Raw genomic sequence first — 72,089 nt, 5'->3', positions numbered from 1 at the left:
CATAGATCAAGACCCTGGAGGTCGCCCCCCTTGAAATACATGAGCAACTAACTCTGACAATATATCTTTCATTTGTGGAGAGAATTTAACATAAAATTCAATAGGGATCCCGTCCATGCCTGCCGCTTTACCTATGGCAAGGCTATTCAATGCAAGAAGAATTTCCTCCCATTGCGGGATCTCATCCATACTTTCGGCGTCATTACTCTCTAGGCTCATACAATCGTCTTGTCTTGTGTATTCATTAATTGCTTTCTGAATATCATGATTTATGTCATTTTCCTTATATAAAACCTGGTAATATTTTTGAAAAGCAGTCCTAATTGTATCAGGGTCTGTCATTAGCCCGGCTTCTGGGTCTCGAATAGCCTTGATAAGGTTAGCAGTGCTTTGTTCTCTGGCTCGTACAGCTAACTGATGTCCAACCTGTTCGCTTAGTTCGTAGACGTTCTCCTTATATATTGTGGCTCGCTCAATAGCTCTTGCTGTTAATACCTGAATAACACAGTTTTTAGCAATTGCAATCTGTTTAAGCTCTTTTCCAGCTTCCGTTCCCTCCTGAATAGCTTTTATTAACCCTCCTTCTGCAATTGCGATATTATTCTGAAGTACTGCCATCTCTTGTTTCATTTTTTTGTTAGCATTCAATGAAAATCGCAATGTTTCACCTCTAATCCCGGACTTTAGGGCATCCCAAACCATCTCAATTGGCGCACTACCTATATTCTCTTCTAGGAATCTAGGAATCCATTGTCGCATAAGCTCGCAATACTTCTCATTTGCTAATAATGCCCTTTCGAACGTCCATATTTTAGTATTGCGTTTTGTTGATTCGATTTCCAGAGTTAATAGAAGAGGATTGTGGTCAGATAGTACCCTTGGTAATTTTTCAATAGTGCAGCTAGAGGCTATGGTGTTAGATACCAGAAAGTAATCCAGCCTTGCGTGACGTGCATGAGGATAGGAATAGTGAGTATAACCAGGATCATCCAGGTGTTTTGTTTGCCAGATGTCGATGAGACCATGGGTCGAACATAGATTTGTGAACGCTTGGAAGACTCTAGGCTTCCTCCCTTTATATTTAAAACAAGGACCATCTGACCAATCAATAGGTAAATTTAAATTAAAGTCCCCGCAATTTATTACAGGGAGTGGCCAATTGACAAGCTCATTAGAAATTTGATCCAAGAGATCGGGGTCGTCACTAATGCTATTATATATTGAGCAAATAACTATTTTAGACCCATTGTTCAGATGACACTCTGTAATGGCCCATCGTCCATACTTATCAGCTGCTGAGCGAGTAAATTGCATCCCAGTTGCTTTCCTTAAAATAGCTACACCCTTTGTCCTGACCCCTTGTGCTGTAGCAGTGATCAATTTAAAACCTAATTTATTGAGCAAATGTACTTTGGACCCCTCAAAATGTGTTTCTTGGATACAAAAGATGTTTGCCCCTGTTGATTGTAACCCCATAGCCACTCTATGCCTTTTCTTTCCGTCATTAAGACCACAGATATTAATGGTCAAGATCTTTACCTTATCCATAATGAAGTCTAGCATTCCCTGCTAAGTACTTAATTATCTTCTCTGTAATCATTCTCCTCCTGTGCTCTTCTCGCTGATGTCCCTTCCTGCTTCCTACTTTAACTTCAGAATTTATACATGATATAGCTCTGAGCTTATCCCCCCTCTTGCCCTCCCCCCAACCGCCACCGCCCACCAGTATATAGGCAATCAGGCTCAGTCCCGAGCCTGTTTTGATGGCGTATGTTTTATCCTCACCCCACCCCCGCCGCATCCCCTGTACTTATACTTATACTATAGTTTTTTTTGTTGTTTTTTTCCCCCCTTACTCAAAAATGTCTTTCTCTTTCTCTTTTCTTTTCCTTAAAGTTCTAGAAGATTGATGAGCAGGACACAGCTAACCATACTGCCAAAGCACCAGATACCATATCATAGAATGGTGAAAACTGACAATAATTATAGACTATAATATATGATATAGATAGATGATAGATGATACCGGCTTTGTTATTTTTTCTTTTCCTTTGTGGCTTTCCTTTTTCCTCCCCCCCCCTTCCTCTCCCCTATCTTATGCTAATGCTTACTCTCACTAGGATTTTTTTTGGCCAGTTGTGATTTCTTCTAAAAATGTCTGTTCCTGAATCTCAGCAGTAAAGTAGAGGTACTGCCCTTGGAAACTAACTTTGAGTTTTGCAGGATTTTGCAAAAAGACCGTAGCCCCCATTTTCTGGAAGGGCGCAATCATCTGTCTGAGTCGCCACCTCCTCTCAACTGTGGCATGAGCAAAATCTGGGCGGACAAAGTATGAAAAAGTCTCCCAGTTCCTTTTTTTGTCTGGTCTTGCCAATTCAAATACTGATTGCCGCAACAGAAAATTTCCAAAGAAAATTAGAATCGCTCTGGGGTATTGCTGGTCGTTTGGGCATTGTTTAGATATATTTAGAGGAAATCTATGCAACCGTTGGATTTCCTTGTCCCAGTCCCAATGTCCCATTTCTGGAATTTTAAAGTAGGTTGATAACAAATTTCCTGATATCTCCCCCCTCGCTATTCTCTGGTATTCCAAGAAGCCTCAAATTGTTACGGCGCTGCCAATTTTCTGCCTCCTCCAATTTTCACATTACATCGTTTAGAGTACTTTCTTGGGATGTTGTTGTTTTTTGCAAGTTTTCAACCGAGGTTTCCAGTAAATCAGTCCGATTCTCAAGTAAACTTAATCTTTCCACAATCTCTGTGCATGTTTTCCCTACTTTCCTGATGGAGACTTGTATTTTTTTAGAGGCCAAACGAGCTTGAAGATTCTCGAGTTTAGTTTCATCTTGAAATGCCTTGAGGGATTGTAATATTAGGGATAAGGACGGTTCTCCAGGCTCAACAGGCATGCACAGGTCTTTCTGCCTAGACATACTCAGGGGTTGTTTTTTCGGTAATGTTATACCGCTACAAAGTAGAGTCTGCGTATCAGAGTAATCCCAGCCTAGGTCCCCCTCCTCCTCTGTCACTCTCCGTCTCTGATTGCTTTTTTTCCCCTCTAAGAGTCTCTTGAATTTCCTGGGTAACCTTTTTTCCTCTCGCTGACTGCAATGACTTGTAGAGGTATCATCGTCCCGTTCCTCGTCGCTAATAGAGCTTGAGGCCGCATTATCTGAATCCGCGGAGTCTTCATTTAGTGAATAAAAATTCTCTAAAGGGCCTGGGGAAAGAGAACCTGTTTCCTGGTAGTTCCCCCATGATATGTGCTTTCCTTCTGCGGTGGAATACGGCGGTAGGATTATGTCTTTATTGTTAGTTATTTTTAGACCGACAGGGGATTCTAAGATTCCGCTCTGATTCTTACTTTGAATAGCCATATCTGAATTAAGGCCTTTGTTTAAAGTCTCTGACCCTCCTGAGTGTTCATCTACATATACTTCTGGTGTACCCAAAACAGTTGTTTCACCACTAGACCCCCATGAAAGCCGACCATTACTAGCCTCCGTCAAAATGTCCTGAGTGGTATTGTAGCCTAGGGGGTCTATACCAGGTATTTCAGCATTGGCAACATTGGCAGCATTAATAGGAGAGACTGAGGTTAAAGTGGTCTAAGCTTCGCTGATTATGTCTTTTGACTGTGTTTGGCCCTTCGTAGAATCAGATGTGTCTTTAGCTGAGAACAGGCTTGTGATAACCAACTGCTTTTTACACGAATCCCCATTCAAACTACTTTTAATCGGGGGTACTTATTCATTTCTTGCTTCCCGCTGTTACCGATAGCAAGCTCATTCCTTTTCTTATCCGTATCTATCCTTTTGGCTATTTCCGTTTGTGCTGACCCGGAGACTGCCTGTGCCGAGGATTGCGTCTTGCTCCGAGCACCGCGAGCCGCCATCGGACCTGTAGATTGTACGCCGAGCTCTCCGGCATCTGTGTTGCCTAGCTGCAGCGTTCCTACGTCAGGGATCCTGTAGCCGGCAGCCGCTGTCAGCAGGAGCCGCGCGAGGATTTCCCAGCGTCTCACCCGATCCGCGTCCTTCGGAACTCTCAGCGGGGATTGCCGTGACGCCAACCGAAGACAGCCTCCGCACCATCCACTCGACAGAGGCCAGCCCACACTTCCCTCGCGCATCCCCAGTTCAACCAGTACCATCAAGAACAAAGGTAACTTCACTACTCAGGGGGAGTCTTCGCTGTTCAAGGGGTCATCGAGATCAAAGGGACCGCCGCGAGGGTGGGAATCAGAGGATCTCACTCTGCCGCCATCTTGCCTCCGGAATTCCATTAATTTTATTCAAAAAGTCCATTGAGTCCCTCAGATATGATGAGAGATTTGGCACATATGAGAATAGGAACATGCCCACAAACGTAGATGTGTTCTCTAAAAGTGAGCCTATGGAGGTCACAATGGGTCAACCTAGAGGGAATTCAATGTCCTTATGCACCTTCGGTAAAAAGCATATTGTTGGTCCTATTGTGTGATCTTTTTTGTTCCTCATCTAATAATCCTCTCTCATGCAAGTTCCTTGATTGTTGGTGATAGATAACAATGAACTAATTTGTTAAATATTTGTGCAGCTTTTCATAGTTTTCTTTTTCATTAAGCTGCCTTTTGGCTTCCTTAATGCATTTCTCATGATCCATTATAAAGATGTTCCATCCTTCATCGGATGCCTTTCCGTATTATATTTTGATCTGGCAGGAGGTCATTCAGAGCCATCTTTGTCATGTTACCTCTGAAGTTTTACTAGCTTCTCTTCCATTCCTTATGGGTTATTCTACTTAAACCTTCAATCATAACTCCATAGAAAAGATCTATTTTATGCCAGCTGGCAATTGTGGACGGAGTCTCAATTTTGGTTAAGATTTTGTTTTTGTTGTTTATTCCATGGGAATCCCCATAAGTACACAACATTCCTGATCAGAGAGACCCTCTATACTTGTTTCACTTGCTCCATTCGATTCATCCTCTAGGCTTGATAGAGAATTAAGTTGGACCATGTCATTGGTGGTGATAACTGAAATATTTTGATGTTCCCCAGGTTTTTCTTTCTGTATATTTTGTGCAATATATTTCTCAAGTTTAAGTCTCCTGGAGAATTTAGACCCATTTGTGTATCAGGGCAGAATGTTAAGCCTTCATTTAATAATTGAATGTGTTTGTCTTCCAATTTTCTTGAAAAGAGGTTGATAACTAAGAGCCTGATTATGAGTTTGGTGGCGTGGGATTCACCGTTGCTGACTAGGCGGTCCACCTGCCATATTACGAGTTTGGCGGCTTGTTGAACGAAAGACTGCCTGAGCACCACCGACACTGCGAGCCATTTGCCAACGCCTCAATGGTGGTCAGGGAAAAGCAGCTGTCATAAGGCAGAACAGTGAAGTGCACCACCAGCCGAATTATGAGTTGATTTTTTGATGAACCGACTGTGGCAGTGGGACCACCTGCTTTGTGTCGGCGAAATCAAAGGATTTGAGGTGCATACTCACCCATGTCCGTTTCCTCCTGTGTGCGAAAGTGACATCTTTCTTGCATGGTATGCCCCCACTTTTTGCTGAATTGCTGAATGTACTTTGACTGAATGTGCCCTGGGCTCCTGCCAATCAGGTGCCCAGGGCCTCTGTTCCTTCCCTAAAACTATGCTGAAACCTAAAACCCAATTTGGCAAACCCTGGCCACATGTCAGCCCCTGGTAAATGGTACCCTAGGTACCCAGGGCCTTGTGACCAGGGAAGGCCCCTAAGGGCTGCAGCACTTATTGTGCCACCCTTAGAGGCCCTGTACCCTGACACAAACACACTGCCCTTGCAGGCTGAGTGTCTGGGTATAGAACAAAACAGAGAGTCGACATGGCACACATCCCTGTGTGCCATGCCTACAACATACACTTCCCTGGCATACATCAGCCACCCCTCTAGCTGGGTGTCCTATGCCAGTGGTGTGGTTACAGGAGCATGAGCCCTGTGCCCCTACAGTACCCAGGTCCATTCCTGGGTACTGTAAGTGCAGTGCTGCCATTTAAGAGTATATGGTGCTGGGAGATCGTCAACACGAACTCCACAGCACCATGATGGCTCCACTGAAGACTGAGAAGTTTGATATCAAACTTCTCAGCACATTAAACCCTCACTGATGCCAGTGCAGGATTTAATGTACAATGCACGACGGAGGGCATCTTAGAGATGCCCCCTGAACCTAACCTACAATCCACGTCTGGTCTGAGGGGCTGCCTAGGCAGCCACATAGCAGACATGTTGCTGGACCCCTGGGTAGAGAGCCATCCGCTCTCCTGGGCCTGTAACAACGCACATCCTGGGTGAGGTGCTAGGTCTCCTCCCCCAGGATGGGCAGGGGAAGCTTCAAAGGCATGCCGCCTTTGTGAGCTTCTCCAGGCCGCTTGCTGCACCCAGCAACTGGCCCCTATTGGTTCTAAACCCCCTCTCTGGTGGGAAGACTGGCTGGAAACCCCAAGGAAGGACAGGGGGTGTGCCAGCCTCTGCCAACCCCACCCCTCAGGTGGGGGAGGCGAGGTGAAGCACGTCCCCAGGCTCTCTCCATCTTGAAGATGGGGAGCCCTGCCCAATCAGGACTAGGCCACTGCCCCCCTCCCACAGGAGAGTGGCAGGATAGGGGGTGTACCCACCCCAGGGCAGGGACCCAGTGGTCCCTGCCCTTTACCTACCTGTAATGCTCCTAAATTTTGTATTTAGAGGCACCCTGAACCTTCCTTCCTCAGATTCCAGATTCCAAAACAGCAAAGAAGATCAAGAAGAAAGAAGACCTGCCATGCAGCTGCTAACAAGAGGAAGACACCAACTGCTTTGGCCCCAGCCCTACCGGCCTGTCGACCCTCGGACCTGCTCCTTGGTAAATCCCGGCATCTCCCATGGCCAGCAACCTCACAAACCCCGGAGGGCCTGGCTACCTTGTGACTCTGAGCATCTGGGACTCCCACGAGCAGTGGCACTGCTCAAAGCAAGTAACTGACCCCTGGCACCAGCTAGGAGCCGCGAACCCTGCACATTCTGCACCCGCTTAGCCTGGCCTGTGCTGGAGTGGACAAACTCCCCGAGGATATCCCCCCGGCGACTGTGACCCCGAATCCAGCACCCAAGGACCCACCTCGATGCTCCTGACGACGCCTGCAGCCTCAGAACCAGGGACCCCCCCCCAACTGCGATCAACAGAGGGTAAGATTTCCTGACATCAAAAGGCACCCCTGCACCCAGCGCCCTGCGGCCTCCTGTGCCCAACTCCTGGGTACCTACCTATTCTCCAACTAACCAACTGACCTCTCGAAGTGGTGGTAAAACCTGAAGAATCTCCGTCCCCGAGCTTGCAGCCTTTGTTCGTCCTTGAGCTTTTCCATTGCAATCCATTGAGCGCCTGACGGCTCAAAAGCACCCTGCACCCAGCCGCCCGCGTGGCCCTGGCAGTGCAACTTCTACTCCTACCTACTTCCCCATTAGCCCTGAGCAAGTGACCAGGAGCCCAGCTCCCACAGCTGCATGGCCTGCCAGTCAACAGCCACCAACCAAGGGCCCCCTGCCTTCAATAGGATAACATTGGGCCTAACTCACTCTGCACCCAGCTGCCCCTGTGTCGCTGAGGGTGTAACAACTGTACTTACCTGACCCTGGAAGACCCCTGAGTCTATGCCAAGCACCTTAACTCTGCCAGTCGAGTACTTACCCAAAAGGCAATAACTCACTTTTCTTCCATAGGGTAACATTGGCTGGTTTCACTCGAAATTTCTTCTAATTATGGAGTTTCTAAACATTAAAATATTAACCTAAAATCAACCGGGTAACGAAATCGAAAATACTTACCTGCTATTAGGAGAGTTCCCATTGTTGGATCATGCTGCCCAGCACTGACCCTGAAAAGTAATTACAAGCATACGTACCGCTAGCTCAATTTTCTCCCATAGGAAACCATTGACTGTTTTTCTGTGAAATTGTCGATTTTTGCAAACTACAAATATTCTTTAAAAATCGTACCAACTGTGAAAACGTAATTACTTACCTCTTTTAGATAGATGTCCCAGTACTGAGCCTAGGAGCCCAGCACTGGATTACAAAAGTAATGAGAACATACTTTACCTGCAACTTGAATTTCCTTCCATGGGATAACATTGCCTAGTTTTTGCTGAAAAAGTTTGTGTCGATTTTACAAACTTCTAAATATTCTTTAAATATCTCCTGTATAACCTAAACACATTCTCTCAACTGCTTACAGGTGATACACTAGTACTGGATCCAGGATCCAACACTGAGCTAGAAAAAGTAACAATAACCCCACTTACCTGCTAAGTGAATTTTCTTCCATAAGATAACATTGGGGATTTCAGTAGAAAAAGTTTGTCAACTTTTAAAATAGCAAAATATTGCTTGAAAATGACAACAGTAACTAAAACGTATTTACTCACTTGTTTCTAAGAACTGTCCTAGGGCTGAATCTAGGATCCAGTCCTGGAGTTAGAAAAGTAATCCTGAAAGTAATCAATTGCATACAACTTAAAATTCCCATTGAGCTCAATGTATTATTGTGTTTGAAATTGTGTTGCCTATTGCAACAAACTGTACCTATTGCATTCAAAAGTCAATTGCCTATTGCAAAGTATTTAACTAAAGCATCTCATTCTGAGAAAGTATATTTTGATACCTATTGTTGGTTCTAAAATAAAACAACCATATATTTTTATATACAAACCATTGGCCTAGAGTTCAGTTCTTGAGTGTGTGAGACCATTTGCTGACTGAGTGTGTACAACAAATGCTTTACACTGTCCTCTGATGCTGTCTTACTGCTCGACCAAGCTACCACTTTAGAGAGTAAGGTTATATCTCACTTTAGCCTCTGTCAAACCTCTGGGGACTGCGGACTCTGTACACACTGTACCTGTTTGGGAACAGTATATACAGAGCCACATTCCTACATCCCCTGAGTCACCAGCGTGAATACCTTCCTCCAGGGCTATTCTTCACAGCGGCATCTTGACCCTGACGAAAATAACCCTGTTGGTGCTGAAATCCAGGTAAGTCCATTTTGTACTATTTACCCATTGACTGGACTGGACACATATCGTCCAGACTCCAGCAATTTGAAAGTACTGGTAGTTGGCATTTTTTCATGTGTCATGCATGTCTGTACACTACAGTAAGAAACACACCTGCATCGACACATATGAAAAAATATATATTGCCATCAGAAACAACGCTGCTGGCCAATCGGGAAAATTGTAATACAGTGGGTAGGAGACCGCCGCTGAGGAGGTCTTCTTGGGACCACTGGTATGGGGGTCGGACCATCAAACTTGTAATCAGGCCCTTTGTCAATTATTGATGTTTTCACTATTTCATTCCTCTGCCCCATCTTCTTCTTTCTGCTTCTCTTTCATCTCCTTATCTTTTGCATTTGAATTTAATCTGTTGGAAGCCCCCTTGCCCCATCTTCTCATGATCATCTGATATATTTGCATTTCTCCTGAAAAATCCAATTTTGCGCATGGATATTGAGGGGGAATTCATCCCCCAAACAGACATCAAATCTCTCTACACTGGAGGGTATTACTCCCTTTTCGAAATGCCTTATCCATTGTTTGTCTATTGTAGAGATAATCAAACCTTCTCACAAAGGTATGCACACTTCCAGTGACATAGTCCACTTTGTCTCTATAAAACTTTCTTGCTTTCATGGTTTATATTTCCTTTTAATATTTTTGTGATTTTTTTCTCCATATTTCCCAGCGCATTAGGCACATCCTCTGTGTCCTTTATTGGTTTCAAATATTGTTCAATTTCTTTAATTTTGTCTTGTTCCACATATGTGGTGTGTGCTCACAACTTTCATGCAGCATTCTACTGTTTCTCTTTGCCACCGTGTTAATAAATCTGGATCCATGTCATTTAATGTGATAAGTACAAAGATCGTGAGTCCCTTTGGGACCCTTTCACAATTGATGTACCTTTTTGACGTGGTCATTTCCCACCACTTATTCATTTCCATAATCCGTGCTTGTTCCAGTTCTCTTATTAAATCACTTGGTGTCCTGACCTCTGTGTATCGCAGAGGGTGTTGTCATATTGCCACCACTTTCACCAAAAAGTTCCTTAGCTACCTGTTCATGTTTCATGCATCTGTTCGCAATTTTGGCAGTCTATCTATAGTTAACTCACAGTCCGCACAGTTTATTCAACTTATTTTATGTGGAGTGTTAGATACTTGCTGCACTTGAATTACTAGGATTCAAATAAGTTCATAAATTCATCCTATGTTAAAGTACAAATTCAAGTTTAGTTGTCCAAGCTACTCCCACTGAAACAATGCCTAGTGAATCAGTTTTTCCTGAGGCCAGGTGTCTCCACGGGCAATGCAGGGGAGTTGCGGTATGGGGGGATATTGCTCCCCAACCGTGTCTCCTTTGAAATGCTAGCGGTCGAGCTATACCCACTTGTAGTGCTTTTGGCATTCTTGTGGTTTGAGACCCTGTGATGACCTTTGACTACCATTCTTTTAACTGACTTTAGTGTGTTATTTCATCCTAGCCTGGATGTACGATGATCCTGCATATGCCTTGCTTCTCTTCTTTCTTGTAATCTTGCTGTCTTTCAGTGGGTGCTGTCACGGAGTAAGACAGCCTTGCGAAGAGCAGAGCATGTGGGATGTGCATTTGAAAGCATGAAAGGGAGAGAGAGGTGTGGAATGTACTCTTTGGTTTCAAAGTGCAGTATTGTGGGCAGTGATGCATACATGTGCTCGGTGTTGTATTATTGGCTTTGACATGGCCTCATATCATCTTGTTTTCCGACTTTGCCTTGCTTCAGCTTTTCTGCATGCACAGCAGTGCTTGCAAGTTGTTTGGGTTATTATGAGTGCTTACTATTGGCTTTGACATGGCCTCATGTCATCCTTTTTCCCTGGCTTTGCCTTGCTTCAGCTTTTCTGCGTGCACAGCAGTGTTTGCAAGTTGCTTGGGTTATTCACGTTCAAGGTCTTTCTGTTTTCGGGAGGGATTGTTTATGTATTCTGAAAGGTTTTGTTAGCTGTGAGCTTCATCTAGATAGAGGCTAGAACATGCGAGATTTGAAGAAGGGGACGTGAGAGCTCCTTCCTGCCGTGCGAATGCTTGCTTGGAACCTGGCCAATTCACGGGGAGGTCTTTCTTGAACCTTCTAGTGTGTTTAAAGCTGAGGGTTGTGAACTTGGAAACCGGGAGTTTGGAGTTTGAGTGAGGATGGACGCATCTATCTCGGAGTTTGGACCCTGGTTGCTGATGCTCTCAAACACGTCTGTTTACTTCCCCAGTCTGAGATGCGGTGTTTTGCACCAGGTGATGTATTAAGTTTTGCCATTGCGATGTGAGCCATTGACTGTGGTCATTTGATGTGTGAGTGAGTATGTTTTCTTTGTGATGTGTGAGTGAGTCAATGTGCACCTACAAAGTACTCATTTGATGTATATATAGCTTTCTGGTCTCTTGCAGGACGTCCAATATATTGCTTGAGTCTTTTCTAATATTATTTGCTGCTTGTTTATTAATCAGTATTATTCATGCATTTAGATTATTGCCTGCATATAAACATATATATCTCTTTGTATATTTGAATCTTGTGCATTTGACATCTGGGAAATCTTTTATTAGAGAGCATTGTGTAAAATAAACCCCAATCCTTATTCAAAAGAGAGAGAATCCTTGCATTTTGTAAAATAAAACCTTTTCCAAAGGTGCTGTGTTAATGTGTTTTGTCTGCGCTGGGTGTTGGGCTACTGTGTGGAAGATTCTGTGTTATCTGATAGGCACAATCAAAACACCACTCCTTGCTGCTTTTCTTGCTTGACATTTCACAGAATCTCAGCAGATCCCAGCTCATCCCAATTCACTCGACTCAGGCAGAGGGGAAGTGCTCAATCAACCAAACACTGGAACAGCCTTGGATGATGGTTGTTTTGAATCTTTGTGTATCTTAGGGAGGAATCCTTTAGGATAAAGTTGCAAATTGGAAGGATTCCATTCTTTTGAGGGAAGAGGAAACCAGATTCCTCATGGTGGAATTTCCAGTTATGCCGACCAGATGCAAAACAAGTACTGGGAAAGTCTATTGTGTCCAGCATTGGTTCTCTGTTAGAAAAAAACCTCACAATAGTTTGATGTATTTCTGGCATTTAAGATCCAACAACTAAATTCGTATTTATGGGACACTAATGACTTCCTGTGTCACTTACAAAATATTCCCTGGCAAGAAGGCTACCTAATGATGACAATGTATGACACTTCATTATATACTTGCATCGATCATGACTTTGGATTTATGGTCTGCTGATATTTCTTGAAAAAAGAAATTCAGCAAATTAAATATGAGGTGAGCTATGCACATTGTCTTGGCGGCCTTTCCCAACAACATTAAAGTTACAGTATCTAAGACTTGTAGTCAGTAGTGTTTGATCTTGGGAGGCATTTCATATCTATTTTTGGCTAATTACTGGCTGGCAGACACTAGATAACAAATGCAAATTAGCTTCCAGAAACTTCAGGCCTGGAAGAGGTAACTTACTAAAAGATAAATATTCTTTAATATTTATTTAAAAAATATGACTTTACTATTGAATTTGATTTTTGCTAGTAATGGGGGTCTCTAGTTGGCAATGGTTTGCACCTTTGTCCAAGTAGAGACCCTTCTTCATAGTCAGGGTAAGGGGGGATACACTTCTAAAATAACCCCTACTCACCCGCTTGGTAGCCTGGCACAAGCAGAAAGGCTTATCTCAGAGGCAGTGTGTAAAGCATTTGTGCATGCATACAGTAACACAGTGAAAACATTACAAATGGATACCACACCAGTTTAGAAAAAAAAGTAAATGTGTATCGAAACCAAGCAAGACCAAAAACAACAAAAATCCACAATACAATACTATAAAAATTGTTACTTTGCAAGATAACCTTTAAATTGCAAAAAATAGCTGAAAAACACAGTTCTTCTGAGTCAGGAGCGCCGTCCGGGGCTACAGCGATGCTGAAAGTGAGAGTCTAACAATTCCAGGTGACAGCGTTGGTGTGGATTCAGCTAAAGTGAAGACAGACTCGAAAACAGTACCTTTCTCATTGCTGCTGACACAATGGTACAAGCTGGTCGGGATAACAGTTGCGGTTGCGGCTACACTGCAAAATAGAACCGGTGTAGGGTGCGGTGCCCTCTCAATGCGGTGCAGGCAGAGGCTTGGTGACAATCGTTTAGATGGCGTCGGTGAGGTCAAGGCTTAAGGTGGAGGGTGAGGTGGTGCTCGATGTGGTGCTGGCAGGCTGCAGGAGACGGAGACGGTCGATATACCGGTCAGGCACAGACTGTGTCAGTGACATCCAGGCAGTATGACATGAGATGGTGTGGAATGTGGTGCCCACAGGACGCGGTGCGAGCAACGGCTCCGTTACAATCATCAAAAGACATACATGAGACCAAGGACATGGTGTGAAGTGAGAAGGTGCCTTCTGCGCGGCCTACAGGACACAGAATCCAGCGACAGACTCGGTGACAGAGTCGGTTACCCTTTCCTTCTGCGACGACTGAAACCAGACGTTCCAGAGATGGTGCAGAGAAGGATGGTAATGTCTTTGCTGTTCCTGAGACCTCTTGAACAGGCGGAAGCTCCACTTCAAGCCCTTGGAGACACTTTGCAAGCAGGATACACACACAGTTCCTCTTCCTGGCAGAAACAGCCACTGCAGGCCAACCCCAGACAGCCCACAGCAAAGGGGCAGTGCTCCTCCTCCAGTTTCGTCCAGCTATTGTCAGAGGTTCCTCTTGATTTCCAGAAGTAATCTAAAGTTCTGGGGTCCGCGCCCCAATATATTTATACAGAAAAATCCTTTGTTCTCTGGTGGCAGAGAAGCCCTGTGTCCAGCCAAAGCCATTTCTGTCCTCTCAGTGCAGCTGCCATGTAGGAGGTGGAAACAGCATTGTCCAAAGCAGACCAGGCCCATTCAGGTGTGAAAGGAATCTCCTCCCCTACTCTAAATGCAGCCAATTTCTCTTCAACCCAGCCTTGATTCATCCTGGAAAGGCAGGACACACCTCCCACCCTACCCTCCCCAGGTCGCTGTCTGAACAGAATGCACATCCCTAGCCCCTGCCTAGCAGAGGCACACAGGATGGCTAAGCAAGAAAATATAAAAAGAACTATTGATGGACAGAATGCAGAACAATGTCATACATTCACCCCAGTACAGAGATCTGGGCCTAAATCCATTGTTTTTTTGCTCACCATGCCATTCCAGTTTGGACCCAGCCATATGCAAATCAGTCTTGACCCTGTGCCCTATGGGAACAGTCCAGCCTGAACTGCCAGGCCAGGTCCTCCCTGGACTGGAAACAAGCATCCTAGGACCGGTTTCGGGGTTTCACCCCTCTTCAGCTAGGATAGCTTGATTCCAGTGGCATGGAGAGCACGGGACTCACGTCTGAGCATACCCGTCCCACTCGCGGTGACAAATGCAAAAAGAACTATTGATGGACGGAATGCAGAACAATGTCATACATTTACCCCAGTACAGAGATCTGGGCCTAAATCCATTGTTTTTTTGCTCATCATGCCATTCCAGTTTGGACCCAGCCGTACGCAAATCAGTCTTGACCCTGTTCCCTATGGGAACAGTTCAGCCCGAACTGACAGGCCAGGTCCTCCCTGGACTGGAAACAAGCATCCTAGGACCTGTTTCGGGGTTTCACCCCTCTTCAGCCAGGATAGCTTGATTCCAGTGGCATGGAGAGCACGGGACCCACGTCTGAGCATACCCGTCCCACTCAGGGTGACAATTGCAAAAAGAACTATTGATGGACAGAATGTAGAACAATCTCAAACATTCACCCCAGTACAGAAATCTGGGCCTAAATCCATCTATCCTGGCTGAAGAGGGGTGAAACCCCGAAACTGGTCCTAGGATGTTTGATTCCGGTCCAGGGAAGACATGGCTTGGCAGTTCGGGCTGGACTGTTCCCATGAGGCACAGGGTCAAGACTGATTTGCATATGGCCATTTCTGAACTGGGGTGGCGTGGTGAGCAAAATAACGATGGATTAAACCCAGATCTGTGACTGGGGGGGAATGTTTTGCCAATGTGCAACATTTCGTCCATCATTTTGTGTGTTAAGCAAGAAAATACCCACTTTCTAAAAGTGGTATTTTTAAACACAGAATATAAAAATCATCCTCACTTAAAGATGCATCTTTACATTCTGAGTTCAGCCATACTGAACTTCATTTTCCTATCTTGGTCCCATGTGCAGTTATACTTATAGGATGTTATAGGTTAACTCCCCATTCTATCCTAAGGGACAGAGAGCCGTGCAATAGTGAAAACCAAACTGGCAGTATTTCGCCATCAGGACATGCCACACTCATCAGGGCATGTCCTACCTTTCACATACACTGCGCCCTGCCCACAGGCGTGCCTTGGGCCCACCTTAGGGGTGACTTACATGTAAGAAAAGGAAAGGTTAAGGTCTGGCAAGTGGGTGCACTTGCCAAGTCGACATAGCAGTGGCAAACTGCACACAGACACCGCAGTGGCAGTGAAGTAATCCAATAGTAATCCCAAGGGCCACACTTACCAGTGGCCTGCAATATCAAGTCAATAATAAGCAGTTGGCAACGTAGAAGATTCAAGCGTTTATTGGCCACAACAGAACTCTACATAGAGGAGCCTCATCGAACCTCACCCATCAGGTGCGCAGAAGAAGACTGCTGGCTCCTTGACAAGATCACACTTATATACACAACAGGTTAAGCATACAAGGCATTGTAAGTGGAAAAACACCAGTTAGCCCTAGAGCTCCTAAATGAGCTCATACCATCTGCCCATATAAGGTTACTATCTTGTTCAGAGAAGGTCGGCCGTGTGACTCCCTTTTGTCTCGGGCACAGAGGAATTTCGATTAGTACTCCCAACTGCAGATGTGACCTTGGGCCTCGGCCGTAAATACAATTCACCCTGTCTCTAGGCTGGTACAAGCTAAATCATACAGACGGTGGGTAGAGAGAGAGAGACACGTGATCTGAAGCACGACCGTTCATGATCCACGATGGCCACAGTATGGCTTTTCGGCCCTTTCTATCATGCGAGACACGGAGACCAGAAGAGTTACTCTATAACGCAGTTCTTAATGCATATGGAATAGAGGTACAGTCTAAGATACATTATGCTAACTACACATATCTGACTCGAATCCCACAGAACGGCCCTTTTTAGCATAATGTAGCTATCCATGGAACTACTCTTTGAAGATTCCCTCGTCTATCTGCATTATGTCGTGTATCTCTTTCTGAACTAATTGAGCATTTGCCTTACCCTGGTTTGCTTTAGGAGTAGGTAAGGCAAGGCGAACTTGGGTGGCACAATAGGAGCAACAAGCAGGCCCACATTGAATGCAGACACAACAGGTGAAAAGGAAACCTACTATTCCTAGAAGGACCATGAAAATTTTCCAACCCCAGGTAGTAAGGAGATCCCAGAACCAGTCTGAAATAGACCAGGTTCCGGTCTCCGTGTGAATCTCGGATGACAATCGATGTAACTTCTGTATGGCCAGATGGACCGAGGGGGCAGAGTCAGGTATATACACACAACAGGAGCTGCCAATCACTCTACACGCTCCTCCGCGATCAGCTAGGATAACGTCTAAAACAAGGCGGTTCTGAAGCGTCACAAGTCGGGTCGCTTGAAGTTCGACTGTGATGTTAGTCAGTATCCCAGCAGTGGTATTTACTACTCCCTCTACTACTCTGGACAGTCTTCTAATTTCTTTACTAGTCAGAATGGGTCCCCACATAGGCAGAACACCCTTTATTATATCAACAAAATGTTGGGCGGGGGTATCAGTCTGGTCAGTGGCATCTCCGTTAGTTTTTACTGAATCTAAACTTCGTCGATTCAGCGAATGGGATCGATGGTAATCAGAAGGCGCTATATAAACAGGCGGGTATAAGAAGGATAAGTAGCAATTACCTGACCATCCTCTGGGAAGCCAAGTGTAAGCATTTTCTCCACACACAAAATATACATTCGGGGGAGTGAGTATAGGTGGGCTTCTAAGGGTTTGTAATCTATAGGTGTAATTACATCTACTATAACCAACAAACAAATGGTCAGTACCATGTATGCAAAAGGAGGATGAGCTATTCAATACAGGGACCGGGATGATTCTTTCATTTGACACATTTCGCTCCTGCAAATATCTAAAATACTCGGTAAAGTTGAAGGACACAAAATCCGATACTTCATCCCTTACCCAGGTGTCATTCTCATATTCCATATACACATTCATACAAGCGGTAGGATCCAGGGTACCGTCCGTACCTTCGGTATTTGGAGTGAATCCCTCATGTCTTTCTATATAGGCCAGAATCAGATCATAATCTTTTTCTGAAAATCGGTGCCCATCAACTGCATAATGTTCATACATCATTGACAATAATCTAAACCATGCTTCACAACTACCTAAATATGACAATATCATTGAAATGAACAAATCATGTTTGTGCATTACTGAGGGGAGGAGCCCACATACCCAGCAGTTTGTGGTATTTGTTGAACTGTGGGTCTGATGCAACATTTCAATGAAAGCATTATTCACATAGGTCTGGCGGTGTCTTTCTTTATGCGGGGCAAAAGTCTGAAAATGGTGCTCCTTGGGGAGGGGGGTGGTAGCTATCAGGGTATGCACAGGATAGCGGAATTCTAGCTAAATGAACATTCCTAAGCATAACATCAGTGAAACAACTATTATGACAATAAAAACAATCTTGGCACGCAAGCTCCAAGTAGAAAACATTGGCAAATGTGGATGCAAAGGGCGGGGTACTATGGGACGCTCCTCTTCAGGGACAAAACGAGCAAAAGGGTACATTCTCACTAAAAGTCCAACCTAAGCTCGGGGAAACAGAAAATCTATAAGCAGTCCAACCTGCCAGAGGGTGCTTCTTTCCTGTGTCCGTTATAGAGCCTCACAGGCAGACTCCTATTGTTCCATGTACTCACAAAAAAGAAAATGAACACAAAAACTTCTCGCGTCGGAGTTGTACTTGGCGCAACTCTTGTAGAAAGGAAAACTCCACCTGGGCCCCCACAAATCAACAAATGTCTCTACCTTCTTTCTGAACAGAGCAATATCAAAAGTTCCAGGCTCTCAACGGGTTCAGTCCAGTGTTTTTACTTATTCCCAGAGGCTACTCAGATTTTTCACTTTCCTTCTCTAGCCTGAGCCTGGGATCTTTGCTTTCGGTCGGGGCCGCAGGTTGTAGCGAACATGACCCGGTGTTTCAGGATTGATGAAAAGAACAGGCACAGTGGGGTCAGGTAAAGGATTGAGTGTGTGACTTTCCCTGTCACCTGTTGCAACCCCAGATGCCTGATTACCTTTTACAGATGTCGCCGAACTCACGACACCCTCCGCTCGCCCATCCGTTTCTCCTTGGGCTTCCGGGGAAGGTGACTCTTCGGTCAAGTTATCACTTTCGTGTCTCAACACCTTCGTTTGGTCCCGTTGGTCATCCGGCAAGGGAAACTGGACCTTTTTTAGATGAGACGCATGGATCCAATGCCGCTTCCCTTCAACCTTCACAGCCGTCCTTGTGGCCAGAAGCACCTGGAAAGGCTTGGTCCAGCGTGGGTCTAGACTCGATTTCCATTGGTAGTTCCGAACCAGAACCCACTGTCTGGGCTCCACGCCGTGTCCGGGACCCACCGGCAGAGGCTGCAGTACTGCTGCTATCTGTTGGTGAATAGAACGAAGATCTTTAGTTAGTGCATAAAGGTAGTCTGCCAACATAGGGTACTCGATGTCTCTAAGGGATTTTGGTCGCGGCACACCCCATACATTAGCGGGCCTCCCAAATATCACTTCATATGGTGATATTCCACTACCGGAGTGAGGAGTGGTCCTTACTGATAATAAAGCCAGAGGTAAGAGATCGGGCCACTTTAGACCCGTGGTGTCCTGCAGCTTAGCCAATTTCAATTTCAGGATCCCATTATATTTTTCCACCAATCCTGCTGATTGGGGATGGCGAGCCGCATGAAACTTCTGCTGTATTGCCAGACCCTTGCAAACATGTTCAACAAGGTCAGCATTGAAATGTTTCCCATTGTCACTCCAAATAGCATAGCGCGGAAAGAACTCTTTTACTAGGGCCTTCGCGGTGGCTAGGGCAGTTTATCCTTGGTAGAGTACGCCTCCACCCACTTGCTAAACGTACAAACCACCACCAAAACGTATTTGAGATTGTTAACCCGTTCAAACTGAATGAAGTCCATCTGTAGCACCTCAAAAGGTAGGGTGGGTGGCGCAAAGCTACCAGTCAAAACAGGGATGCTACCCCCTGGGTTATGCTGTAGACAGATCATGCAAATCTGAACTAGTTGCTTCGCAGTCCTGTGGATGTTGGTATTATACCACACAGGATCCAGTATTGCGCAAATACCTTGAATCCCCACATGTGCAGGACCGTGTGCCATCGACTGCATTCACAAATGCATTCGGCAGCAGCCACCTACATCTTTCTGATAGATCAATCCAGCATCCGTTGTCATCCAGCTTTCCTATCTGCTCTTGCCAATATTTTAGTTCTTCAGGGGTTGCTTCTAATTGCAGTTCTCTTACGCTGTCTATAGTGTTACTGAATGTCTCTGCTTCTGTCATCCCTTTATGTGAACTCGTTACGAACATGGAAGTGGTATTGGATTGGGCAGTCTCTTTAGCGATTCTGTCCGCAAAGGAATTACCCTTACCTACATCATCAACTATTGCTTTATGAGCACTGCATTTAACAACAGCTATGGCTTGGGGCAGGGTCAGGGCGGCTAACAGCCTCAACACCAACTGACCATTCTGTATCTTCTGACCATGGGATGTAAGGAAACCTCTCTCCGCCCACAATCTTCCAAAGCTATGTGCTACGCCGAAAGCATACAGGCTATCGGTGTAGACATTTATCCTCAACCCTTCACCCAATTCACAAGCCCTCAGTAGTGCGACTAACTCAGCAGCCTAGGCCGATCGATAAGGTACCTTGGCCGTCTCAACTATTGTTTTCAATGTGGTGATCACATAAGCAGTGGTCGTAGTGCCATTGGGTAACCGAAAACATGAGCCATCGACATACAATTCCCCTTGCGGATCAGATAAGGGAATATCTGTCAAATCTATCCGCCCCTTCGTTTCTTCTTCTGTCCGAAATATGCAATCATGTATATCTTGACTGTGATCCTCTGGAGGGAGGGGTAGTAACGTGGCATGGTTCAAGGTGACACATCGTTTGATAGTGATGTGTGGTGCAAACAGGGTCAATTCGTACCCTGTAAGACGCGCACTAGTTAAGTGCTGAGTCTGTGTCCTGTTCCACAATACGTCCACAGCGTGGGGCACCATCACTGTCAGGTCCGTATTCAGGACGAGCCCTTCCGATTGCCGGATCGCCACTGCAACCGCAGCCGTGGCTCTCAGGCAACTGGGAAGTGCCCTGGCGACATTATCCAATACCGCCGAAAAGTATGCACAAGGTCTTTGCTTACCACCAAATCCTTGTGTTAACACTGAAAGCGATCAACCGTCCACCTCATGCACGTAGAGTACAAAAGGCTTCCGGTAATCAGGGGTGCCAAGCACAAGGGCAGAGCAAAGAGCAGATTTCAGAGAAACAAAAGCATTCTGACATTCAGCTGTCCAAGGTAAAGGTTCAAGCACATCTTTAGTTGTTAGATGCAGGAAAGGTTTAGTCAGTAAAGAATAGTTAGGGATCCATTGGCGACAGTAAGAAGTTATGCCAAGCAAAGCGCGGACATCACGTTGCTTGCAAGGAACAGGCATGTTAGATATGGTTAGAATACTATCAGGGGTTAGCCGTCGTCCCTCCTTCAACAGGAGATGACCGAGATAGGTCGGTTCCGGTCGACAATATTGAAATTTGGACAACAAAACTTTATTACCATGGTCTGCCAAGTGCTGTAACAACGCAGTCGTCGCCAGTCGACAACCCTGCTCAGTATCAGAGGCCACGAGAAGATCGTCCACATACTGCACCAAAACGTTACCGGGTGGCAAGGTTAATGTGTCCAACAACGTTTTTAGCGCTTGGCTGTAAATCTAGAACTCTCCGTATAGCCCTGTGGGGCGTGACAAAATCTGAAGCTGCGACCTCCTAAGGAGAAGCCGAAAAGATAACGGCTATCTGGATGGATGGGAATACTGAAAAAGGCGTTCTTCAAATCAATGACAGAGAAAAATCTAGCCGTCCCGTTTAAGAATAGGAAGAATAGGGCTGTTGCACGTGTTAGAAGCCGTCTCTTCCACCACCCCCATGTGGATTAAATCGTGAACAATGGACAGTAATACCCGTTCCCCTGCGGGGGGCAATCTTATACTGCGGAACTCTGGGTAATCGAGCATTTTGTTTCAGAGTGATCGAAATGGGTGCTACGCTCAACAACCCTACATCAGTATCTCTAGTAGCCCAGAGACTCTGTGGAATCTTTGCAAGTTCAGGGGGCAGAGGGTCTGTGTTTGAGAAACACTGTGCGGAGGGAGGTAAGGGGTTCCTAATAGTCAAGTAAACACCGTCTGGAGAGCAATAGATGCGGGCATAAAGCCTCTTCAGTATATCCATTCCCAAAAGATTCTTACCACATTGTGAAGTCAGAAGGAAAGGCGAGTCAACTGAAATCGGCCCCAAGTTAAGAGAAAGAGGTTGGGAGATGGGGCTTACCACTGGTGTTCCGGAGAAACCTACAGACACGTTATTCTGGCCAGACAGAGCAGCCCCAGGGACAAGGGCGTGTGAAACTGAACTATTCATAGCCCCCGTGTCAACTAGAAACTTACCCGATGTATCCATTAGATGAGCATGTACGTACGCTCCGTTTTCATCGATCGGAATTGACACGTGTCCCCCACTCTGTCCTTGGTTCCCCTATGCCTCAGAATAGCCTGCCGAGTCGTTACTTACACATCCTTTGTTATAATACTGCTTTCCTTGACCATGGTCGAAATAATTCTGGCTATTCTCACCTTGCCCAACTCCTTCCTGTCTTGTATATCCACCTCGACGACCACTGCCACGGCCTCTCCCTTGTCCCCTCGGAGCGCCGGTCTGCGCCTGCAACAACGGACACTGAGCTCGCCAGTGCCCCTCCTGCTTACAAATGCACACTGGTTGATTCCTAAATCCGTTCGTCCTACACCCTGTCCGGGCCCCGCCCCTCGCGGGGCGAAGTTCTGTGTTCCCCGACCCCTACCACGTCCCCTCTCAACTTGCTGTAACAAGACCCTAGTTTTCAAGTCCTTCGATCTTTTTTCCGTCTTCTCCTTACTCTCGTTCTCCCGATGCTCATAGTATTGAGCCATACTTAGAATAGTCGAGGGGGTTGATGTAGTCCAGGTACTTTCCGCAGCCTGAAGTCGGGCTGATATCTCGGGCAACAGGTTAGTTACAAGCCTATTAACAAACAAACGTATGCCACCCTCCTTAGACAGATCTTGCCCGCTAAAATCAATAAAAACTCCTTCGAACCTCGTGAAGAAGTCGGACACGTTCTCGTCTTTCTTCTGCTTGCACGCAGTCAATTTGTCCCAATCCACCTTCCTAGCAGGGATTAGGGAATGCATATAGGTTATTATTTTCTCTGGCAAAGTCAATATCTCAGTTCTAGGTTTATCTCCTGGCTTACGATCCCTATCCCAGTCTCTCAATTGCTCCCATGTTCCCCCAAACTCAGCCACATGATCCTGGTCATGCACCTGCCGCCATATGTCCACCGGCACCAATAGAGCAAAAAATAGCTCAATGTCAGCCAGTGTCATCACCGCCGAGGAGGCGGCTTCTGTAAGTTCCTTATAGTATGCGGTAGGATTCTTTCTGGGGTCAGGCAACTGGGTTTTCAAGGAAAGTACCTCACTACATTTCCAGGGGGTTTATACCCACTGTTCCTGAAAACGGGCGTCTACTCGTGGTCGAGTAACCGCCCCTTGCGCGTTTACTATCTCGGTTACTTCGGGGTGATAAATAGGGTGCACCTCACGCATTGGGAACTGCTGTACCCCCGCAGGGCTAGGTGCGTGCAGGCGCATTCTGTAACTGACCAGAGTGTTCACATTCCCATACACCTCTTCTGGACTTAGCTGAGATCTATGGGACTGAGTGTTGATATCATATAGTATGACCGGAGCTCGTTCCCCTTTATAGGCTTGTTCCCACAATGAAATGAGGCGTTGGGCCATATGGGCCAGCGCATGCTGCTGCATTACTGGTTCATAATCTCGCATGGTGTTCCATATGTCAGTCAGGGTATAAAGAGGTTGCCGCATCCACTGGGATGCCTGGACTGCAATGGTCTCCTTCTCCTCGGCTCCTAAGGCTGATCGAGTGAACAACTTTCTGCCATCTAATGAACCAGTCGGATGTACTGGAGTTGAAACGGCTGTGAAAGGAGTTGCACTCGCGGAAGAGGAGGTCAGGGCGGAAGGGGAATACATGGCCCCCGGTGACAGCTGTGGAGCTTCAGCTGTCGAGGCCGACCGCAAATTGGGCAATAAGGCCATACTTTCCGAGACAGAGGAGGACAGCCGAGAATGATCAATGACAGGCACAAGGGAGGGGGGCTGAGGCGCCGATGCGGCTGAAGTTGCCGTAGAGGCAACTGGCGCCGGCATGGAGTCAACGGTCGTTGCTCCAGCCGATACGATAGCAGCTGTTACCTCTGGGTACAACCGTTGCGGAACATACGGGGGCGGTGGTCGCATGTCCAGTAGGTCTTCTATTTCATCCCCTGCATTGGGTCGGGCCACATAACTTTTATCAACTTTTAACCTAAACTCCCGATTCATACAATCAATTCCTTTCTCTGCCCTTGCTCTGTCATAGGCTACAGCTTTCTGAGTTACGGTCTGTCCTGCCTTGGCTCTCGCCAGCTTCTCCCCCTTCATCCGTCTCTGCTTGGCCTCTTTCTGCCAGGCGTTTCAGGCATCACCCATAGATTGCCTACTGCGTCTGGAGAATAGTTGCTCTTGTAGAAAGGCAACTTTCTTTTCGTCAAAGGAACCAGTCTTCGGCCACTGTAACTCTTCATTACCTTTAGTATACTTATGCCACAGGGTGTTGAACAATATGGGGGCAATTCCGTGCTTCACATACATGAAATGGCTAGGGCTGCCCTCCGGTGGGGCAGGCTGACTCTCGGCCAACCGAGAGTCACTGGTCCGACAACAACAACCAAAACAATTCAATTTGCTGAAGCACGACATGTTGGTTAGTAGACAGACACAAATAACATATAACAGACTCTATGCCACAGATAACATATATGTCGACATTACTCTCTGCATTTCAACCTATCCAAATTTGATGCATCCAAACAAACGAACGGAGCCCATCGACTCCCGTTCATGGAGAATTATTCAAAAAGGATCAACAAAATCACAACAGACCGTCGTTCAATAGACTGGCAGGAGACGATCAGACAGGGGTAACCACGGACTGGACTACGGACCATCCCATGACCTCCCTGGTTCACCACTGCGACTGTTCTGATGTAGACCAAGCCGTACCTCAGATATGTCGCATGGCTACCCAGTTATAGCCCAGGTTTTCCCGAGTGCAATCCGGCCGTGCATTACTCACAAGTAACAACTAGGCATCTGATCTGTATCTCAAAACATCACAAAGGATCCGCGGAGTCTCTACAGTCAATCCCTACCGGACCACCCTGCAAGACCTCCGTAATTCTCCTAGGGTACTCACGACCCCTCAAATCAAACACAGTTAACTGTTCCAGATGCACCGCTCAACAGCGCGTGCTTCAAACAAATGCACTGCTCAACAGCACATGTTTCATACAAACAAATTACTCACCGGGTGCACCCAGGTACGAATGTTCGTTCTCCGCTGCCAACTTCTTACCACCAATACGGTCAATTCCTGGGTCAAGCCCGTAGGACTCCGGTGAAGGGTCACTAGCAGCAGAGGGTACCCCGAGCGGGAGCGCGGAGCGGATGTAACATAGACTCCCCTCCGCCCACCCAGCCAAGATGCCCCGATCCTCTCACTCGTTTACGGGGAGGGAGAACACCCTATCACGGGGTCCCTTCGTGGTCGCCAACTGAAGTAATCCAATAGTAATCCCAAGGGCCACACTTACCAGTGGCCCGCAATATCAAGTCAATAATAAGCAGTTGGCAACGTAGAAGATTCAAGCGTTTATTGGCCACAACAGAACTCTCACATAGAGGAGCCTCATCGAACCTCACCCATCAGGTGTGCCGAAGAAGACTGCTGGCTGGCTCCTTGACAAGATCACACTTATATACACAACAGGTTAAGCATACAAGGCATTGTAAGTGGAAAAACACCAGTTAGCCCTAGAGCTCCTAAATGAGCTCATACCATCTGCCCGTATAAGGTTACTATCTTGTTCAGAGAAGGTCGGCCGGGTGACTCTCTTTCGTCTCGGGCACAGAGGAATTTCGCTTAGTACTCCCTACTGCAGATGTGACCTTGGGCCTCGGCCGTAAATACAATTCACCCTGTCTCTAGGCTGGTACAAGCTAAATCATACAGACGGTGGGTAGAGAGAGAGAGACACGTGATCTAAAGCACGACCGTTCATGATCCAAGATGGCCACAATTTGGCTTTTCGACCCTTTCTATCATGCGAGACACGGAGACCAGAAGAGTTACTTTATAACGCAGTTCTTAATGCATATGGAATAGAGGTACAGTCTAAGATACATTATGCTAACTACACATATCTGACTCGAATCCCACAGCAGGTCTGAGTTACATTTTACAGGCTTCTTATGTGGGTGGCACAATCAGTGCTGCAAACCTACCTGCAGCATCTGATTTACCGGCCATGGGCACACACAGTGCACTCTACTAGGGACTTAACAGTACATCAAATATGACAATCATGGAATCACCAATCTATAACAACAATTTACAGAGTGATCACTTGCACTTTGGCACTGAACAGCAGAGGCAAAGTGCCCAAAGCATCTAGACCAGCAAAAATGAAGTCCAACACACAGCAAAATAACAGGAGGCAAAGGTAAAAATACTGTAGAATCCTCCCGCTAATGGCGCCAGGTCTAACACGTGTCCCCGCCAGCTCTAATGTGTGGAGAACTACCCACCCTTTTGGGAGTTCTCTTCACTAAGGTTGAAAAATGTAGACAGACCATCTGCATTGGCATGTTCTGTACCAGGGCGATGTTCCATCGTGAAGTCCATCCCCTGTAGTGAAATGGACCACCTCAACAACTTTGGGTTCTCACCCCTCAACTGCATCAACCATCTAAAGGTCTGTGCCCGGTCTGAACCCAGAAGTGAGTCCCAAATAGGGCCTCCGTTTCTTCAGCGCCCAGACCACAGCAAAAGCCTCACGTTCAATCGCACTCCACTTCTGTGGAAGTAACATTCTAGAATGAAGGGTACGGGTTGGTCTAGGCCATCCTCATTTAATTGTGAAAGCAGAGTCCCCACAACATGCTCTGAAGCATTTTTCTGCACCACAAATTCCTTTGAGAAGTTGGTTGCCTTGAGCACAGGTACGTGCACATGGCAGTCTTCAAGGTATCAAAAGCTTTTTAACAGGCATCATTCCCTTTCACTTTCTTGGTCTGCTTCCTGGAAGGCAGCTCAGTCAAGGGGGCAACAATGGTGCCATATCCCTTAACAACCCTCCAGTAATATCCGGTGAGGCCTAAGAAGGCTCTCACCTCTGTCTGGGTCTTGGGGGGTTCCTAAGCCAGAATTGTATCAATCTGTGGCTGTAGGGGCGCTGCCTGGCCGTTCCCTACCTGGTGTCCCAAGTACACCACTGAACCCTGCCCAATCTGGCACATGCTGAGTTTGATTGTGAACAAACAAAAACAATGGTTCTGTCGGGTGTGCGCACTATTTCTTAACAAAGGGGCAATTATTTATTTTATATATTATTCGAAAAGTCATAGATGATATCTGAAGACTTATGGAACACATTCAAAATAACACAGACACAAAATATAAATATTCTTGTCTTTTATATAAATTTAAGGCATTTATATACTCGAACGTTAGTAAACACAGCTGTCAAAACAAGGTGAAGCATAAAGTGATGTTTGTTAAAGTGACTTCTGTGCTCAATGATAGAATATGGTGCATATAATAAGTACAGGGTGATTGAAACCACAGTATATACAAGGGAGAAAGGATAAGGAGGGCCATGGTATTACGCCAACAATAATGACTCCGGTGCGTGTACAAATTATTTAATCATTTGCACCCATCAGCCTTAGAGTAACTGGACCCTAAAAGATCGTCGATGTTTCAACCCAATCAAGGCTTAATTAAGAAGTCTGGGCGGGTCTTCATCAGGAGAGGTGTGGGGGAGGAGATGACAGCCCTTGGAAGACCGCCTATTAAATTGTGATCAGTAGGGAATTGATACTCGCAACCTATCCAAGCGATGCGGGTTGCTGCAGACATGGGAGATCTGCTGGTATGCCACGATTTTCAAAAGGGATTTAATCAGGATTGCACGACAGACTGTTAGTCCAGGTAATGTGCTGCTATCTCGGCGGAGCATGATTGTGAGGCCTGCCCTCTGCAGTGCCTTCAATACTTCCCAGAGGTGATACAGGTGTTCTTCCCAAGTGGCACTGAACACTGCGATGTCATCCACGTAGGCGGCACTGAAATCCTCAAGCCCAGCCAACACCTGATTGACCAACCTCTGAAAGGTGGAAGGGGGTTCTTCAACCCAAAGGGCATCACCCAGAACTGGTAGTGCCCCTCTGGTGTTGAAAATGCGGACCTCTACTTTGCCCCAACAATTAAGGCAATCTGCCAGTACCCTGACATTAAGTCAAACCTACTGAGGTACCATGCAGCTCCCAACCGATCTATGAGCTCATCAGCTCTGGGGATGGGGTGCGCCTCAGCTCTGGTGACTGAATTGAGCTCCAGGTAGTCCACACAGAACCTGAGTTCTGGCGTGGCACTAGGAGTGGCAACCTATGGGACCAAGACAACTGGGTTGGACCAAGGGCTGTTGGAGGGCTCAATCACCTCTAGAGCAAATATCTTGGAGATGGTTCACTGACAGAAGATTGATGATAAAAACATCAATGTTCTGTATATCGAAAAAAATATCAACTACAAAAATATCGACTACAACACCTTAACAGGTAAGTACAAAAATATTGGAAAAAAAATATCGAAGTTAAAAATTTAGATGTAACTGTTGTAGTTAATGTCCTCACACCAAAGATAGATAAGAAGAGTACTTTATTGGAAGCACAGAGAAGCGTTGGCAATCCCACACAGAAATCAGCTTATAGTGGTAACGCTCCAGAACATAGCTGTGTCACTAAGCATAGCAACATCAGAATGGTACAAGTATTCCATACTTAAAGTAACAGGACACACGTCCTGTAACATACCAGTTTAAGATTACAACACATCCTCCTTCCTTACGTAAAGAAAAGAGAAGTGAATATTAAAATAACAAACAAAGAAACAAGATCAAAATTGATATGACCACAAAACCTTAATCACAATTGTAACTACTTCCCATCTTCAATCTTAGCACATATTCATGAATCCCCACACACATAATCTTGTAAATATCTCGGAGGACATCTTGACCTTTCAGGCCTAATCCTATTGGTACTGTTGTCACCACAATCACTGGGTGTAGTGTTAATAACCCTTCCACTAGCTTCCCCATCACTCATAAGGAAATGAGGATTAAATCTCTCACCCTCATTACTACTAGTAGTCCCATCTCCTGACTTGCCTTTCTTATAAAGTGCCACCCTTCTCAAATTCCAATTTTCAGCATTATAAAGCGTAATATGTCTATTATGAACAAATTTCACTTTATATGGTCCACGGAACTTGGTAAATCCAGCACTGATGCGTCCAGGTTTCACCTTCACCCAGTCATTAGGTTCTATGTTCATTTTATGTGTTAGATCTTCGCCTACCCCTTTATCGTCACCACCAAGGCTGGCTAAACCCAAACATTCCTTCATCCATGCAGGAATTAATTTGGTACTGGCTGTACGCCCCCTCATAACAACAAATGGAACTTTCCCAGAAACTGTATTTTCTGTCGTACGGTACGCCCATACTAAATCATCAACCATTTTTTCCACATCCCTTCTGCTTGCAACAGCTAATTGTATCACCCCTTTTATCATACAATTAGCCCTCTCAACCATACCATTTCCCTGTGGGTTGTACAGAGATGTTTTAGCGTGCACAATCCCACAGGACTCCAAAAATGAAGTCATTTCGGTCGAAATTAGTTGGGTACCATTATCAGTAACCAATTTTACGGGATAGCCGTCCTCCCTAAAAGTTTGAGATAAAATCTTAATAGTACTTTTAGTGGTTATCTCCTTAACAAACCTTACAACTAGCCACTTTGATGTGACATCCACCATAACTATCCCAAACTTTAGATTGCAGTTCATGCTAGAAAATGAACCAATAAAATCCAAACAAACCGTGTGCCATGGTAACTCAGGATCTACAATTTTGCCCAAATTCAACTGGTTACCCACTTTCAATCTTTTTTCACTCTCAAAACACTCCGCACAAGACTCAACCCAATCAGAAATCTCTTTATCCATAACAGGCCACCAAAAGTGTTCCCTTAGTCTCTTCTTTGTAAGAGACTGACCCATGTGACCCTCGTGGTCAAGTTTAAATAACACAAATCTCATGTCTAACGGGGGAATAATTTTGTCTTCCTTCATTATAATGTTAGCTTCATTATCAAAGATAGACAAGTCCTCAAGAACTTTTAGAAAAGGTCTTACAGCAATAGGAAGTGTACTCTCCCTACTACCCCCTTTCACTATTAAATCTCTCACTATTCTTAAACTTTCATCATTGGCCATGCTAACACTCCATTGTTTCTTATCAATAGCACCATTGGCCCATTCCACCATTTCAACAATTGTAGCTACAGCACCCTCACATTGGAAAGACTCAACATTTGACTTATCCACTTCCTCCCAAGGTAGAGGTAACCTAGATAACCCATCCGCTTGGCAATTTCTCCATCCAGCGATGTATTCAATTCTGTATAAGTACTCTTGTAAGCGAGCAGCTAACCTGGCTAACCTTGCAGACCCTTTATTCGCACCTCCAGGAGACAAAATCTTAATGAGCGGTTTGTGGTCCGTCTCCAATGTGAACTGAAAACCCCACAAACACATTCTAAAATACTCCGCTCCCCACGCTGCAGCTAAAGCTTCCTTTTCTATTACCGAATAATTTCTTTCAGAGTTAGTAAGAGACCTTGAGGCAAAGGCAACCGTTTTTTTTTCCGAACCATGAACCTGTGCCAAAACTGCGCCAATCCCTACCGCACTAGCGTCCACTGTTAAAATCGACCTCAACTTGGTATCGAACGGAGTCAGAATCTTTGCATCATAAATTTCTTTCTTGATCATCTCAAAAGCTAGTTGTTGGTCAATGGACCACACAAACTTGTGTCCTTTCCTAAGAAGTGTTTTAATAACCTCTGTTTTCCCTGCAAAATTATGCACGAATTTTGCATAATATTCTATAAGACCTAGGAAAGATCTGAGTTGGTCTTTATTTGAAGGAGCGGGAGCTTTCTTTATAGCCTCCAACAGATCTCTCTTTGGCTTAATCCCACTAGCCGATAATGTATATCCTAAATACTCCACTTCTTCCACTGCAAATTTGCATTTTTCTTTTTTTAAAGTTAAGCCTGCATTATCCATTTTCTCCAAAACCTCCAAAACCTCCTTTAGCACTAGATACCTTCCAATACTGACCCCATCATCCTCTGGAACACCCCAGCGGCGGACGCCAAGCCAAACGGCATCCTAGTAAACTGGAATATTCCCTCAGTAGTTATAAACGCTGTTAACGGTTTGGACTCCACATGCAATTTGATCTGATGGTATGCACTGCGTAAATCCAATTTTGAAAAATACCTCCCTCCTTTTAGAGACAAGATCAGTTCATTTATATTAGGCAGTGGAAACGTATTTACTACAATATTCTGATTTAGGGTGCGCAAGTCCACACAGAACCTGTAACTACCATCAGCTGGGTGTCGTCGGCATAAGTTACTATGCTGGGCCAATGCTGTCTGACGATGGTGGCGAGGGGGGCCATGTAGATGTTAAAGAGCGAGAGGCTGAGTGAGGATCCTTGGGGCACTCCACAGTTGATCTCAGTAGGTACGGAGAGGAAGGGAGGGAGTCCGATCCTTTGGGTTCTGTCAGAGAAAAAGGAGCGGATCTAGTCGCGGGCGGTTCCCCGTATACCGACGTCATGGATTCTGGCTGCGAGAGTGCGGTGTGAGACGGTGTCGAAGGCTGTGGAGAGGTCTATTAGGAAGAGGGCTGCAGTGTGGCCCTGGTCGAGTAGCATGCGGATGTCATCGGTGGCGGCGAGGAGTGTGGTCCTGGTGCTGTGGTTGCTGCGAAATCCAGACTTGGAGGAGTCGAGGATGGCGTTCTCTTTGATGAAGGTGGTCAGCTGGGCATTGATGAATCTCTCAGTGACTTTGGCTGCAAAGGGAAGGAGAGAGATGGGCCGGTAGTTTTTCAGGTCCGTCGGGTCAGCCGAGGGTTTCTTGAGGGGGGGCTTGACCTCTGCCCGCTTCCAGTCATCGGGGAAGATGCTGGATTCAGACGTTGATGGTCCAGCCTAGTTCAGGTGCTATGGCAGCAGTGGCTCTGTGGTAGATGTGCGGTGGGCAGGGGTCAGTGGGGGCCCCTGAGTTGTTCTTCATGGTCGTGGCGGTGTCTTCCGTGATGGCAGGTTTCAAGGTGGTGATGGTCGGCTGGTTGTCGGTGGTGGAGAAGGGGGTGGTGTCCGGAGTCTGTTCGCTGACGTTGTCGTAGAGGGCCTTGATTTTCAGGTGGAAGTAGGAGCTGAGCTTGTTGCAGAGGTTCTGAGCTGGTGAGACATCTGTGGCTTTGCTGGGTGGTTTGGTGAACTGCTGTATGAAGTTGAAGAGTTCTTTTGTGTTACTTGCATTGGTGTGGATTTTGCTCTTGATAATGGTCTGCTTGGTGTTTATTCATGGCATTTCTGTAGTTGTTCTGGTCTTCGGTGGTTTTCCTGGTCCGCCAGAGTTTCTTGAGGTGTCTGCAGGAGCGCCTGGCTTCTTGGAGGTCGGTGGTGAACCAGGTGGCCTTCAGGGGGTGCTGTTTGACGGGGCGGCGGACGGATGCAAGCTTGTCTGCACAGCTGGAGAACCAGCGGTGTAGTTTTTTAGCTGCTGAGTTGGTGTCAGTCACGGGGGAGGAGGGATCATGGAGGAGGGTGGTGTTGAGGTGTTCCTCTGTGATCTTGCTCCTGTTCCTTCGTGGCGGGCACAGGGCAGGTTTGGCTGCGGTTGTGGTGGTGAAGGTGAAGTGTACGCAGTGGTGGTCTGTCTGGAGGGGCTGCGAGGTGCGACTGAAGTGGATGTTTGTCCCTCCTGCAAAGATGGAGTCGAGAATGTGTCGGGCTCTGTGGGTGGGGATGGGCTGCTTCAGTACGAGGTTGGGATTGTTGTCAAGGAGGGTGGTGGAGTCGGGGTCGCTGTGGTTGTCGAGGTGGAAGATCAGGCCTCCGATGAGAATGTAGTCCATGGAAGCGATGGCGTGGGGTGCGATGAGGTCAGCAATGGTGGTGGTGGAACAGGCGCGAGGGCCGGGGGGACTATAGACGAGGGTCCCACGCAGCGTGGTTCTGGGGCTGGTTTGGATCTGGAAGTGGAGGTGCTCTGTGTTGGAGAGGGGGTCGCTTGTGCTGGAGGTGGAGAGTCAGAGGTAGCTCTTGTGTGGCTGGTCCTCCTCCTGGGCGGTGGGGGCAGTCCTTTCTTTGGATCTTGTATCCGTCGGGGATGGCGGTGGCGATGTCGGGGGCAGAGGTGGTGTTGGTCCATGTTTCCATGAAGAAGGCAACGTCTGGCGAGAGGGTGTCAAGCAGCTCCCAGATCTCCATGGCGTGTCTGTGGAGGGAGCGCACATTGAGGAGGATGTACGTCATGGCTTTGGTGGTGCAGGAGTCCAGTGTGTGTTCAGCAGTCGTAGGGGGGCTGTCAATGGTAAAGGATTGTTGGCAAGAGAACTGGCAGTGGATCATGTTCGGCATCGATCTCTGGCAGTTGTTGTTTCTTCCGTGGTTCACTGCGAGGAGGGCAGTGGAGTTGTGGCGGTGGGGGGGTCGTAGATCCAGGGTTCCTGGTACTGGCCACGGTCGGATCTTTGGCGTGGCGTGGCCACGCAGTGGCTGCCATTAAGTAAGGGAGGGAACAGCAGCTGGGAGGTGGGAGCTGGCAGGGGGGAGGGGCCACGGAGACAGCAGCAGGAGGGCACAAAGACAGAAAACGGGCAAAAGAGAGACAAAGAACAGAAAAAGGCATAAGGCAGACACGGGCCCAAGAGAGACATAAAAAAAACAAAATAAAATGGCAATGTGGCACAAAGACAAACACAGGCACAGAGAAATAAACAGCAAAGTGGGACAAGGACAGAAAGAGACAACAGCGGCCAGCAGAAGAACGAGTCTCTCCCAATGTACCACCAGGGATGAGGCACAGTCAGGAGCCTGTGGTGGAGGACGGCCTCAACACCTACCTGGGCAGCAGCACCAAGAGCACAGTGCTGGAGCAGTGGCACTTGACAGCGGAGCTGCAGGGGAGAGCAGGTCTCTGACCAGAAGGTCAGTATTCCCACTCGAGTGAGTGCAACAGTAGGGAAAGTATTGGGTAGTGGAGGGGTAAAAATAACTATTCCCACTCGAGTGAGTGCAACAGTAGGGAAAGTGCTGGATAGCATAGGGTTATAAAAATGACTATTCCCACTCCAGTGATTGCAACAATAGGGAAAGTTTTGGATAACAGAGAAACAAAAATTACTAATAACATTCAAACTACTGAAAACATTTAAATAATCTTAAAAATAAAGAAACAACATTTTAAATCTATCTGATTAACTATATTAAACATTAACATTAAATATATTAATTACCTATGACAAAAAGATACAAATATTATCTAAAATAAATTAATGAATACAAATATAAACAATATTTATTTAAAAGAAGTAAATATTAACAAACACATTTTTTTAAAAACATAAATGTATTTATTTTATTTCCTACCATATAACACCACACCAATTTAAAAAAGTCAACATTTGTATTTAAATGTATTTCCATAATTAACATATTTAATAAATAATGTAGAAAATATTATTAATAAAAATAAAAAATAAACATTCATTGAATACACATTCTTTAACACCATAATATGCAAAGCACACACCTAAAATGAATTACTCAATTACCATAATTAATTACTAATTAATTAATTAATTTAAATGAATTAACAACTCATTATTAATTCATCAATCACAAATAAATTACTTCCCACCATTTACACCTATAGACACCGCAACACACATCTAAAATAAATGAATTACACAATTACCATCATTAATTACTATTTAATTAATTTAAAATTAATTAACAACTTATTATTAATTCATCAATTAAAAATAAATTACTTCCATCCTTCCCACCAATTTCACCTATAAGCACCACAACAGACACCTAAAATGTATTACACAATTAAGATAAATAATTTCTAATTAATTCATTAACATTAATGAACAACTAATTATTAAACAATTAATAATTAATTAATTTACACATTTAACACTATAACATCTCAATTAAACAAATATTAGTAAATACAAATTATTCAATACATTTAGGTGCCGATTCCGATCCGGTAAAACCCGGGTACGAATGGTCGTACGGAGCGTTTTTTCCGTCCGACTCGTACCCGGGAAAAACACCTTACAAACTCGCAAGTACGATTCGCACAGAAATACCATTTCCGTACGAGTCGTAAAAAACACCAACCGGCAAAAAAATACATACAAATCTGATTCTGGACGGCGCATACGCGACGTCCGGACGGAGTCAGGCAGCGTTCTGCGGACCAGCAAGTACGATTCGTGCCGACGTCACTCCGCACGCAGCAGTTTTTACAGGAGCCAAAAACTGCCAGGAAATTGAGGACGGCGGGAACAAGGAGCCCCGGTACACTACGGACAGCGATGCACCCCAACCTACGCGTCATCCCGGCCCTCTTAGCCTACCACCTCGTGTACAGAAACCGACGCAGACGCCGCAGAAGGTCAGAACAACCCCCAGGGGCAAAGGGGTGTGTGTGTGTGTGTGCAAGGGGCAGGAAACATGACCCACACCCCTCAAATTACTAAAACATCCTGCACATTAATTACCTCCATGGTCTGGTCACTTCGGGGGTGTGTCCACCAATCCCACGTCCCGCCACAACGGAAGTGGACGTGGACGCGTACCCGTCACCACCACAATGGTGGTACGGGACGTACCCACGCCCCCCAGAGCGTGGGTACGGCACGTACCACCATTGTAGTGGTGATGTAGGGGTACACGTGTACGGACCGTACCCACGCTCCCCAGAGCGTGGGTACGGGCCGTACCATGCGTACTCCTACGTCACCGCCACAATGGTGGTACGGCCCGTACCCATGCTCTCCAGAGCATGGGTACGGGCCGTACCACCATTGCAGTGGTGATGTAGGGGTACCCGTGTATGGACCGTACCCACGCCCCCAGAGCGTGGGTACTGGCTGTACACGCATACCCCTACATCACCACTGCAATGGTGGTACGTGCCGTACCCATGCTCTGGGAGCCTGGGTGCGGGCCGTACCACCATTCTGGCGGTGACGTAGGGGTACGCATGTATGGCCCGTACCCACGCTCTGGGGAGCGTGGGTACGGGCCGTACCACCATTGTGGCGGTGACATAGGGGTATGCGTGTACGGCCCGTACCCATGCTCTGGGGAGCATGGGTACGGGCCATACCACCATTGTGGCGGTGACATAGGGGTACGCGTGTACGGCCCATACCCACGCTCCCCAGAGCGTGGGTACGAGCCGTACACGCGTACCCCTACGTCACCGCCACAATGGTGGTATGGGCCGTACCCATGCCCCCAGAGCATGGGTACGGGCCGTACCACCATTGCAGTGGTGACGTAGGGGTACGTGTGTACGGCCCGTACCCACGCCCCCAGAGCGTGGGTACGGCACGTACCACCATTGTAGTGGTGATGTAGGGGTACACGTGTACGGACCGTACCCACGCTCCCCAGAGCGTGGGTACGGGCCGTACCATGCGTACTCCTACGTCACCGCCACAATGGTGGTACGGCCCGTACCCATGCTCTCCAGAGCATGGGTACGGGCCGTACCACCATTGCAGTGGTGATGTAGGGGTACCCGTGTATGGACCGTACCCACGCCCCCAGAGCGTGGGCACTGGCTGTACACGCGTACCCCTACATCACCACTGCAATGGTGGTACGTGCCGTACCCATGCTCTGGGAGCGTGGGTACGGGCCGTACCACCATTCTGGCGGTGACGTAGGGGTACGCGTGTATGGCCCGTACCCACGCTCTGGGGAGCGTGGGTACGGGCCGTACCACCATTGTGGCGGTGACGTAGGGGTATGTGTGTACGGCCCGTACCCATGCTCTGGGGAGCGTGGGTACGGGCCATACCACCATTGTGGCGGTGACATAGGGGTACGCGTGTACGGCCCGTACACGTGTACCCCTACATCACCGCCACAATGGTGGTATGGGCCGTACCCACGCCCCCAGAGCATGGGTACGGGCCGTACCACCATTGCAGTGGTGACGTAGGGGTACGCGTGTACGGCCCGTACCCACGCCCCCAGAGCGTGGGTACGGGCCATACCACCATTGCAGTGGTGACGTAGGGGTACGCGTGTACGGACTGTACCCACGCCCCCAGAGCGTGGGTACGGGCCGTACCACCATTGCAGTGGTGACGTAGGGGTATGCGTGTACGGACCGTACCCACGCCCCCAGAGCGTGGGTACGGGCGTACACGCTTACCCCTACAGCCCTAACACATGATGGATACAAGGCGTACACACGCCACGGATGTAGGTGTACGGCTTGGTGCAGCACATCAGCTGTAAATTGGGGGTGGTGTATGGCCAGGACAGCAGTGTACCACAGCAAGGGTGCAGGTGGGTGGGTGGGTGCAGAGGACCCCCAGCAGTGCCCAGACATATGAGGGGTGGGTGCAGAGGACCCTCAGCAGTGCCCAGACATATGAAAGGTGGGTGCCTATCACTCCCAGCAGTGCCCAGACATGTGAGGGGTGGGTGCAGAGGACTCCCAGCAGTGCCCAGACATATGAGGGGTGGGTACCTATCACTCCCAGCAGTGCCCAGACATGTGAGGGGTGGGTGCGGAGGACTCCCAGCAGTGCCCAGACATATGAGGGGTGGGTGCCTATCACTCCCAGCAGTGCCCAGACATGTGAGGGGTGGGTGCAGAGGACTCCCAGCAGTGCCCAGCCATGTGAGGGGTGGGTGCAAAGGACTTCCAGCAGTGCCCAGACATATGAGGGGTGGGTACCTATCACTCCCAGCAGTGCCCAGACATATGAGGGGTGGGTGCCTATCACTCCCAGCAGTGCCCAGACATGTGAGGGGTGGGTGCGGAGGACTCCCAGCAGTGCCCAGACATATGAGGGGTGGGTGCCTATCACTCCCAGCAGTGCCCAGACATGTGAGGGGTGGGTGCAGAGGACTCCCAGCAGTGCCCAGCCATGTGAGGGGTGGGTGCAAAGGACTCCCAGCAGTGCCCAGACATATGAGGGGTGGGTACCTATCACTCCCAGCAGTGCCCAGACATGTGAGGGGTGGGTGCAGAGGACTCCCAGCAGTGCCCAGACATATGAGGGGTGGGTGCCTATCACACCCAGCAGTGCCCAGACATGTGAGGGGTGGGTGCAGAGGACTCCCAGCAGTGCCCAGGCATATGAGGGCTGGGTGCCTATCACTGCCAGCAGTGCCCAGACATGTGAGGGGTGGGTGCCTATCACTCCCAGCAGTGCCCAGACATGTGAGGGGTGGATGCAGAGTACTCCCAGCAGTGGACAGTGACATGGGGGGGTGTACATAATAATCAGATGACCACAGCTCCATGGGTGAATGTACGTATCCCTAACTTAGGACAATGAGGATAGTGCCATAACAACACATCACTGACAGCATTGTCCGACTCCCAGGAGGAAGAAGGTATTACCCCCACTGCATGACACACCACATGTGGGTGTGAGGACAAATAACACATGCATACCCACCCCTGGCAGATGCAGCACAATACACACACTGAGATCATGCCACAAGACTGTATAGTCATGTCACTGCCTAACAAACTAAGAGAGCCAAAGAGAACACACACTGTCACGCACATCCCAGGACTGATAGGAATGTTCAGGTGCTGGGCTAGCCACCAAGATGTTGTCTGTCATGGAAGGAATAGTGTGGAGTTCCCACAGATACAATGCCCACAATTGTGAGTCAGGTGTTCAAATACCCAGCAGGACAAGTACCATATGTGTACTCGGCTGGGATTACACACATGCATTGTGCGGAAAAGGGACCATTTATCCATGAAGGCATGGTAAAATACTCTATACACAAGTACAGTGAGTACCAAGGATGGCACAGACGATGCAGCCGGACACATTGCTGAGCAGGCATGGCCAGAGTTGAAGGGATCCATCACCAACAAAGGACATGTAGACACAGAGCAACACAACAATTGTGCAACTTTCTGCAGGGGAGATATCAGGTGCCACAGAGGAAGGAACATCCCTTGGGACAATGTCTCCAAACACAAAGAGCATACATGACAAAGAATCTTTGCAGTGATCGCGTGATGGCACGCAGATACCAGGTTCCACCCCATGAGCAGCAGACCACAACATATCCCTGAAACATAACATATGCCCACAACCCCAACTCCTGTAGCATCAGCATCAACATCAATACCTGAAATGCAAGACATTTCCAAAGAGAAAGAAAATGCTTTACTAAGCATGAAAATAATAATGTGTAAACAAGACCATTCACAAAGGCCAATGGCCAGTCCATATCAGCAGTCCTTGGGGGGGGACACATGGCCATGCGTCTCCCCTAGCTTGCCTGCACATCACAAGAGTGTTTCGTCGACTGGGGCGGGGCATCATGTGGGGAAGGACCAGGCACCGCAGGGACAGGAGGGGGAAGGGTAGGTGTGGTGGGTGCAGGGATGGATGACTCCACCACAGGGGGTGGGGCAGCGCCAAAGGTGGAGGCGAGCTCAGCGCTACACACTTCTGCCAGTTCTTCAAGCGTCTCCCCTGCACCCGGAGAAACAACAGGCCCCAAGGAGGGGGGGGGGGTCGGAGGGATGGGTTGCAGCGCCACTGGGGGAGGTGGTGGACGGGCTGGGGGACTTAACTCCCCTACCCGTGGAGTGCCTTGACCGTTTGCGTCCAGGTGAACTAGTGGGGCTGAGGCCCAGCCCAGCAAAGTAGGCCTCCTTCTCCGAATCTGGGGCAGGGAGCCAAGGGGAGTGACATCGGAGGGACTGGGGAGTGAGTCATGTGGATGAGGACTGTGGCTGCGTGCCTGCCTGTGTGCCCCAGACCCAGTGGGTGTGCCTGCTACCCCCTGAGTGTGCGTGTCAGGAGGTGTGCGCTTGCCCTTACGTGGTGGTGTGCTGCTTGTGTCTGGTGGGGTGCGTGTGTGTGGATGTCTGGGTGTGCTTGGGACAGGCATGGGTGTTGGACTCGTGGATGGGGCAGGGGTAGGGGGGGAGGCAGCGCTGCAGGTGACTCGCTACTGCCGTCAGTGACGAGTCCAGGGACCTCAGCAACATCCATTGGTCAGACATCGCTGATGACATGCCCTCCATGTACGACACCATCTGGGTCAGCAGTCTGGTGTGGCCATGGAGGACAGTCAGGATCGATGTCTGCCCAACTAGCAACTGCCGCTGAATGTCCACAGACTCAGCAGTGAGGGCAGCAGGGGGGACAGGGGCAGGGGGTGCGGTGCCTGGCACAAAGGAGACACAGTGTGGCCTAGCGTGGACAGAAGGGACCCGAGCAAGTGGGAGGGCGATGATGGGAATGGATGGGGCGGCGAGAGATGTACTGCTGCTTTCAGATCTGGGAGCAGCCTCCGCCCCCTCTGGGAGCTCAGCCTCGGACCCGTCTGCCTCGTAGTCTGTGTTGGTACTGGGCAGGTCCTCTGCCTCACTCCCCTCGCCCTCCGTGCCACTTGGTTCCGCCGACTCCTCAGAAGTGGTGGCACCAGTGCTCGATCCCTCCTCCACGTCCGTGCCGGTGTCTCCCTCGGTGTCCTCCGATGATGCTGTGGGCAAGGTGAAGAGACAGGAAAAAATCAGTCACCTGTATACATCTGACACATGAGTCCAAACAAAATAGGCAACAGTGCATATCAGGAAAGGCATCAGGAGTAACATCTAGGATACTCCCCACATATGTAAGCCCTGCACTCCCCAGTTGGTTGACGCACCATGCCACTTGCAAACAATGAAAATTAGGACACAACAGCAAATAACTTGAATTCACAAGATCATGAGAAGCTAGTGTCTGGGATCAGTTGAGCACAGCAAGACTATGAAGGCATGCCACCTCTTGTTCACTGGGAAACAAACAGTATTGTCGCACCCAAGGCCAAATACCACATGCCAATGCAGAAGGTGTCCCCACACTCAGAGACCTGTGAGTACTTTTGACACCCCAAAGAAATACATTGTGACTCCTGGAGAATCACAACCCTTTACCAAATGGACATGTCTAGCATGTGTGAATGTGGCACTCTGTGAACACAACACACATGTGTCTGTATAGCAGAAGTCACACAAGGAGGTGCACACCAAACTACATGTACACAGTCATTGTCTGAGCTGCCAGACTCATTCAAATCAGCCACTGTTAGGAAGAAATGGCGTAGCAGTAAGTACAAATACATGGCACCAGGGTGGCTGGATGACTTGACACTCGTAATTTTGTATCAGCAACAACCAAGGACTAACCCAAATGCTAGCACACTGTGGGAACATGTACATGTATAAACTCCAAACAAGTGTTGTCCAAACTGTGCATTACTTTAAAATGTGCCAGCGTGTCCCTGGAAAGTGTAAAGGCGGTGTCTTGTGCACTTCCCTGGGAGACATCTGTCATGCAGGCACATCATTGTCCTTCACAACCAAACAACAAGGTCAAGCATATGAAACATTGAGACTTGTTGACAGGTGTAGTGAGTGCCAATGGACATTTTCCCAGAGTAACAACTTGAATAATGTTATTTGTCACATGGCTATCCGTCACCTGATCACACAGTTGGCTACACATATGACCTACTGACTGTCATCTGGAGTGGCACACATGTCCACACCCAGGACAATGCATAAGCTAATGGGCATGCAATTGTTTAGCAAAAAAGCCTATCTGTACTGTGGTTCCCCCTCATGGCAAGCCAGAATGTACCCACAGATGTCAGCACACATAGTCACAACTGTGTAGCATCTGAACCACACACAGGTGCCAAAAATGCCCAAGCAGGATACATGATTGCCAAGAACTGACACAGGCAATGAAGCACTGGCCAACATCACGGGGGCACTGCACGATGGCTTTCTGTACTGCAAATCATCACACACAAGTCAGAACTAGCAATGAAACATCAGGGTTGAACATGTACGCCCCTCCCGCGCACACCCACCCATACCTGAGCCAATGTGACTGATACCAATCAAGAAGTGAGAGCTCTTATTCAGGGTTACAATAACTGTGCTTGAAAACTAGCTTCATTAACACGACATCACCTTGTAGGGCTGGCAAAACATATTGGTCACAAACAAACATCAACAGATTGTTGTGAATAGCCACACAGGGTGTGTGTGAGTATGCACAAGCAAACTGCAGTATCCCTGTCCAGTGGGCAAATGTATCACACATGTGAAAACTACTACCCAGGCCAGGGAACAATGACACAGAGGCAGAGCCATTATGAACCCACAGTGAATGTGCACAGTGTTGGATGACACACATGAGTAGGAGGGCAGGCTGTGACAGGGGACTGTAGTGTTCACACTGCTCCATGGTCCTGGAATGAGCTGACTGTTACAGGAGCAACGTCCCGGCACTATGCATATATCCCACTCATGCACATCATGTCTGAGGCCACAACATTGGTAATGCATGCAGCAAGTCTGTTCATTTGAAACCAAACACTCCCATGTTGGGACTCAGCATCAGTGGCAACAAATATGAACCCCCTAATGACTGTACAGGACAGGGCACAGGCAGACCACCCCCACACATGAAGCTGAAAGCAGTGTGCACCTTGATAAACTGGCAGCCTAGATGACCATGTGCAATAGTGATCACACACAGACCAGGTAACACATGTCAAGGAGGGGAAGGGAGGAAGAACAGCACAGGTTGACTGTGGGGGAACAGGATAAGCACTGCACATATATACCCTGGCAGTGTCTCCAGGCGGCTGAGCAGCAACAAAAGCTGGCGACACACAACAAACACACATATACCTACCCTCTTCCTGCAGCTGTAACTCCCGTATCCGCCTATCCATGTCAGGGAAGACCACCGCCAGGACACGCCGCATCTGGTGGGTCAGGCGCCGGCACCCGCCATGCTTGCGAGGAGCCTCCTCCTTCAGCATGACCCGGGCGATCCTCCGGGTCCAGCACCGGATGTCCTGCCATCTCTTCCACACTTGTGGCAGGCGCCGACTGCGACCCTCTGCCGATTGCACGGCCTTGACGGCGTCCTTCCAGATCTTCCCCTTGTGGTAGGGGGATACCTGTGTGGATGACAAAGTGGACAACATCACTACACCTGCACCATGTCACAGAGGCACACAGTTGAACATCTTAGATTTGTAGAACAGGGCATAGTATGCTGGCAAGTAATAGCACCTTTGTCATAGGGACTTTTTCCACTGGGGACGCAGCAATGCACTACATGGCATAGTAAGTACACAGGTGGCATGAGGGGTGCGAACCAATCCCTGATCATGGCACACACTGTGCATCCCAAGCAACACAAGGCTGATGGACAGCAACGCAAAGCAGTCACATGCGCCAGGCCACTGACGAAACATCAGCAGAGTACACAGACACACACAGGCACACATCAATTACCTGCCATTGGCAACAGCGGATGCAAACCTCACTCTGCACATGTGCCACTTGCCAGGGGGGTTCACAGGTGTGGGGCTAGCTCAGCAAGTCAGACACACAGCACGGCTTACTTCACACATCATATGGATTGAGCAGTTGCCTCCTCCATGCAGCTGTGGTGCAACACTCCACATAGACACTCATCCACATGACACGAAACATTCACACACATCAATGTCCAGGGGCGTACACATCATTTCCACACTCTCACCACAGCTCCACTCAACTCTCACACACATCTGTGGGTGCAGTCACCTGTCACACCAGGGTGACCACTGAATCACCGCAGGACAATAGAACAAGAATGTCCAAGAGGATTTGACTGGCGGAATGTGCCATGCACTATGCAGTGAATGTCACAGTAAGCACAATGCAAGTGAGGAGTGCACACATGAACTACATCAAGCCCTGCATGAGAGACATAAGCCACCCCCCCCCCCTGGGACCCACTCCACCCAACATTGCATGTCTGTCACACCTGGCCACAATGCCAGAAGTGACAGACACAACAAAGGTGCACAGGCAAAGGTACTGGAGTCAGCACTCACCTGCTCCCCTGGTCGACCACACAGCATGGGGTACTGTGGGAGGATCACATCCAGCAGGGCCTCGTTCTCCTCCTGGGTGAAAGGCTGGGCCCTCTCCACAGTCCTTGACATGGTGCCAGAGGGAGACAATACAGCAGCAGTGGTATCGACTGACATGTTGTGCAGGCAAGTGCCCTCTCATGGGTTCTGCCTGCCTTATATCTGCCTTGCTGGCCTATTTCATATACAGGAGTACAGAGTGATTGGTCAGACTCATTTGCATCCTACGTTTCCTCCAATCCCTTTAAACATACACCAGTGACAGCCTTTGCATCTTTCGATTTAGCAGCATCATGTCAAGTCAACAACCACTTTGCAACATTGTTAAATGTGGCCAACTGATTTTTCCAGATCACATGGTGTAAAATTTTGAACTTGAAACTCGGTATCCATGACAACCAGCATGCATTTAGGCCCTAATACTTGTCCCTCATGTGTCCCCATTGTAATTCTTAAATCCCCACACAGGTACGGCGCTTTTCACACGTAACCCTAGGGCACCATCACTACAGTGATACGGGCCGTACTCACTCGTGTACGGCCCGTATCACTATGCCCTACGGTACCCCCAACGATAGTGATAGGCACGTACTCATGCATGTACGGGCCGTACACGCGTGAGTATGTCCCTATCACTATTGTTGGGGGTACCGTAGGCCCTAGTGATACGGCACGTACTCACGCGTGTACGGCCCGTACATGTGTGAGTACGTGCCTATCACTATCGGGGGTACCGTAGGCCCCAGTGATACGCACGTACTCACGCGTGTATGGCCCGTACACGCGTGAGTACGTGCCTATCACTATCGTTGGGGGTACCGTAGGCCCTAGTGATATGGCACGTACTCACGCGTGTACGGCTCGTACACGCGTGAGTATGGGCCCTACACACGCCCTCAGAGCGTGTGTACTGCGTTTCACAGCTTACACTGGTGATAGGAGGCGCACACGAAAGGAATGGAGGTGTCAGACTCACACAAGGCTGTACATCAAGTCATTGTCAGTGCAGTCCTTCATGTGCAGGGCCTAGGTGTGTCAGGCAGTGATGTGGCACATGTCTCCTCATGTTGTGGCACAATAGATGTGTGATGAGCTGTTTACACATGTCATGTGTGATGGGGCACTACGTGGCACACGTCCCCTTCACACTTTGCACATGTGTGCATGTGCGACACATGTGTCAAGCACTGCATCACTGGTATGGCACAGTCTGCAACACCCGCAACTGTCCCCTGATGCCAGGTACATGGATAATTACACCTGACATGTGACTCCCAGTGTGCCACGATGTGACTATGTCATGTGTGTGTCATGTGTTCCCATGAGCTTTCCGCTGGTGTTCCGTCAACTCCATCTGCTGTTGCAGCATCCAACATGTGTATGTGTGCATTTGTGCATGACACACATATACGCACACCATGCCACATGTGGACTCACACGTTACATGTGTCATGATGGTTCGCAGATGACTTCCTGACATGAGGCAATGTCTGCGTTGTCTCAATGTCAGTGACATAAGTTTTTGACATGGACCCCTTAATGGAAATGTGTGTCATCTGTCCATTTACAGATAACATGTGACCTGTGCGTCTAGACTCCCGCCAGCTTTCTGTATGAGATGACATCCTTCTAATGCTGATATGTGGATGTCTGTCACTCATGTAATGTGTCTGGCTTGTCACTTACACTGTCCAACAGCTATTTCATGGCATGTGACGTCAACATTGCCATGCAACTATTGTGGCTGGCTGTTCGTAGGAGTATCACCTGGCTGGCCCACGTGTCCTGGATGTATTGCACAGCACAGACTCTGTATTAAGCAGATGTGTATTAGCTGTTGACCATGTGCTCACCTTAGTGACATTGGTGTGGTAATGTACTCACTCTTCGTTATTCCTTCCAAATCTCTGCAGGGCACCGCCTCTCCCCAGACGAATGCCAGACCTGGATGCCATGCGTGAACATGACTGCATACGCAGATACAGATTCTCGCAAGAGTTGATAGAGGACTTGACCCGCCGGCTTGCACCACACCTCCAACCACAACAACGGTATCCTACAGCTCTGACCCCCAAGGTGGAGGTGATGGCAGCCCTACATTTTTTTGCAACCGGCACGTTTCAATTGACCCTAGCTGATGTCGGTGGCATGTCCCAGACTATGTTCAGCCGTGTCCTGCGTGATGTTATAGAAGCCATGTTGTTGCACCTGGATGAATTCATCCATTTTCCCACTCGTGAGCAGTTGACAGGTGTCAAGGGTGAGTTCTATGCCCTGGGAGGGATGCCTCATGTAATTGGGGCCATTGATGGGACACATGTGGCTTTAGTACCACCACAGGCACAGGAGGTAGCCTTCCGTAACCATAAACATTACCACTCCATTAATGCCCTTGTGGTGTGTCTTGCTAACATGCTGATTTCCCATGTCTGTGCACGTTTTCCAGGGTCCGCACATGATGCAAACATCATGAGGCGTAGCAGGGTGCCAGAAATGATGCTGCAGCTGCACGTGTAACGAGCATGTCTTGTTGGTGGGTATACTCTGTTAGTCCTGTGTTCAGCGCTATCTTTGTATCTTACGGCATCTCCTGACCCACTTCTTCACATGATGTTTCCATGTAGGGGACTCTGGCTATCCCAACATGCCATGGCTGATGACGCCTCTCCGCAACCCCAGAAATGCCGCAGAACACCGGTACAACGACACCCATGGGCAGACGAGGCGTGTGATTGAGAGGACGTTTGGACTCCTGAAGAGCAGATTCCGGTGCCTCCACAAGACCGGCGGCGCACTCCCATATGCCCCGGTGACGGTCTGCAAAATCTTCATTGTGTGCTGCATGCTGCACAACATGGCAGTGGAGAAGGCCGTGCCACTCATCCTTGATCCGGATGAGCAGGATCATCCACCCGTGGAGGATGAAGGGCTTGGGCATGGAGCAAGTGAGGATGAGGATGAGGACATCCAGAGTCAGCTTATCCGCAACTTCTTCTCATGATGGTGAGTCCCTGTGTCTGAGTGTGCACGCTTTGAGCCTTGTGTGGCATGTGTTGCAATGTGTGTGTCGAGCTGACTGTGTGCTAAGTGACTTGAAGGTGTGTTCTGATGTGTCATTCAAGTGATGATGTCATTCCACACATATTAGCTGGGACACTAAATTTGTTAAGGGCATGGTGACAACATCATTCCTGTAGAGTACATGTACATGTCTGCGGATTACTGGCTCTTCGCTGACTTGTTGTGTGTCTGTCCTCCCCAGGTTCTTGCGGCTGTCGTCTGCTCATGTCATCATTGCCCTCCTGCTATTCCTCATGAGTATTGCAACGTGTGCTGGATCAGAGTTACATGCACAGACATGGTGACAAGTAATTTGGGGTAAGGAGTGCAGCAAGGCATTTTGGGGGTGGTACGTGTTTGTGATATGTGGGGACTGCTCCTGTGCATGTTGTGTTACTATGCATACATGTCGACTCACCGTGGGCCACATGACGTGTTGCATGGCTCCCATGAATTGATGGTCACCCTTCCTGGCAGTCATCTGTAATGGTGTGTGGATTCTGATGGAGGCATCAATGTGTGTATAACGGCTCCAAGGAACATACGGGATGCTAAAGGTGGACATAGTGTGGGACATCCCCATATGAGGCTCAATGGGGAATTTCAGACTCTCTGTGTGCAGCAAGGGGTGTTAGGCTCAACCCCTTCACTTGTGTGCCAGCTCAGTAGGATTTACACATCTGTGTGTTGAAGGGGTGTCCAGTGTAGGTCACACATGGTCAGCCAAATGACCTGTGAGTCTGTTCCAATTGATGCATTTCCCTTAGTGTGCGGCTGAGTAATAAAGGTGTTTGTCACACTCCAAGGTGCCTCATCTCTGTCAATGCAGGTCTCTTGCCACTTTGCATGCAGCATATCTGGCATAGTTGTGGAAGATTATGCATAGGAGTCCATGTGTAGTTTAGCAACATGCATGCAGTTGCTCATGGGTTAGGCTCCCTATTGGGCATGAAGTACATGGTCATGTCTGTTTTTTGGCATGTTGGTCTGCACAATGGGCCACCAACAGCTGCTGAGGGTGTGTCTCCTGTGCGCAGGTCGGCCTTCAGTTTCCTGATCCGTTGTCATGCTTCTTTGGTTTTGGTGATTGTGCATGCATTGTCTCTGGGTGTGCCATGTGACACTGGACACTCCTTACTTTACACACGCGCCTGTTGCAGTTGTCCTTCTGACATCCTAGTCTATGTGTGCAAATTCGGTCATTTTGCGAGGAGATGCCGCCTGCTGCTGCAGCCCCTGCAGCAAGGGCCAACAGAGTATCCAGATTTGGCAACACACACGCCTCTAGGATGCTCCTCACTTCCTCCCTCCACCCATTCATTTTGCTGTCCTCAGCTTGTCTATGCCACTGTTGCCGCCACGCGGTACCAAAGGCTGGACCATCAGCACATGCAAGGTGCACATTGCACCACCATCCTGTCCTTGCATTACCCACATCACACTACAGTCTGATGTATCAGCCAAACTCCGAGCTATGTCCATCCGCACATCTAACGCCTGCTGTCAGACATACCCTGGGCACACACACGACACCTTTGCATGCTGAGTGTGCAACTCCAACTGCCTACACTGTGCTGCCCCTCCTTCCAGGCCCTGTCACACCAACCAGGTCAAGCCCAGCAAGGGCATGGAAGTGGCACTCAGGGCTTCAGCATGTAGTATGGTGTCATTGTCTTGGACATGGCACAGGTATCATCTCTCAGCATGTCAATCTACAGAGTGTCCAGGACTCCCCTCTCCACCATCACATTCACACAGAACCTCATCATCAGCTCGTATGCCATTGACAGCCAGGTGCTCCTCACCCTCAACAAAGACACAGACATTGGCAGTTCTGTCATTCAAGTATGCATGAGATCTATTGATGGATGGCTGCACACGAGCACCCTGAGGCTGGACTTGTACAAGACTGAGGTGAACATCTGAGGATTGTCCCCTTCCAGCTGGGTCAAGTGCCTGTGTCCCACCCGCAAGAGCCCTGCACAAGCACCCAGTACCACACACACAAGATGGTGTGCATCATGTTTGGCTCGCTCACATATGCCATGCTAGTCCACAGCATCTGTACCTCATGCTGCAACGCCCTCTGCATTATACACATGATCCACAGATAGATCCACTCCAAGAAAAGACAGACCATCCCCCAGGTCCATGACAACATCCGTGTCAAATACTGCCCTGCCTTCTACGGAGCAAGTACATCCAAACTCCCAGGAAACTGGTCCACTTCCAGGGTGCATCTGCACACCTCAGATTCAACACCCTGCACCCCAGCCACCTCACCGTCCACCATGGATAGCTGCAATGGATCACTGTCTGCTGCAGGGTGACCTCCACACTCCCCACCCACACTCAGGAGGCAGTCCACAACCCCGACCCCAACCAACCTTGTACGTCTGTCATCCTAGATCCCGTTGGGCCATCTCCGTGCATCCAACCTTGCCCTGGCCACCATTGTTCACATCCACCGTACTCCAGCATACAGGACATTGTTCTCCCACCTGGCCACACATACCTGGGACTCCCTCCTCGGGAACCTCCACATGAGCCATGACCTCTACGCCTTGATGATGATCTCCCAAATAGGTATCTCCGCACAGTTTAGCAAGCCCCCCCATAGCAGCCAGAGGCCATCACAGGTGAGTGTTGTGCTCCATGCCTACATTGAATGACACCTTGTGACCCATGTGTGTCCTGAACCAGACTCTGATCCCAGGGTATGGGTGGCTGGAGTTGGTTCAACACTCAGCCATAGTTTGACATTTCCACACACATATGTCGTTGAATGATGCAAAATGACAGGAACGTCTCATGTCCAAAGTGAAATATTTATTTATGGTGGGGTAAGTGGTTTGGTAGATACAATTGGGTGCTGTACCGGGGGAATAGAATCCAAAGTTCACAGGGGGATATGGTATCCTTGGCATTGGAAGTCATCAGAGTCCAGACCACAGTGTTGGTCATCATTGGTCAGACTGTGACCAGCAAGTCCATGTGGCAGAGAATGTCATTGGATGAGGTGCTGCTGTTGCGCCGGAGGGCCAGGTGCCAGGCCAGGTGACCTGGGAGATGGGGATGGTCCGCTGACTCTCACGGTCTTTTCCGTGGACGACCCACCTTCCTCCGGGGAGCCTCAGATGCAGGCCTTGACGATGCTGGGGACGCTCCGTCAGATGAATCCTCCTCCTCCTCCCTCCCTGTGTCTGGTGCTGGTCTACGCCTGGTGGCAGAGGGAGGGTTTTCCAGGCTTTGGGCGATCTGACGGAGTGATTGGCTCACGTCCCTGTGCACCGCCAGGAGCTCAGCCAGTCTTGCCTCCATCCGTCCTTGGTGTTGTTGATGACTGGCATGATGCTCGACCTGCAGGTTGTTAATGTCATCGAGGGTCCCCTGCATCTCTGAGAGTCTTGACACAACCTGGTTGATGCCTCTGGTGTCACGCCGGTATGAGTCCAGGATGTTGCGTATGTGTGACATACCGGGGTCCTGAGCTGGCTAGTCAGGTTCGCGCCTCCGCCTGCCTCCACTCCCACCACCCCTTCCCACTTGAGCCTGGCCTGCCCTTGTGGGCACATCAGGTCTACGGGACCCCTGAGGGATGGCATTTGCAGGGTTGCCTGCCTCCTCCTGGGTGCCCGGAGAACCTTGTCCCTCCTGGTCAGACTGGCTCTGTTGTTCAGTGTGAGCAGGGCCCCTGGGTGTGTCCTGGGATGTGGCAGGAATGGGGGTGGTGGTTGGCACAGATGTACCTGACGCAGGTGCTGCAGGGGCTTGGGCACCAGAGGGTCCAGGTTGGTCGGGGTCATCCACGGAGTGGTGAGAGTCATCGCTGCCGGTGGGATCGTCTTCACGCGGTGCCTGGGACTGTGATTCTTCCCCCCCAGTGTTGGGGGGAGATCGACGACGTTGCCCTGTGTGTGAGAGAGAGACAATGTTAATGGTGTTTCATGCGACATCTATGTTTCATACATATTCAAGTTGACACATTTCCTCCAGGTAGTTGGATGTGCCTAGCATTCCTCTCAATGTCCACTTGGGGACAGATTGGGATGTTCTCCTGAGTGTTTGACCTGTAGATTGTTTGCTCTGATGCTTATTTGGCTCTGGATCGGTCTTGTTGTGTAACATGTCCATTGTGGGAGTGTGTAAATCCGTTGCCTGCCCCGGGTGTGTGTGCTTGTGTTAGGGGGGGGGGTTGTGACCGGGCCTGCTGTTGTGTGTTGTGTGATTTGTCATTGGGTCTCCCAGGTGATGTGTCTGTCCCCTCATGGTGCATGCTGGCATGACAGTGAGTGTGAGTTCCTGTGCTAGATACCTGTGCTTGTGTAGTTGGTGTTTGAGTGTACAGTGGTCCCAGGAGGGCCATGTGCTGCATACAGCAGGGCCAAGTGTCATCTACCTTGTCAGTACTTTGCCAGTCCCTGTGCATTGTGCATGGTTATGTACCTATGCCATATGGGCTGAGGGCATTGGTGTCTGCATCTCATTTCCACAATGAGTTGTGTGGGGCCCACCCTCCCGGACATCCAGTCTTGTGTTTGTGGTTGTTGTAGGCTTGGACATGGCCTGCCTTGATTTGTGAAGGGTGCATGGTGACGTTAGTGGCATCAGCGTGGTTTTTGAGTGTGGTTGTTTGCGGTGAGTGCTTGGGGGACATTGGGTGCATTTGGTGTGTATGTGGTGTGGACCCCATTTCCCCCATGTTACGTAAGTTGTTTGTGTACTCACCAGGCTCTGCGACTCCTTCGACTCCGTGTACTACCACCGGCGGTAGCAGGGCCATCACCATCTCCTCCCAGGGATGGTAGTGTACGGGTCTGCGGGGCGGCCCACCTCCAGTGATGTTAGTCTGGGCATATTCTTCATTCATTTTCCTCTTGACCGCCTGGCGAAGATCGTACCACCTGGCTTGGCATTCATGCCTGGTCCTTCAGATGGGCGCAACACCATTCACCTTTTCGACAATCCACTGCCACATGGCAGATTTTGCAGATATGCTGGTCTGTCTGACTAATGTTCCAAACAGCTGTGGCTCGACTCTGATGACTTCGTTGACAAGGAGGTCCAGCTCTGCCGTTGTGATCTTTGGATTCTTGTCTGTGGGCATGGTGTGGGGTGTGGGTGTGGGTGTGGATGGTTGTGGGTGTGTGGGTGTGAATGTGACGGTGTGTGTGTGAATGTGAAGAGGGGGATGTTTGTGGATGAGGTTGTGTGAAGGTGTGTGAGTGAAGGTGTAGTGGAGGTATGAGTGATGTGGAGTAGTTTCTCTGTGGAGTTTTTTCTCAGTGGGGTCTGGCAGCAGTGGGTCTGTTGCAAAGGCGCATGGGTTGTGTGTGTGGGCCCTTTTTATTGGTCCATTTTTGGGTGTGGCTGTGTTTGTATTTTGGTGGGTGTGTTATAAGTGGTGGTTGTGATTTAGGGCCTCTGTTTGACTGTTTGGATGTGCCAGGTCAGTCATTGAGATGTATTTTGTCATGTAGACGTGTTTTGTGGTGTTGTGCGAGTCGAATCGACCCTCCTTGTGCTGTTTTACAGTGTTCTGGTTCTGTAAGAGTAATTTTCGCGTAGGTACGATCCGTACATACGCGATGCTGGGTGAGGGTGCTGGGGTACGGTGTTGGAGTGCGGCGCGTACATGCGGTGGGGGTTCGGTGCGTACACGTGCATCCCTGGGGTATGGCGCGTACATGCGGAGGTACGGCACGTACATGGGGGGAAGGGGCGTACATGGGGGGAGGGCGCGTACATGCGGTGGGGGTACGGTGCGTGCAGGTGCGGCCCTGGGGTACGTCACGTACATGCGGGGTGCGGCGCGTACATGGGGGGGTAAGGTGCCTACATGCGGTGGGGGTACGGTGCGTACACGTGCGGCCCTGGGGTACGGTGCGTACATGCAGGGGTACGGCGCATACATGGGGGAGTGAGGCGTGTACATGTGGTGGGGGTATGGTGCGTACACGTGCGGCCCTGGGGTATGGCGCGTACATGCGGAGGTACGGCACGAACATGCGGGGGTGATGCGCCTACAGGGGGGGGTACGGCGCGTACATGGGGGGTATGGCACGTACAGGTGCGGGGCTGGGGTACAGTGCGGACAGGGGGGTAAGGCGCGTACATGGGGCGGTACGGCGCGTACATGGGGGGTACAGCACGTACAGTTGCGGGGCTGGGGTACAGTGCGGACAGAGTGGTGTACGGTGCTGACATATTTGGGGGTGGGGGGGCTGTACGGCTCGTACACGGGCATGAGTTTACCCGTGTACATGTGTGCACCAGCGTTGGCTCCGTTCGGGCCTTTTTACATGCGATTGTGTATTCGGACGGACGGTCGGGATCGTACTTACGCGCTTGGTCTTGTGTTTTACGGTTTGCACATGAAACTGTCCGGATCACTTTCATACACTTTTCCCGACGATATTCGGACGTGAACACTTTCCGACGGACTCTCGTAGACTTTTCCCGACGCTATTCGTAGTTTTTTTTCACGGACGAATCGTACTTGACAGTTTGTACGGTACTTGGACGACTCGTACGTAAACAAATACGGATACGGGTCGTACGCAAATTATTTTTACCGGATCGGAATCGGCACCTTAATATGAATAAATTACTTCCCACCCTATTTCCCTATAAACCACAACCCGCTATGGTACTAAAAACGCAAAATTCAAATAAAAAAATAAAATAACAGCTATTAAAAAATAACCAATACATGTTATATAATTAATTTACTTCCCACCCTGTTCCCCTATAAACCCACAACCCACCACAGAACTAAAAATGCAAAATTCAAATAAAAAATAAATAATAACTAACAAACTACAAAAAATTTAACACATATAATAAAAATACAAACAATTCTTATACAAAAAATACATACATCACACACATATAAAATATATACTAAAATACATAACATTAATAAAAATCGATATTTTTAACATCTATATTTTTGCAAACGATATTAAACACTTTGATAGTTTTTAAATCGATATTACTTACCTAAAATCATCATTCTTGACCACCAGAATTTGTTTGTCGATATTCTTGACCCACGATATTTTTAAAACAATATTTGGTCAATTCTATATTTTTGACTCAATGTTCTGTTTCTGCACCCTTAGCGACTTCCTCTTTGTTGATAGCTTTGACCCTGTTAGTCAACCTGTACATTTTGTGTTTTACAGGAGGACTGTCCCCAGTTTCCACATCATGGACACACTACTGAGTAACGCCAGAGGTCAGGGAGAACAGAGCAGTAAACTGTCCAAACAGTTGGCGGCAGTCACTCTGCTGTTCAGGGTTCAGGGCGGAGAGAGGTTCACTATGTCCACTGACCCATCATGCTCCTTAGCAGACAGGAGGTCAGGAAGAGGCTCGATCTCCTCTTCCATTCCATCATCTATTGCCAGGAGCATGCCCACTTCGGACCTCCCCAAGTGGGGCATGAGGCGGTTCACATGTAGGGCCCCTTTTTGGAACTCCTTCTGTTTACCCATTTACATCCCACTCTTCTGCTGGGGACACTGCCCACCTTTGGCGGAGTCTCCCACATGACCTTTGTGGACCCTGGCTCACAGCAAGCTTCCTGGGGTCAGTCAGCTTACTGTCAATCAAATGCTGGCATAGCTCTGGAAAACAACTACCAGACAAGTGTTCCCATGCAACCAAATCATAGAGCCCCTGCAAATTCTTCACTTGGCTACCCTTCACCCAACCATTCAGTGCTCTGCATTAATAGGACACATACTCCACCCAAGTGCTTGACTCAAGCATCTTACAATCCTTAAAATTCTGCCTGTACAGTTCTGAGTCACACCATACCTCGTGATCAAGGCTTCCTTCATGTGGGCATAAGACATTTTCTCCTCGCTTGGTAAGGCTAACTAAGTTTCCCTCCCCTCTGTCATGAAGCTTCTCCACAACCCTGCTCCCCAGTCTCTCTCAGGGATTCTACGGGACCTCATTGCTACCTTATATGCCTTAAGCCACTGCCCAATGTCCTCACTCTTTGCAAAATCCTTAATCACTTCCATGGGGATGTACACCTTCCCTTCTCCAGGCACTGGCAACAAGCTACCTTCATTGGAACTGGACTCTGCACTCTTGGACTTAATGTCCAGCTCCTTCAAACCTCTCTCATGCTCTAAGAGCATCCTCTTCTCCTCCATGGCCAGTTTCCGCCACTCTAATCCCAATCTCTTACTCTCCATGTTAGGTTAGGTTAGGTAGTCTTGTAGAGGGCACATCTGCCCCAGCAAAGAAGCGTCCCAGCGCTAATAGCAACAAAAAGGCAACAGACGGCAGAGAAAAGACTATGATCACCAATAGAGGGGAGTCTAGAGAACTATTCAAAAACCAAGGGACAGAACAAGAAGGAGAAAAAAATGCAGAAGGGGCCTATAGTGGAGGGAAGAGGTGAGTCTTGATAGACTTACGGAAAGCCAGATAATTATCTATGCTCCAAATGTGTACAGGGAGTGAGTTCCAAGGTTTAGCTGCCAGCGAGCGGAAGGTAAGCCTTACGGTACCCTCCTTACCCGGGGGATGACCTCCAGGTGCTGGCCCATTGAGCGGAGATGGCGGACGGGGGTGTAAAGGGAGAGCAAGCTTGCAAGGATGCCAGGGGAGGAAGAATTCAAGATCCTGAAGGCAATGCAGAGGGACTTAAACTCCACACGTCTAACCACCGGCAGCCAATGTAGCCGGCTAACAGCACTGGAGGTGGAACAGAATCTAGGCAGGCCAAGAAGAGTTCTGGCAGCTGCATTTTGAACTCTCTGCAGTCTCATAACTTCGGTCTTATTTGCCCCCAAGTGGAGCAAGCTGTCATAGTCAAGTCACAACAGAACGGACGCCTGGACAATCACCTGCCTAATGGATGGGTAAAAAAAACAACAACAGCGGTTTAAGCCCGTGTAAAATCCCAAAACACATAGCCGCCACCTTCATGGTTTGGGTCTGAAAATTAAGAGCCGAGTCGACCCAAACACCTAGGTTTTTCACCACCTGTTTGGGGACGGGTGCAGGACCCAAGGTAGCAGGCCTCCAATCCACGACCTCAGCAAGACCGCTCCGGAACTTCACAGCGTCATGCAGACAGTCATCGGAGAGAGCGACTACCAACTGTGTATCATCTGCATATGATACTATTGTCAGCCCTCTGCTCTTGGCCACTGCAGCTAGCGGCTGAACATACAGATTGAAAAGCATTGGGCTCAGAGCTGAGCCTTGTGGCACTCCCTGCTTGATACTATGGATCTTGGAGGTGAAAGGGGGGGCCAACACCTGGAAGGTCCTTTCCGAAAGAAAGGAAGCGAGCCAATCTAGTGCAAGGCCCACAATAACAGCCTCCGACAACCTCAGCAGCAAAATCTGGTGAGAGACGGTATCAAACGCGGCACTAAGATCCAATAGAATCAGTGCCGAAGTGCGTCCCTTATCCAGTGCTGCCCTCAGATGTTCGGTCACCGCTAAGAGAGAGGACTCTGTGCTGAGGCCTGGACGAAAGCCACACTGGGAGCAGTTGAGTATATTATTCTCCTAACGAAAGCCTGATAGGATGGAATTTATATAGGCTTCTGAGATCTTAGAGACCCATGGCAGAAGAGAAATAGGACAGAAGTTCTCAGGTTTAGCTGTATCGAGGGTGGGTTTTTTAATAAAGGAACCACCCTAGCCTGCTTCCAAGTCCTAGGGACAATAGCCCTAGCCAGGGTCGTGTTGATAACTTGGCCCAAAGGTGAAAGAAGCATAGGTAGGAGTCTCTTAAATTGATCAGGCTTCATGCGATCAGCAGGGGAACCAGATTTCACCTCACTGCAAAGTAAACGCAGCGCATCCTCAGAGATCGGCGGAAAGGCGGCAAGAGTGTGAGTGGGGGAGTTTGTAACCCCAGGGCTAGGGCCCAGATCCACCTGAGGAAAGGTCTTATAGATGTTTTCCACCTTGTTAACAAAGAAGGTGGCAAGAGCCTCACAGTGCTTATCTGACGTGATAGTGGACACAGCGGGTACCCCAGCTGTTTTGAGATCTTTACGTATGGAAAAGATTCTCTTGGTGGGGTTAATGCTGTTCCTGATCTCAACTGCAAAATAGGCTGCCTGTTCTTTCTGGACGGCCCTATGCTATTTCTTAATGGCTGCCTGATAGCATCCCTTCAGGATAGGGTCAAAATCTCGTCTCCACGCCCGCTCCAGCCTCTTACAAGCTTTACGCATGTTAGTGAGTTTATCATTGTACCAGGGATTAGATTTGGTACTGCGGCATTTAGTTCGTCTGACAGGAATTAGTTTGTCCAAAGGGCGAAGTATCCAGTCCGATATTGCACTGTCGGCAGCATCCGGATCATCCTGCAAGCTAGGCAAGCTGAAGGAAAGGATGGTGCTCAGGTGGTCAAAATTTAATTTGTGCCAAGGGCGTCAGAGGGAGAATTTCTGAGGCATCTTTCGCGAGAGTCCAACCCCCGAGAGTGTCATGGGGCTCAGATAATGGTCAGATCAACATACCAGAATGGGGATAGGGACTGTGAGACATGGAAGGTTGGAGAAGACTGGATCCAGTAAATGGCCAGCAGAGTGGGTAGGGCCTTGAACCAGTTGATGCAACTGACAGGCCGCTAAGTCCGCTGAGAAGTTGCCCACTTCTGAGTCGTGGGAGTTGTCGAGATGCAAATTTAAGTCACCTATGAGAGTGAAGTTGGCATACCTCATGACCAAAGAACAAACTGTGTCAATCAACGCCACCCTGCGCTCCTTCGAGGGACCTGGGGACGATATACCAATAAGCCAGACAAGGAATAACTGGTATTAAAGGAGATCCCAAAACGTCCACACTCACAACCCACCAGCATTTCTTTGATAAGGGAACAGGTATAGCAGGATTTAAAAACAACTGCGATACCACCCCCTCTAGCTTACCGATTGAGAGTGGTAATACTATAACCCGGGGGGAGCGCCAGGCCAGCCTCAGCCACCGTATCTACTGACAACCAAGTCTCTGTCAGGAAGAGAACATCAGGAGATTCATCATAAAACAGGTCACAGACATCCAGATGGTGCTTAACTAAGGAACGACAGTTAAGATTGAACAATTTAAAATTCTGACAGCGGCCAGAAAGGTGAGTAGGGAGGGATCAATGGTAGCCTAGGAGTTGAAGCCACAGCTCCCACAGCAAAAAGGACCCTCAGGCAGATTACGGGGAGGACGCCTACAGGGGATCCCTATTTGCCTAATGGCAAGAAGTTTATCACTGGAGTAAGAGAGCTTATTGCTGTTAAAACCGGCAGCATGTCCGGCGTCTGGCCTTCAGTGCGCAGGTGGTGCGCTCGCTGTGGAGCCACGGTCTGTTCATGCCTAAATAGCAGGGAGCATAAACAGTACCGCCCCCGAATTATTTCAGCTAATGCGAGTGAAAGCAATGAGAGTAGCCGCTCTCCACGCAAATGGCAAACTGCCACGGTGGACAGGAGCGGAGAAGAGACACCAATAGATATGTGGTGTTAAAGTAGAGAGCAGCGAGGAAATCAAAATTAATATGTTAAAAACAAGTAAGCAAGGGTATATGACACACCCACAGTGGACACAGAGATAAAAACAAAACCCAGGGGATGTTAATAAAAGCCGTCACACTTCTTTCCCAACCTGAGCTTTGCAAGCTCCAACTCATGCACTCTATTTTTCTCTCTGTCCTCCAACTCCTCTGGAGACAGAACTGATACACTGCTGCCATCTCTGGAAGGTACCCCCCCCTGGCATATTCAACAGCCCATCCTGCTGCCCATTAACATTTTCTGCCTCATTCAGGGGTTCCTCATCCTGCTCACTGTCATTTCTGGATTCCAACCAGACCCTCAGCACCTTTTGGAATTCCTCCTTTCTAGTGAGGCCTTTCAAAGAAATTTTAAATTTCTTGCAGATGGTTTTCAGTTGAGACACCGTGTAGGTTTCCACCCTGTCTTCTTCAAATTCACTTTCAATAGATGCAATAGATGCTGGCTTGGTCATGATGAGAAAATTGGCAGTTCTCAAGTTGCTGAAAATCCAAAAAGAAAAGTTCACCAATAGTATATGGTTGCATAATGGTCTGCACTATACTACTAGTGTACACCAATCACTGTATGTAAGGCACAAATGCAAGTCCAGATCCTCACCGCTGACCACCAATGTTAGAAATGGGGGTCTCTAGTTGGCAATGGTTTGAACCTTTGTCCAAGTAGCGATCCTTCTTCCTAGTCAGGGTAAGGGGGATACACTTCTAAATAACCCCTGCTCACCCCCTTGGTAGCTCGGCACGAGTTGACAGGCTTATCTCAGAGGCAGTGTGTAAAGCATTTGTGCATGCATACAGTAACACAGTGAAAACACTACAAATGGACACCACACCAATTTAGTAACACTTGATCTACACCAAACAAGACCAAAAATGACAAAAATCCACAATACAATACTGTAAAACTTGTTACTTTGCAAGATAACGTTTAAATTGCAGACAGCTGAAAACACAGTTCTTCCAAGTCAGGAGCTCCGGGCTACAGCGATGCTGAAAACAACAGAATCTAACAATTCCAGCTGTACGCGTCGATACAGGGTCAAGTAAAGTGAAGACAGACTCGAAAACAGTACCTTTGAAGTGAGGCAGTGCGAAATGAGGTGCCCACAGGACGCGGTGCGAGCAACTGCTCAGTGACATTCATCAAGATGGCTTCAGTGAGACCAACAACGCAGCGCGAAGTGTGAGGGTGCCTTCTGCGGGGCCTTCAGGACGGACTCGATAACAGAGTGAGTTGCCCTTTTCTTCTGCGGCGACTGAAACCAGCGGTTCTAGAGACCGTGCCGAGAAGGATGGTGAGGTCTTTGCTGTTCCTAAGTCCTCTTGAACAGGGAGCAAGCTCCACTTCAAGCCCTTGGAGACACTTTGCAAGCAGCATAGACACACAGTTCCTCTCTGTGGCAGAAACAGCCACTGCAGGCCAACCCCAGGTAGCACACAGCAAAGGGGCAGTACCCCTCCTCCAGTTTCTTCCAGCTCTTCTCCATGGCAAAGGTTCCTCTTGATTTCCAGAAGTAGTCTAAAGTTCTGGGGTCTGGGCCCCAATAGTTCTACAGCAAAATCCTTTGTTCTCTGGTGGCACGGGAGGCCAGTGCCCAGCCAAAACCAGTTCTGTCCTCTCAGTGCAGTTGCCCGGCAGGAAGTGGAAACAGCATTGTCCAAATCAGACCAGGCCGATTCAGGTGTGAAAGGAATCTCCTCTTCCCACTCTAACTGCAGCCCAGGTCTATTCAGCCTAGCCCTGCCTCATCCTGGAAAGGAAAGACACACCTCACCCCCTAAAGTGGCTGTCTGGGCAGAATGCACATCCCCAGCCCCTGCCACTCCAAAACCAATAGTCAATACACACAACTGGCAGAGGCACACAGGATGGCTAAGCAAGAACATACCCACTTTCTATGGTATTTTCAAACATAGAATGTTAAAATCATCCTCACTAAAAGATGCATCTTTACATTCTGAGTTCAGTCATACTAAACTTTATTTTCCCATCTTGTTTCCATGGGCAGTTACATTTATAAGATGTTATAAGTTAACTCCTCATTCTATCCTATGGGACAGATAAACCTTGCAGTAGTGAAAAACGGAATTTGCAGTATTTCACTATCAGGACATGTCACACACATCAGAGCATGTCCTACCTTTCACATACACTAAATTCTGCCCTTATGGGTGACTTACATGTCAGAAAAGGGAAGGTTAGGGCCTGGCAAGTGGGTGCACTTGCCAAGTTAACATAGCAGAACAAAAGTGCACACAGACACCTCAGTGACAGCTCTGAGTTACATTTTACAGGCTGCTTATGTGGGTGGCACAATCAGTGCTGCAACCCACAAGCAGCATCTGATTTACAGGCCCTGAGCACACATAATGCACTGTACTAGGGACTTAACAGTAAATCAAATATGCCAATCATGGAATCACCAATCTGTAACAACAATTTACAGAGGGAGCACTTGCACTTTGGCACGGAACCTCAGTGGCAAAGCAGTAGCAGTGGCAAAGTGCCCAAAGCATCTAGACCAGTAAAATCTAGGGGTGGGCGGAATTTGCGGAATTAACCTTCGCAAATTATCACGAGAATGTTTAAAATTATCGCAAACAAGCAGAAATATCGCGAAGATGCGGAAGTTTTTTTCCGGCATGTTCGCGCGATTTTCTGCATGGTTGCGGGTCGCCAACTTACCCATGTGGCTGCTTGCGGGCGCGGCCATCTTGTTTTGAGTTGTTCTCGCGGTGCATGATCGCGAGAAGAAAGACGTGATCGCGCGACGCATGACGTCACTGCGGGCGCGAACTGTCGCGAGACAGCGCAAATGGCTAAAAACAATACAACATCTCATGGAGAACGCGACCGGATCAAGAAAACTTGTCGGCGAACGCAGGGATTCAGGTAAGGCGATCGCGCGCGCGCGAGAATGTATCATTTTACAGCGCGAGCAAGAAACAAATTATCGCCAAGCTGCGGAAACCGGAATTTTTGACATTTTCGCGCTCTCCGCGGAACGCAAAAATGTCAAATTATCGCAATTTCCGCGAACGGAACGAAATTTTTGCCCAGGCCTAGTAAAAACCAAGTCCAACACACAACAAAATAACAGGAGGCAAAGGGGAAAATACAGGGGAAACCTCACGCCAATCGCGCCAGGTCTAACAATTTTCCAATAACTAATAAAAGAAGTTGTTTAATTATTTTTCTAGCTGGTCCTATTGTTGAGATAAAGTATTAGTATTTTATTCTGCATTCAGCTTTTCTACGTGGGACAGTTGGGGGCGCCAAGGTGAAAATAGCTTTTGGCTACCAGTCACTGTATGGACATGTTTATGTTACATTTCTACATGTCCTGCTTTTAAATACCATGCAACCTCCCTTGTGGGCTACAAGGCCTACATAGGAGTGACTAAATATTTAAAAGGGAGATACTTACCTGTCAATGGTTTATTTATTAGGAGGAATTGCAGTTTTTACCCTGCTTCAGTCAGAATACAATGGTAGGCCTGAGGTCAAATTTGCATGGCAACTGCAGTGGGTGACACAAATGGTGCTGCAGCCCACTAGTGGCATTTTACTACCAGGCCCTGAGTACACTCTCTACCATACATTAGGGTCTTACAGGTATGTTAAATATATTAGTTAGGAATTCGTCAATTCAAGTATGCTAGAAAGGGGGGCACAATCACTTTAGTACCTGATTGCAGGGGTAAAGTGAATAGAGTACTAAACCAGTACCAATATGGGGTCTAGCAAAAGGTGAAAAATCCAGGGTGACCACACAGAAAAGCCAGACTTTCTACAGGGCTAGTCAGAGGTTATCGAAGGGTATGAACCAGTTAAGAATGCACAAGACTTTCCTATATAATTCCATGCTCCCCCTCACTGCAGATGCATCCACTGCGTCATCCAACCCTGGCATATCATAACCTCTAGATGCATTACTATCAATGTCCAAAACAAAAGTTGCTTTGCATGAGTCTTTCATTTATCTATCAGCTCCCTATGTTGAGCTTCAATTGCACACATCCTGAGGCATCTCATGCTTTTATCTTGGTTACCCTCAAATTAGTGAGGCTCAGTCTAAGGGGCAGATTGACTGGCATAGCATAATATTGTGCAGAAGCGTTGATCAAAGGGAATGAGCAGCATAGCGACATATTTACCAAAAGTGGCATGCTGCTCTCCTTCTCTTTGCTAGCACACAGACATGATTCCTAGCTCCATGCACATACCTTAATATAATACATTTGTAGACATTTACAGCAAAGCAAACAGTTGGTTTGTAATAAGTGTTTAAATCTACAAGGGCATTTATGTATACATCACCCTGATCTGCAGCTCTAGGTGTTTTTACGATTATATTTTCGAGTTCCTTTGCCACCATGAAATCTTCCTCATCATCAAATGTCGAGATATACTTGGTGAAATATTCTCTCCATTCCTCCCATTTAAGTACGGGTTCAACAGAAGCGAGTAGAAATGCCTCTGGTGGTGAGAGGTGCCACACATTCCCTGAAGCCATGTGCACAAAGATTCTAACACACACCACATTTTGTAATCTGGATAAACATTTTTTGAAACAAAGTAGTTTGGAAGAAAATAAACAAATAAATAAATGCTAAATGAGGAATGCCTAAGGTACTGTCATTGCCAGCCCTACACAAGTGTTTGTAGAAGTACAATGAATAGGACTTATTATTTGAACATTCCAGTGCACAGAAGATCAAATATTGTAGCCAAAGTGATTGAAAATGAAACAAAGAACTGGTTGTAATGAGCTCAGCATTTCAAATATTATAACATCGGTGGTAGCAAAATGGCAGCATGAAATGGTTGTAATGCACTCATATTGAGGCCCCACAGAGCACTACGGGATACAATGTGTGCGGAAGAGCAGGGGAAATGCTGTGCCTGTCAGCGAGAAGTCTTGTGCCGCTAGGAAGGAAAGTGCATACATTGATGTAAACAGATAAAAATGAAAGCTTATTGTGTACCTACCAGCCCGGCATGAAATGCTACAAAGTGCAGGACTTGAACTGCAGAAAGTAGGCTGCATGTAGTGCAATGCGTCCTGTTGAGAAAGTACGCACACCATACATTAGGGAATCCTACCCAAAATGGCAGAACTGCATGGGCTGTCGCAATGATGTTTCAATGTATTTCCTTAAAATGGCAGTGATGCGTGAAACGTGTTATGACTTGAGCTGCATACAGTTGCAGGAAGAAGTTGGAGCAGTTAAACTGTCAAGGGGAGCACCTCATCAATCTTGCCATTGGACGGAAAATATTCTGATTTGCACCTCACCAGCAAAACTCATGAAAAACTGAATGTAGGCCACAACTACTAAATTGAAGAAGGCACCATTTTCACAAATGCGCACAGACTGGTTTGGTGTGTTGGAAATCGTAGTAACTTTTGTAATGATAGTTCAGCACACCAGCTGGTTAAAGAAAAGTCTTCATTATAAACCTAACACACATGTGAGGGGAGAAGCACCGCCGCATCGCCGCATCGTCTCCGGTCAGTTGTCAGCTGTCATCTGTCAACATTTCAGAACATACAGCTGATGACAAAGGCCAACAGGGAGTAATATATACGGTGTCATAAGGGGACATCCGAGGAATAATACACAACACTCCTATTCAGAGCTACAGGGACAAAACAAGCTCCAGAGGACTCCTTGCAACTGCCCAGCTCACCTGCTGCACTGGACCTGCCTGAGCCATGCTGGCCTCTGCTGGAGTGAGTGCCTGATCCCCAAGAGGTGTCTCCCAGATCCTGGACCCTTGGTTTGGTGTCTGCTGAGCTCCTCCTGTGAGAAAAGGGGAATTCCTTCAGTTTTGGGCTCTTCGCAACCATGAATGGGCCCATTCCTGACCTGATCTTGCCACCTGTGCTGACTGTCAACATAAAGCTCTGATGAACATGACTCCTCATGTTCAAATAAACAACACAAGACCCCTTCTAATTATATCAAAACAGTATCCCACAAAAAAAATTAACCAATGTCTCTCATGAATTTGTATTTTATTATCAAAAATATTTTTTCTTTTTCATATAATAGTATATGTCATTTAGTCAATAAATACATAAAGTGATATTCTTCTTTTAAATATGATAAATTTCAAAGCACGACGAAGCAAAAACAGTTAAACCAAATACATAGCTTAGACAACAATAGACATACATACACAATGTATAATAGGTCAAACCAAACAAAAACACTTATAATACACAATACATATTACGATAAAGTACATCCAAAACAATATACAAAACAACAACAAACAAATGACTCCTCATGGTACAGCGACTGTCTGGGACAACCGGCAACCCAACACCTGTGTTTCAAGCTACAGCATCAACAGCCTGTGGTGACCGCCAATTAGAAGCTCCAGCAATGACCATTCACGATGCCCAACATGATGTTCATGATAGTAACGGCCCTCCGTGACTCCGGTTCTGCTCATCTCGATACAGAGACGACCATCCATGACACACTCCATGCTCCTCACGTTTTCTTCCACTGGGAACTGGACACTTCACGACAGACTTTGAGAAGGTAACTAATTCAGCAGGTGAAGCCTGGTCCCTGTATCTGCCCTATGCTACTTCACGGTTGGCCTTAACTTGTGACTTTTTCCTGGTTGAGTACAACCAGATGATCATGAATGGTGCTTTGTGCTGTTAGGCACTACACTTACCTAAATCTTTGAAACTGCATATTTCTGGTTCTACTGATTGGATTTATGTCCTTTATGTGTGAAATAATTTATTGGATTTTATTCCATTCTTCTAAATTGGTATTAAATGTTTTCAGTGTTGTGTGCTTACTTTATTACTGTTTGTGTGTAGCATACATACTTTACACAGTGCCTTTAAGTTAAGCCTGACTGCTTTTGTGCCAAGATACAGAAAGTATACTGTTCCTAATTATGAGACAAGGGAAAACTAGGGGAACCGGTTTTGCATGGTCATGGGATGTAAGAGGATGGGGATTCCTACTCTTGGAATTTGGGGCCCTCACACACCCGGCTGGGTGTCATGCTTCATCATAAGGCTGCTCCTCATCAGGTCGGTGCTGCAATATCTGACGGGCTACCTATAAGGGGCTCTTTGGCGGGGATGTTTTTTTCCAAATTGCCATTTTGTGCCGAGTGGGTGAGGGGCCTAACCAGTGTAGATGAGTGAGTGGAGGTGTGTAACCTGAAGGAAGTTTAAAACAGGTTTGGAAGTACCGACAAAAACAATTTTAATGAATAGGTCTCCCAACCTGATTAAAAGAAACAACGGCGCATGTCTGAGGTTATGTCTCAGGTAGGGCGCTCTGTTGCGTGGTCAACGTGTTTCTCGCATAGTAGTCAATCAATCTGGTGGCGATTTGTCAGGACCTTATAAAATCAAATCTATTTACACATGGGTGGTTATATGGTGTAATCTACCTCTTGAAACCAGCCTAACACTTACTATGTGTAGTACCTGATAGAACATGACCACCCCAGTCGGGTTTCTCATTTTACTTCATCAATACCAGGCAGATATCACACAAGGAATTTCCCTATGTAGTTTGCTGAATGAGCAACAGGCTCTCTGACCTTCCCACATCTGCTGGGCCATCAGAGGGTTAGGCAAAGGCTAATTTAGTGACTTTTGTGGTTCACTTAGACAAGGATTGAGGCTATTGCTTGAGAATCGCTCACCCCTCCCTCTTCCAAGTCAACAACCCAAATTTTGTCACTTTACCACTAAAGCTTCTGCTGATGAGGCACGTAAATTAGGTGGATGGCGGGGATCAAGAAAGTGGTGTCTGTGCCATACTTAAATGGCGGAGACAGAGCTGAGCAGTCAAAGACATGGATGAGCTTTCCACAGCTCTGTTCATATCACTAAGCCAACAAAAGCTTTGTATTGTACATAGAAGCATCCAAATAATATCATTCCCTTTGGCCATAACCGTCTGCTTGAGGATGTGGATGTTTACTATCTTTCAACAGCGTTAACAACTTTAGGGCTATGCAGAATGCCTCAAAATGTTAATATATGGCCAACACTTTAATCCCCTTTGCTTCCTTGTCAGGGATTCCTGTACACTCCCACCAATGTAAGGTATTATCAAAGACATGTATGTAGAAACCCCTCACAAAGAAATTCTGGCTGGCTTCTCAGACACAGGAACCCACTAAAACATCCAAAGAACTTTGCTTGATAGGAGGCAAAGGTTTCTTGGGCTCTTGTGTCTTAGTCTCAAACTGCCAGTTGAAAGAAAGCACATTAATGGTGTGCTCACCTATGGCTATACGGAATCCCTTAGGTGTGACAGGCACAACGCATGTCACACTAGCTGTATATACGTGATGCTGTCTTGCACATGCATCTTCACGATCCCTCTCTCTCTGTAGGTTTAAACAGCCAGCAGTACCCTGACACCCATTTCCAGACGCTTCCCACTTCCAACCAAGGTCAGTCGGATGCCTCATTCAGACATCTTTCAATCATCCCATCTACTCAGATACCTCACTCACTGAACACATTGGCCTCCATCATCCCAGCTGGTCGTCCTTCGACACAGCCCTGAAAGTTAGTCCATATGTCTTGATGCTTATATCATGCACCACCTGGAGGATGAAACTTCATACCGTCATGTACATGTTATGTAAGACTACATAACCACCCCTTCGGCAGGTGATCATGATCATCGCCTCACATGCTCAAACTTGCAACTACAGGTGTGGGCGGGATACTTCTGGTGCTCGCTGTGCATTAGGTTTAGAGTGCCCTGCCGTTATGACAACACTTTGAACAAGGGAAATTATTTTGGAACCTAACAAAAAAGCACTCTTCTCAAAGCGTTGACTTTAAGAACATTCGTTGCTTTTCATTTCAGTAAATGAATGTTCGCATTACATTTACAGGCCTTGTTTTATAATCACTGAGTGGTGTGCCCCATCTTCTTTCGAATAAATTCAGTACGTAATGATAAAAATATTGCGATTAAAGCAGCGGTTCGACACTTTATGCCCTACCGACGTGGGATGGTTTGGAATGGCTGATCCGTCCTTCCTCAGGACTTTCAGGTGAATTTGTGCAAATCAGAGGCACTAGTACAGAAGCTATAGAAGCCAAAATTTAAAAACCCGTTAGCAGAAACGTCAATTAAGGGGTCCAAAGCAGGTGCGCCTTAGCGCCAATAAATGGGTACTGTATGTAATACATATGTAATCAATATATATAAATAAACCTTAACACCATCTTGCAGAATGAGCCAAGACAAGTGCAATAGGCGAAGCTGCTGTACCCATAGGCAGACTCACGTACATGAGAATATGGAGACGCAGCCAGGTATGTGTCTTTATGCTTGGAAGGGAGCAAAGGAGATTCCAAGGCAAGTCCAGACACTTACTGCTCATGTGATGCAACCCAAGGGCTATTACTCAGAAGTGTATGATGGCTTAAACACTGCTATTGATAAAGTGATTGTCACATATCAACATTTCAGCAACTCAAAGTTACTGAGACCAGAGCTGGCTGGCGCTAAGTGCCTGAAGCACAAAGTATTTTGCACATCCGAGTTCACTTTAAGTATGCAAAAACCAATATGTGTTTAAAAAGTTAACATATTTACAGAATAAGGATTAATGCAATTTTTAAAACGAAAGGGACCTTGGCTTGGTAGAACATCTGATATTATGGTGGCAGGAAATGAGGAAGTGGCCCTGCAAAATCAGAAAATATCCACAATATTTAAGTAAGTGGACAGTCACAAATACACAGTTTGTTTACTAATTGTATTAAATCACATGGAGCATGATAGCACATTATCAGATACAAAAATAATAGTTTTTTACATATTTATAAATGTGTCATGTCTTTCTCTCTTCTCAACTAAAGTTATGTGTAAAATCCCCAATGTTATATCAAAGGTATTCCTTCTTTACACTGAATCTAGTCTCTGCTATGGATAAAACTGCAAACCCTTAAGCACAATGACTGACTCAGAAATCTCTTTGGATCACAGGAAAAAAATATAAATCAAGTTGCCATTAATTCAAAAGTAATCTGCCCCGCTTTAGACATCCCGAGGCAGACAGATTACACATGTTTGCACATTGTTCAACTAGGTAATCTTTTTTTGGTCTACTTTTAAATATATCATACTGCATAGATTACCCTCTTCCTTTCTTTTAACTCCTTGATTTTTTGGGGATGCAGTAGCCACAGCGCAATGGACGTTCTTAGGCAGGATGTCTGGTAAATTAAGCATCTCCCCACATTGGAAACATGGTTCACACCCTTAAAATTACAGGATAGTGTTTCGAGATGCTGAACGCCTTTTGTCATTAGTCTCATGTTTCCATTTTCCACCCACAAACTTGGACTTTTTGGGGGATTGGATCATAATTTCACGCATATTTGTTTAGAGGCTTTTGCGACCATTCTTCTCATTCTGTATTTCATTAGGATTTTATTTTGTTGTTTGTCTAAATGATACATTCACAATCAGCTCCATATTACTACCAACAGAAGAGTCAATAGGAATGACAGACCAGTCACCAACACTTCTTTTGGTGGCTGGACAACAAACAGGAGAGGAAACCCGGATAGAAGATTAGTTTGGCCAAAATACTAGTGACACTATGGCTCTCATTTGTGATGCGTCCAAATATACACTAATGGTCTCTGAAATATCTGTTCTCAGTAGAAGTGTTTCATTTGTACCAACAACGATACCTAATCTCTTTGAGATTAAAATAGAGATGCAAAACATGTTTAGAAAGATCAGACTATCACTTTTCTGGCAATAATGCCTATCAGATAACATGTGACACCACAGGGCTCAGAGGGCCTTCACCCTTCACATCTCCGTTTAACTATCTACCTACATAGATATTAGGCTTGTTAGAAATGGGATTTCTGGTTGGCTAGGGCATGCGCCTAAGCCAGGCAGAAGCCCCCACTGTAGTCAGGGCAAGGGAGTTACACGCTGAAGATAACCCCTGCTCACCCGCTTTGTAGCTTGGCACGAGCAGTCCAACTTAACCCAGAGGCAATGTGCAACGCATCTGCGCAACACACACACAGCAACAACACACTAGGCACACCACAAAAGAAACTCCACACAAGGTTATATAAAAATAGCCTTTGTATTATCCAAAACACATTAGATCATAACCACACATATACACTGTGCCAACTGGCACCAGGTAGTAATTTACAGGGGATGATATACATGACCGGGCCTCAGTCAGAACCATCACAAACCACAAGTAGCAAATACGAAACACAACCAGTAACTACTGGCAAAATACTGTACGTAGCATTAGCAATAGCAACATAAACGCATTATGTCTGCATCAAATTAGGCATAAAACACATTATGCATAAATCACAATTAGGAGTGCACTGTAGCAACACTTCTCAGGTGCATACATCACCCTCAGCATAAACACATTATGCGCAATCTTTGGGGCCTTGCGCCCTACTGGGACGCAAAAATGACCCCAGGCCAACTGGCCTTCCTTGGGGCCCAAATACCCTCTGTCCAAAATGTCAGGGCGCAATTGCAGGACCTTCCATGGCCCTCTGAATGCCTTGGCAGTAAAAGCAATGTGCATCATGCACTGGGGGCCGAGGGGTGCATCTCACCCCTTCTTCATTATCACCAAAGTAAAGAACTGGCCCCCACATTGCCGCTGCCCGCGCTCTCACGGTGTAGCCAAGTGAACACCGGCCCCGCAGGGCCACTCAAGCTGCTCTCACCGGGACTCCTCAAATGGTAAATTGCCCCCACATTGCAGGCGCAGCAAAAATCAGGCCACTAATGCACAGGGGGTCGGCACTGCTACCAACTGGTAGTGCAATGCCCCAAGGGCGGGAGGACCTCCCTCGGTCTCTCCCATGTAGGCAAAACTTCTTCAATGGCTAGACTCACCCTCAGCGATGTCAGACCGGCAGAGGCTGCACCCTCCTGTTGTGCATTAGTTGGCTTCCCCCTTCAGAGGAGCAGCATTGATACGGGCGGCCGCGCTTTGGTGTAGTTGACCCGAGCCGGCTTCTCTCCCCTCACTCTGGACTTCGGTGGACACGCAGGGCTCTCCTCCGGCCACGAGAGCGCCCATTCAAGCAGGCAGAAGCTCGCCTGACTTCCTGCCACATGCGGGTAATCTGCCTGACTTCCGTTGTTAGCCAATCTCTCGCTTCTCTTCTGGCACAAATGCGGGGTGGGCTCCCGCTCAGAGGAGCACAATTGTAGGGTGGGCTCCCGCTCATAGGAGCACAAATGCGAGGTAGGCTCCCGTTCAGAGGAGCGCACAATGCGGAGTAGGCTCCCGCTTTACTAGAAGGCGGGATGGGGAATCCCCATGCCGGGAGTCCCTCAGGACGCTCCGGCAGCCCAGCGCTGCTGAGCACACATGCTCCTCTCATCCTGGAGGGCAGAAAAGACAGTGCAGAGTTCACGAGGTGCTTGAATCCCAAAGTGCCAGGGTCAAAGCTGGGCCCAGGCAGGCCAACTCACGGGGCCCTCCAGCAGAGGGGCAGCCCCTCATGGCGGTTCCTCCTGGGGCCCAGCAAGCAGAAAGTACCCCAAAGCAGTACAAGGAAGCACCTTATATGGGGTCACAGCCCCAATATTTATACCACATATATCTTTGTCTGCCCTGGCACAGGACTTGGGGGAACCAGTCTCAACTGGTTCTGGGGGGTATTGGAGCACTTTGTTTACAGAGCTCCTCTTCCCCTTTTTCAGGTAGGGGCTCGGTCATCAGACACACCACAGGGGGCGGAGCCGGCATTCACCTAGGCAGGCACAGACCTATTCAGGGTCAGAGGACTACTCCTCCCACTACTCCAAATGCGGATCTCCTATTTAGCCTAGCGCTGAATCACCCTACCCTCCCTGAAGCCACATACAGCTCACCAGCCCCTGTCACTCCAGAGCCAGACATGCAATACACATCAGGCAGGCAGACACATAGCACACAGAACTGTCAACTTCTAACAGTGGCATTTCTAAAATAGAGATAATAAATCTGCGCACACCATTGCGTAGCATTTATTATTACTATTTCAAACATACCAAACTTGACCGCGCTGCTCCCCTCATATCAGGAATTATCACTGAAACACTTATCAGGAAATCCCCAATGCATTCCTATGAGAGGGCAGCCTCACAGCAGTGAGAAGCTAAAATGGCAGTTTGTCACTACCAGGACATGTCTCGCACTTAAGGTAAATGTCCTACCTTTTACCCACAATGCACCCTGGCCATAGGGCTAGCTAGGGCCTACCTTAGGGGTGACTGACATGCAGTAAAAGGGGGGTCACGAATGTGGCACACACTTCAGGTGTTATGTCACAGCTGCAGTAACACTGCGCACACAGCCCCTGCAATGGCAGAGGCCGGAGACAGGTTTGAAAGGCTATTTTAATGGGTGGCGCATCAGCGCTGCAAGCCCACCAGTAGCATTTAATTAACTGGCCCTGGGTATCTGAGATACCACTTTACAAGTGACTGACAGGTAAATTGAATATGCCAAACAGGTGTAGACCAATCTTACCATAGTTACCACAGAGAGAACACGCACTTTAAAGTGGAAAGCAGTGCTAAAGTGCCCAGAGTCCTAAAACCACCAACACCATGTACAAAAAAAAGGCTAGGAGGAAGGCAAAAAGTTCAGGGATGACCCTGCAAAAAGGGCCAAGTTCAACAAGGCCTTTTAAATAT

This window comes from Triturus cristatus, chromosome 4_1, assembly GCF_964204655.1.
Source record: "Triturus cristatus chromosome 4_1, aTriCri1.1, whole genome shotgun sequence".
Taxonomy (NCBI): domain Eukaryota; kingdom Metazoa; phylum Chordata; class Amphibia; order Caudata; family Salamandridae; genus Triturus; species Triturus cristatus.
The sequence above is the reverse complement of the archived record's forward strand: the minus strand, read 5'-3'. Positions refer to the sequence as shown.